At 38.9% G+C, this 70,951-nt stretch overlaps 5 protein-coding genes and 1 long non-coding RNA gene across 7 annotated transcripts in view; 4 read left to right on the forward strand and 2 right to left on the reverse strand.

The window, feature by feature from the left end:
- LOC111342542 (nematocyst expressed protein 6) overlaps nucleotides 1-5,166 on the reverse strand; it is a 13,818-nt gene extending 8,652 nt beyond the window's left edge. The window contains exons 1-4 of the mRNA XM_088749477.1: nucleotides 5,009-5,166; nucleotides 3,910-4,089; nucleotides 3,660-3,783; nucleotides 3,506-3,565 (exon numbers count right to left, since the gene is read on the reverse strand). Of these exons, the coding sequence (XP_088605603.1) occupies nucleotides 3,506-3,565; nucleotides 3,660-3,783; nucleotides 3,910-4,089; nucleotides 5,009-5,063 (419 nt within the window). The 5' untranslated portion in view covers nucleotides 5,064-5,166. The remainder of the gene's footprint in view (nucleotides 1-3,505; nucleotides 3,566-3,659; nucleotides 3,784-3,909; nucleotides 4,090-5,008) is intronic.
- A 2,908-nt stretch (nucleotides 5,167-8,074) lies between these two features.
- On the forward strand, nucleotides 8,075-24,380 carry LOC111342539 (uncharacterized). The gene is made up of 18 exons (XM_022949643.2): nucleotides 8,075-8,230; nucleotides 8,949-9,008; nucleotides 10,046-10,159; nucleotides 10,492-10,650; nucleotides 11,055-11,172; nucleotides 11,774-11,886; nucleotides 12,732-12,803; nucleotides 13,348-13,572; nucleotides 15,590-15,763; nucleotides 16,292-16,468; nucleotides 16,894-17,025; nucleotides 18,914-19,185; nucleotides 19,893-19,974; nucleotides 20,247-20,357; nucleotides 20,476-20,589; nucleotides 21,154-21,261; nucleotides 23,038-23,136; nucleotides 23,430-24,380. The coding sequence occupies exons 1-18, from the start codon at nucleotides 8,140-8,142 to the stop codon at nucleotides 23,543-23,545; spliced, it is 2,337 nt and encodes a 778-aa protein (XP_022805378.2). The 5' UTR covers nucleotides 8,075-8,139; the 3' UTR covers nucleotides 23,546-24,380.
- A 3,062-nt stretch (nucleotides 24,381-27,442) lies between these two features.
- On the forward strand, nucleotides 27,443-39,245 carry LOC111342541 (uncharacterized). 2 transcript variants are annotated; one of them, XM_088751194.1, is made up of 9 exons: nucleotides 27,443-27,598; nucleotides 29,296-29,573; nucleotides 29,750-29,867; nucleotides 30,242-30,364; nucleotides 31,037-31,159; nucleotides 31,462-31,581; nucleotides 32,521-32,655; nucleotides 36,784-36,919; nucleotides 39,111-39,245. In XM_088751194.1, exons 1-8 carry the CDS (start codon nucleotides 27,529-27,531, stop codon nucleotides 36,915-36,917), a joined length of 1,101 nt encoding a protein of 366 aa, XP_088607320.1. In that variant the 5' UTR covers nucleotides 27,443-27,528; the 3' UTR covers nucleotides 36,918-36,919; nucleotides 39,111-39,245. The 2 variants fall into 2 exon arrangements, with proteins under 2 accessions (XP_088607320.1, XP_022805380.2); XM_022949645.2 differs by lacking the exons at nucleotides 36,784-36,919; nucleotides 39,111-39,245 and adding an exon at nucleotides 33,529-34,158.
- A 204-nt stretch (nucleotides 39,246-39,449) lies between these two features.
- On the forward strand, nucleotides 39,450-42,829 carry LOC111342544 (oncoprotein-induced transcript 3 protein-like). Its single transcript, XM_088751252.1, has 2 exons — nucleotides 39,450-40,678; nucleotides 40,980-42,829. The coding sequence occupies exons 1-2, from the start codon at nucleotides 40,579-40,581 to the stop codon at nucleotides 41,342-41,344; spliced, it is 465 nt and encodes a 154-aa protein (XP_088607378.1). The 5' UTR covers nucleotides 39,450-40,578; the 3' UTR covers nucleotides 41,345-42,829.
- Nucleotides 42,830-43,667: 838 nt separating this feature from the next.
- On the reverse strand, nucleotides 43,668-45,739 carry LOC148739445 (uncharacterized). The gene is made up of 2 exons (XR_015997388.1): nucleotides 45,462-45,739; nucleotides 43,668-44,469 (listed from the first exon to the last, which is right to left on the reverse strand). It is a non-coding gene; the product is annotated as an uncharacterized LOC148739445 (long non-coding RNA).
- A 1,371-nt stretch (nucleotides 45,740-47,110) lies between these two features.
- Nucleotides 47,111-57,091, forward strand: LOC111342549 (uncharacterized). Its single transcript, XM_022949652.2, has 10 exons — nucleotides 47,111-48,289; nucleotides 49,081-49,132; nucleotides 49,832-50,002; nucleotides 50,398-50,664; nucleotides 51,170-51,442; nucleotides 52,289-52,564; nucleotides 54,105-54,275; nucleotides 54,665-54,841; nucleotides 55,068-55,304; nucleotides 56,114-57,091. The coding sequence occupies exons 1-10, from the start codon at nucleotides 47,987-47,989 to the stop codon at nucleotides 56,440-56,442; spliced, it is 2,256 nt and encodes a 751-aa protein (XP_022805387.2). The 5' UTR covers nucleotides 47,111-47,986; the 3' UTR covers nucleotides 56,443-57,091.
- The last annotated feature ends 13,860 nt before the right edge of the window (nucleotides 57,092-70,951 follow it).

The raw sequence follows: 70,951 nt of genomic DNA on the forward strand, positions 1-70,951 counted from the left end.
GTGGCCTGGTAGACCACATTTTGGATTAGGCAAATGCCACCTAGCGGACAAGAGTGCCTGTCTCTACAATTGCATGATTTTTCTTGTGATTGAGAATTGTTTGCGAGGGAGGACTTGTGGGCGCTGATTTTTCTTTCCAAATTTGGCATGCATGAATAGCTCACTTTCAAAGTGTTCCTATTAAAAATTTTTCTTAGCGGGTGCCCTGGTGTAAAGAATTCTTTTATGATGCCTAAAAATTTCTTTCCCACGTTAGAAGCAACGTTCTTTCTAAATGGTGGGTTGTACCAAGTTATATTTCGTTGTCTTCTTCTCCCTTCTGCACTCCTCTGGTCTTTAGTTGTTGTGTCAAATTTTAGTTGGTGATTATAGCCACTTGTTTCTAACGCTTGCTGATACATGGGTGCTGCTTTGTCGGATACCCTGTCCGATGAGATTTCGCTAAGCCTTTTATTGATCGCCAGGGGAATGTTCTTTACAATGGAAGGTGGATGATTGCTATCACGGTGCACATAAAGAGGTGCGTTGTTAGGTTTTGTTTATGGCTTATAAGATCTTTTGTTTAGGTTCAAAGTGACATCGAGAAAGTTGAACACTTTTTTGTTTGCTTCGATAGTTATTTTTAAGCCGTTGGTGCTGAACACTTTGCAAATATCTTTTTTGATTTTTTCGATCCTTCTCGGTGTTTGCCGTCATCCCTGTATAAGCCGAATTGTTTTCTGATGTCTTCTGGTAGTTGGTTTAGCAAGTACGATCCCACTAGTTCACAGGTTTCCGCACCGTCATACGAGCCCATTGTAACATGAAGTTGTTCAATGCTTCTTGTTCCATGGGGTGTTGTCGTTGTTGTCATCTTGTACTCTTTCTCTATGTTTTTATTCAGCAGCGTTTTAAATTGTTGGCATTCGTCTTGAAGAAATTCGTGGTTTTGTCTGCTGGTACATACAGGTAACTGTCCTTGTTTATGGAATCGAAGTGCTCTGATAATTTTTTCTGGAATTCGGAAGGGCGGGGTGCTTTGAATTCGATGTTTCGGATCAGGTTAGTCATCTTTAGCTTGAGCTGTTGTAGATTTAAAACGCTGCTGAATAAAAACATAGAGAAGGAGTACAAGAAAGCCCCCGCTAACGCAGAAACACACATATTAATACCGAAGCGAAAGATTTCGCCCAAACCCTAAAGATAGACGATAGGGTTGAAATATTGGCACCTAATGAATCATTCATCATTTTGAAAGACCACAAGGAAAATTAACAGAATAACCTTAAAAGCCGCCTGATTAATCCAACCAAATCAGAGTTAGGCAAAGTAAGCAAGCAAATCCTTGATAACATAAACAAAGCCATCATCGATAAGACCAACATTCATTAATGGAAAAACATAAGAGCGACCCTCGATAGGTTCATCAATATCCCTAACAAAGACCATCACTCGTTCATTGCTTTTGATATTGTAAACCTCTACCCGTCCATTTCACACAAACTTCTAAGCGACTCCCTATTTTTCGCGGCTTCCTATATCGACATTTCCGCGGAAGACAGAAGAATCATTTTTCACACCAAGCAATCACTTCTATTTAAATCGTTGGCATTCATATTGTAGGGCAGGTGGGAAGATAGGATGCGCCTGGTGATGGAATAATTAATGTTGTTGTCTTTAAGTGTTCAAATGTGTTTGCTGAGTTCGGTGGAGTTGCGGTGTTTTGCGTGTCGGAATGATGAGGTGTGGTTGTTGTAGCCCGACTTAAAGTCGTTTGCAGTGAGCCCGATGTATGTGTCTGTCGTGCTGTTGTCTTTACGTGTAATGGTAGCTTGGTATATGACAGATTGTTGGAGGCAGTTTCCGTCTAGAGGGCATGAGTTTTTCTGTCGGCAGTTGCATTTCTTGTTGTTGTTTGCGGTAGAGGTGTCGGTTGTGGCCGTGGCGGTAGTCTTTACGTGGGAGATGAGGATTCTTTTGTTGTGGTTGTCGATGATTTGTTTTGTATTGTCCATGCAGCTGTAACTAATTTTGATTGTGTTTCTGTTGAAAATTCTGCGGAGCTTATGATCTTTGGGGAAGTGTTTGTCAATCAGCGCGAGGAATTTATATCCGATTTTAGTGCTGGTGTTCTTGGTAAAAGGCGGGTTGTACCAGAGGATGTTGTTGCGTTGGCGGTTCTTGCGACTTTGTGTGTGCGTTGGTTCGTAGTGGAGTGTGTAGCTGTAACCACTGGTGTTTAATGGTTTCTGGTAGGCAGGAGCGGCTTGGTCGAAGGAGGTTTTGTCGGATGAGAGGGATGATAAGCGTCTGTTGATGCCGGCGGGGATGTTTTTCGTGGTGGACGGTGGATGGTTACTTTCGCGGTGGACGTATTGTAGTGTGGTATTGGGTTTGGTATATGGCTGGAAGGTGTTTTGGCTGAGGTTAAATGTGACGTCCAGGAAGTTGATTACTTGTTTGTTAGCTTCTATGGTGATGCGGAGTCCGTTAGCGTTAAAAATGCGTCATTTTTTTTTTTTGATATTTTCAGTGTCCCTGGGTGTGGCGTCGGTTGTGGCAAGTCCGTCGTCTCGGTATAGACCAATGTTTATGTTGAGATTCTGTAGCTGGGACAGGAGGAAGTTTCCGACAAGTTCACAGGTTTCGGCGCCGTCGAAGTTGCCCATGGTGACGTGAAAGGTGGTGTTGCCTTTTTTTTGCCAGGGTTGCTGTTTGTAGATTAAAATCGAGCTTTTGGCAGAATAATAATGTTCCTTTCGTCGGCGGTGATGTTATCAAAATCAGATGCGAAGTTGTATTTAACAATTATTCCACGAGCGCGCGTTGGATATGAGATGATAGATAGCCAACGAGGCGCGTAGCGCCGAGTTGGCTATAATCATCTCAGATCCAACAAGCGCGAGTGGAATAATTGTTTTATTAAAAACGTTGAATTAAATTATAAAATTTTATTAAATTTTTAGCTCCCTTTTAATTTTAAGCTGACACGTATGCTTGCCATATTTGTAGATTATGGTATATTGGCTGATATACCATAATGGCTAAGCCAATAAAAAGTCTTGAATTGCATTATCCAATATAGCTCTTTGGCATACAAAGCTTTGCTTTCATGTCCAAATTGAGCACTCTATCTAGGATGAGTCATTGCCGTTGCAATTGCGCATGCTCGCTAGTTTACTCTAGTTTGAGCACTCTGGCATGGCTTAGACGATACCACAAAGGTTGGGTCGTTTGGGGTGACCGTCTCGGTTCTCCCCCATCCTAGCATTAGCACTGCACTGATGAGGCCCAGAAGGCCGAAACAGTACTGTCTGCAGTTATATACTATATATATATATATATATACTATATATTAGCCTTCGGGCGAAGCTCATCACCTTAGTTGTGATTTGAGCACTCTCGCATGGCAACATGCCTGCACTTGGTCCCACAAGTGTAGCGCCCAGGCAATGGTTTATTCCAGAGCTTGGCCCAGTGTCTGCACTGCACTGATGAGACCCACATAGGTCGAAACAGTGTGCACTGTCTGCAATTAGATAGCTCTCGCTGGAGTCTCCTCTGATAACCAACCTCAGAAGAACAACTGTGAGATAAAGAACATTGCAAGGTTTAAACTTGTAAGTCGAAAGTCATCGGATTCTCCTAACGTGTAATGAGAGAATCAGTTTCGCACTTACCCTCTGCCTATGTGGAAATAGGCGTACCCATACTCTCGTTGGCGCTTTTGGAATCGTATGCAAGTTTTACTGGTCCATTGTTCAATGGCTTTATTGAGAATGGACATCATGTTAGTGTCCCTAGCTGTAAAGAAAGAGTAACTCGATGTCATTTCGTATATCAGTAGAAGAGCAATATAAGAGCAAAATAGATGACCTTATTTTGTAAGTTGTTAAGTCTGAGCTTATACCATTTGTCACCTATCCTCACCTATCTTCGGTTCGATATCGTAGATCATTACCCCTCCGGGCCATTGCATGTTCATGACTGAACCTCTCGCATATCCTCTTGGTTTATCAACATCCAATCCTTTCATGGCAGCCAACCGCTGAGCGGTGTTTAAAATCATGTCTCCTTCAAACAATTTGGCATTTTTTACGCCAATGTTTTCTGGAAAAAAAAAGGTGGTGACGTAATCAATGCAAAGCTGATTAACCAGCAACTCCCAGTGGTAAAAGCAAAGTATAATTATACAACGTAACCCCTTCCCCTGCAGTTGATGTAAAGCCGAGTGACCTGTGCTTTACATTTTTGATTGCGAAAAAGGTAACTTTATACGACAGTGCTGTACTTAAAGAAGCCTGCGCGGAACTGTTTATAGCCTGTTCAAACATCTCATTCAAATACAAAATAAAAAATAAATAAATAAATAAGATTAAAAAAGTGAAAAAAAAAAGATTATAGGGGAAAATTATATGAACCCTTCTTGGCCTTCGTTGAAAACTTGTTCTTTTTTCGTGTAGTTCAGAATTAGTTGAAAGTCTCCGTTTTAAGCTCATCGACATAACCGCTGCATACTTTCAGATCTAAACTAAGGTTAAAACTGTCTACTTATTGGCTTTTATTTCGTCTGCTTGTTGTCACCGTTGAAGTGAACTCATCATCACAGGAGACAAGAAAAACCTATGAATGCTGCAACCGGAAAACATAACAAAGAAATCCAAGCTTTGTTGGGTGTTTTTTTTTTTTTTTTCACAAGCTTTTGATCCTTTGCAACGTTGAGTTTTTAATTTGCTCCCGTTCAATGAAAGAGTGAATATCTTGCATCTGATACAGCTAAGTTGCGTTTTGTCACTTTGAACATACATGCAGTAACATGTGAGCCGATTTCCGAACAGAACGATGGCTACATCATCGTTGGTGTAACAAGAAAGAGAGATTGGGGTAGACTGGTTAAAACAGTCTGGTTCTAAAAATGAGGGAAGGCACTTGCAACAGAGTTGAATACCATGCATGTAGCTTTCTTTATCAAGAAAGGAAATGCATAACAAGAAAACTACAAACTGTTCATTATTTCTTTAAAGCAAACCTTCTGGATTTCCAAGAACTGTCACGATAACAAGGAACGGTGTGATGAACCACATCTTTTCACAGTATCAAGGTATATCTCTTCCCACAGCTTAGCCTGTGCAGTCCGTCTCGCTTTTAAAGCTCAAGCTCTATTCTTTTATTCTTTTACTTTTTCATAGGTAGTTTGAACAAACAAAGCTGTACACCTGTGAATGCATGGATGTTAAAGATTTTTATTGTTTTTTGTTCAACAGAAAAAACGGCTATTAAATTTCAATCAAAACGAATCGAAATATATTACATACTAACCGTTTTTCTCAGAGCTGTGTAATCAGCGTTAGTCCAAAATTAAACATACTCTGTATGGCCATAACACAAATATTGGATATGTAGATATAAAAAAGTACAGATTGTTTCACGTTATAATTACTCAACATTTCTAGATTGCATTTTGATAACCGAAAATTGACATAAAAAAAAAGAAACCTGACCTATTACAGCTGTACAATCTTGCTACAGGTCTGAGTGGCAGTTTCATCTTTTATTGCTCGCTTTAAAACAAACCTATATTAAAGAAGCAGCTTCCGCCGTTCAAATGTAGTAATAAAAGAACCTAAACGTTCAGGGAAAAACTCTTGAGATGGTATTAAAGCATTTTACCTCTTTGGCCGAAACAAAAACCACCATTATCATTAAAATATTTCTTTCTTACCAGACCGTAATCTTCTTTGTTTGATGACGAGCCTCTCTGGATGGATGAACAGTTTTCCACTTTGATTCATGACATTTCTCGATTTCAATTAACGTTAGACACTTAGCATGTCGTCTTCCTTCCTAGAAGAGGAACTGTTTTAAAACTTCATAACCTTGGGAGATATTTTCCAGCCTTCGTTCCCTCAGTCCTATCTTATTCCTTTAGCAATGCATTTCGCTAAAATTTCGATGTAAACTTGACCAAAATACCAAATCTCTCAACTGCCTTTACTTGATTATTTCTTAATTATCAAAAGACTCCTGGTATCAGTATCGTTACTATGGTGATGATGATGACGATTATTATCATACACATCACTTATAGCAATTCAGTATTTGGGTCTCGCCCTTATCAACTTTCATGCGATAAGAATGTGGCACCTAACCGATCGTTTGGCAGCGAACTGTGGTTATACATTCGCCTAGGTTCACAACTTCCTTTGACTAGTGATCACTTAAGGTTTTTAAAATTGCTAAATTTTATAAACCACCTGCTTCAAATTTATCCCACCTGACTAAACCCCCTCCCCCTCTCTCTTAGAAAACAACGACTTTAAGTAATTATCAAAGCAATAAAATAAAGATAGGAGGGTGCTATTGTTGTGTTAAGTACCACTTAAGCAGGCTTTCTGAAGGAAAGATAACGAGTTCATATATATCAAAGGTACTCGAAATACTAGAATTGTATCAGTAAAAATTGAAAAAAGAAGATCTGCAAATCCCTTAACATTGAGTCAGTTTGGCCTTCTGAGTAAATGCCGAAGAGCCGGTGAGTAAATCATTTCAGTATGAAAAATAAGTTTACTGCTCCCTAAAATTATTCAATTATGTTTTAATTACATAAATATAGGATATTACATGGCCGCTTGAAGATACGAAATTTTTCTACGACTGTTGAAAAGTATTTCATTAGTTTCACTTTTGCTGCGAAAGAGGCGATTTAATATGTAACCATATAAACGGTGTTAATTCCACGTTTGAAGAAAGCCCACGCAGTATTTTTTTATGTTTACATTATAAATGATTGTCAACGTTTGTGAATATATGTAATCATATATTTGAGCTGCGGTTAAAGAAGTGAGTATGAGAGCGATCTTTGCGGTAATGAACACTGCTTAAGCAGTAGTGAAAATAAGGCCTGAAGAAACGAAAAGAGTGAAGATCGCTCTCATACTCATAGATGATTATGTAGCATCCCCGCCGCAGGATTTTTTTTCTATTCTATACTGTTGACGGAGTATTTGAAATCCTTGATATGGCTTTCCTTTAGAGTTCACAATGAAATCGTCAGGTGGTCCATCGATTGTTAACATTTTTTTAAGAAAACTTTCGCGGAAAATCAGACTTATCGAGGCCCAAAGTCCCAAGTGTCAAGGTTTTCTTCTTCTTAAAAATCAACTAAATGGTATTCTCAAAGATTATTGTTACAAGAAAGATATTAAAAAACTAGAGAATTAAGAAAGACTTATGACAAAGTCAACAAACATATCTTCCTTTTTCATGTATCAATGATTTAAAGCTAATTAAATTTTTTTTTTAATTATGCCGAGGGACCTTGGACACACAATACAGAAGGTGTAGAGTAAATGTATTTATTTTTTTCTCAGTTCTTGAGCGGGCGGTTTTCTACGAATCGTGCAATCTGATTGGTTTCGAGAGCGGGCAGTATTAGGGAGTTTAAGCAAATCACTACTGCTGGCGCTGCTACGGCTACCGGAACTAAAATTGTCCAGAAACGAGTCACTGCGCATGTCAGATAATTTATTCCCGATTATTACTTCAAATCAAAGCGAAAAATTGCGGCAGTTGTGAGGCGATGGTCTCCCATAAGCAAAGGCAGCCAAAAGGGAATCTACAGACTCTCCTTGTAAGAGAAAAAGGTTTGTACAAAGCAAAATCAGAAAAAAAAAGCCACAAGTTAAAGTTGATAAAATGAATCATTTTGAAGAAGGTTAGTCTTTACACTTCATACATATTCACCTCCGAGATTTGCGGAAGAAGACATAAGTTTTTGATAGGACTTGATTTACACAAGAAGGAACTTTGAAGAGTGGGAAAAAAATTCATTTGAGTTTTTTTGTGTGCCCAAAAACGCGGGGGCTTTTGTGTATCTTGAAAATATATTAAGTAATCATGAGAACCATTTGAAAAAAAGTTTTTGCCATTTGTAAACTTAATAAGGAATAAGTGTTACCATTTGCAAACAAAAGACGTTTGTCAAAAAAAAATAAGCTTTTGTAATGTTAATCCCTCTACATAAAACGGTGCTATGTTTACAACGCTCTCCTTTCAAATGAAGATATTACCTAAGTTTTATGCTAATTACGGCTCATTATTAACAGACAGAATAGGAGATACCGTGTCACACTTTTCGTTGAGTCGACAGAAACGAATGACATGGACCTGAGACCTCTGTTAGCGATCGTATTCCTGCTCATTTTCCCTTGCACTGATTCGTTTGTCTTGAAGAAAGAAAATGGAGACAAAGGTAAGTTTGCAACGGTAAATTACTCTTATAGGTAACTGGACGACCTGTGCGTAAGTGGCCTGGATCTCTTGATCGTATTAAAGTTTGTTTTGCAGTGGTATACTTTTATTCTCGCAATTACGCGGTTTGCATTCAGTACTTGCGTAATGCATCTTAATCAAGGACGGGGAATGTTCTTGTCTACAAGCATGTTGCTGAAAAATAAAAAATGACTAACAACTTGCCATCTCAGAGACCGAGACAAGCCATGCAAAGTTAGTCGTTTCAAAAGGATCACCTCGCTAAGCAATGCATGGTGAAAATAATCGCAAATTTAGCAGGGTATTTCCCAGGGTTTTTGAGTATCGCAAAGAGGTACACAATCAGATGTTCTTAATATAATTGACATTCATTTCATTGTACATTTTAGCTAGGCACTTCCATGCTAAATTGATTTGTTTGGCAAGTTTCTAATGCAGATGATGTTGATAAATTGAAATATCACTTAGTCTTACTTGACAACGTCAGGATATGTTGACAAAAGCAAAAGCAAACAAGCGAAACTATTTTATAACAAATCTCGTAAATTTTGCATGCGGCGTGGCAATGAAACACTGTTACCATGTAAACTTATCACTTTATGGATTAAAAGAAAATAATGAAGTCAGTATATAAGAAATGCTTATCTTAACAATAAAAATCATGTATCAATGGCATTAAACATTCTGATCAATGGTAGATCCGTTGAAGCAGGATGATAAACCTGTGGAAGAAGATATCAGTGACATCGCGAACAGAGGTACAACAGGAATAATTCTCTAATAACCTTCAGTTTATTTTATTATTTTATTTTTTTTTATTTTTTAACATTACAAGTGCGTGCATATTCATAAGCAAATAGCTCTGTACTTTTGTTTGTTGTTACACATCTTAATTTACCCGATATCTAATTGATCTGGATCTGTTTGGGACTTGAAATAGCTTTCCAGTGTTATAATAGAAATATGTTATAATAGAAATATTTCTCGGTGAATGCAGTATAACCGATACGGAACTACGGCGAAAAAGTACCTAACGCTCCATAATGCTCCTCTGTACTGCGGAGTTGAGATATAGACTTCGACTACTTGTTCCTGCTAGGAACATTTCAATGTAAATCTCCTGCCGTCTGTCACTTCCCCGTTTGTACAGAGTCATAGACCTAAGTTCTACATTTGATTTTTATGCTTTAATTAAGTCGTTGCTTATGTTTTGCAAGTAGATATTTTGCAGTATTAAAATAGCGTTACCTTTCCATTGGCATTGAGGTGATTTTACAAAAGAGGTATCGCTGGCAGCTGCGTTGTTATTTTTAAGACAGTGCATTTCTATAAATCACAACATCTGGATTTGGATCAGTTAGATGTCGGATGAATTAAGATTTGTTAGAAAATCCGTTTATAAACTGGGGTCAAAGAATTGACACAGTAGACCGTAGGTGATCACAGATTTTCACTCAAGGTGAGAGGAAATGTCAAACAGAAAGCTGATCAAACAATAGACTATCAAAGTGAAGGTTGTCGGAATATGTTTTCCTTTCACTTTCATGATTCTAAATATCAAAGCGAGGGAGGTGGCAAGTGAAAATATAGCTCAGGACATAGCTCGTCACGCCTTTGTCAGTGTTTGACTGAGGATTGTCCATCGCTCGCATGTAACAGAGCTTTCACGATATCACCATCACTCATCCAGCTTTTGGTCACAAAATTTTGAATGTTTAGCCTTGGGATCTCTGCTAATAGCATGATATAAATATTTATGATGAAACTATTGATTGATTACGTCTCTGCCTCTAAGAGTACGAGACAGAGCATGGGCGCATCATCGCCGTGAACATGGCCCACTTAAAAAGACGTGCAGCAAGGATGAAACGAGAGAGTGTCTTCAAGGAAATTGAAATTAACAACGAAGGTACATCACGAAATAACTTAGTCAGGGTACACGTACACGTTCTATGTGATGTTAATCCTCTGTGAAGGTCAAGAAGTACCCAGGATTATCAAAACAAACAAATTTCTGGTGATAAAATGCAATTTCATCCATTCCGAGGGGAGTAGTAATGATCTTGGTCGCTCAAATGCATGGAAACTGGAACGGGCTCTGGCTTGTTGAGTCTTTGGCTCAGTCGGGTGTTGAATGACCATTGACTCATTAAATGTGACAATCAGAAAGCTATTCCGTATATATGTAAGTCTTAGGATCAATTAAATTTAATTCATTTTTGTAAACGATTCTTTTTCTAGAGAAACACCTTAAGCTTTATCAAGGCGACATTCAGCTCGATCCCGAATTGGAAGAAATCCTTCATATTAAGCAGGGAAAGGTCAAGAGGAACGCAATACGAGAGAAAAAGAGGCTTTGGGCTACAAGGAAAATTCCTTATTATGTCCCCAGTGAAATGGGTATGTGCGAGTTATTAAGAGAAAGAGTTTGGTAGCCCAAAATCTTTTTTCGTTACGATTTTTTCCCTCACCGTTCGACCCAAAGCCAACCCTAGTTCATTTGAAAACAAGCTTTTGGTTCCATACAAATTAACTCGGTGCAGAAGTAGCTCGAAACAAATCTTGTCAATGATTTTTTATTTTCCTCAGCCGTTGATAACGTGAAATCATCAACTTCGGGGAATCTTGATGATTCTAAAGTTAAAAGGAATTTAAGTTGAATGAAGTCCAGTTAGAGGTTTTTGAGGACGTTATTTCTACCATGATGAAGAAATGTTTATGAGTTATGTATGATAAAGAAAAATAAATAAGAAAAATATTTAAGAGATGCAGATAACTTTCTACCTTATTTCTTTATTCATCAGGTCACATACTTCCAAATCTTCATAAAGCAATGAAAGAATTTCACGATAATACATGTTTAAGATTTGTTCCATATGACTATAGTCAGCGAAACTACATCAAAATCGGTAATGATGACGGGTAGGTCTACAAGACAACTCGTAAGTAATTTTATCTGCAACTTATGTTGATTGACCACTCCCCTGGGGCTTTTCAGGACCAATTCCCACCCAGTAACCACCCCAGGGGAGGATATCCATCGCACAGTAATCTCGTGCGTGGGAAATTAACGTCTCCTACCCCTAACCCTGCAGGAGAAGGGACCTCCATTTGTTCGTCCCTATCCGAGAAGACTAGAGTATCCAGTCGAGAGCCCCAGATAAGCACACCCCTCGTCACTCTTTGAATATCGTCAAAATAATTGGAGAGATATACCTCAGATCACGAAAAGACAACGAGGGAATAACAATAGCGGATACCTAGATACTGCACTGTAAAGCATGAAATTTAGAAAAGCTATACCATGCGGATAAGCGGCTTCGTTTAAAGACGAAAATGACCAATTCGTTTAATTACTCTAAAGTCTGGAGAAAGGAAAGCAGAAATGTATAGATTATACATATCCTGATCAAATATATGAATGTATGAAAATATATGAACTTCATATATTTCACTGTATCTGATATATCCTGATCACTAAGTAAGTCGCCTTACCCTGTGCTACTGTGGACCATCCCATCAGGTGCTCCAGTATGGTTGGTGCGAGGTACCATTCTAAAGGTGCGCAAGCTCTTTCGCTGGCGAAAGGATGTGAATTTGTAGGAACCATAATACATGAGCTCATGCATGCCATTGGTAAAGTATAAGATAATTTTCTGAGGCATGGTGTATTTTCTCCCTGCCAGTCTCACCTAAACGAGTGTGCCGCATTTTCACTGGCAATCAATCGTTTGAAAATTGTCCCTGGAAGTTTTTTTCATGAAATGTCCTCATCCTAAACCTGATGAAATAATTTGGATATATCAACAAAGTTGAAATGGTAAATTGGCCACCGTAATGATTACAAAAGCTGACGTTTCGAGCGTTAGCCCTTCGTCGGAGCGAATAGAGGAATTCCACTAATTTATTCATGTTTTTCTCGTTGCCATGCACCCACCAATAACGTAGCTCCATTTTCTGCCTTTAAAAGCACACACAACCCACAATTCCTCTATTCGCTCCGACGAAGGGCTAACGCTCGAAACGTCAGCTTTTGTAATCATTACGGTGGCCAATTTACCATTTCAACTTTGTTGATATATCCAAATTATTTCGTTACTCCCACCGACGCAGCCCCAAACAGTTTCTTTCGAAACTATCAGCCTAAACCTGATGAGATGAGCTTTGACGAAGTAGACCTTTAAGAGAAAAAGGTTCCCAAGTATTACGCCCAATGGTGCATTGACTTGACAGTGGTACTTATTATTGCGTAAAGCTGTAAAGGTCACAGAGAAACTGTTTTTCCACTACCCCTGCTAAGCTAACTTATAGCTTGCTGAAAGAATGGCTTCCGTTCGGGAAACTTTTTTTCTCCGTATGAATCCCCCTTTTCTTACCCTTTAAAGCACAGATGTAAGCTTATTGTTACGCTTTTGAACTCGAACTCTTTGTCTTAATGGACTAAAGTATTTACGTTAAGTACACGTATCTTTTTCTTTCAGGCTTTTTTCACGAACAAGCCCGATCAGATAGAGATAAATTTGTGAAGATCTACTGGGAAAATATTCTTCAAGGTACCAAAGAAACAGTTTTCGAAATCAGTCGTCGTAGATGTCAAGTTAAATTATGATAATAAATTCAAGATAAATTATATTCGATATAAATATAGGTATAGATAAAATAGATGTGTGTTGGCTTTTCATTCGTCGTCAAAGAGAGCTGACCAGAAGAGAACCCTTATTCCTTGTTAATTTTGTTAAAAGCCTTGTATCTAATTACGGATCCTCACTTGTTTATACTTTTGGAAGTTGTTTATTTTCTTTTATTTTTGGAAATATCGGGAGTAAAGTAATTGATTCTACAGGCATTTGATACGAGGGACCTGTTCATAGCATACGGGTAAACTCAAAGTTTTGGCGATCTTTCTTTTTTTTTTACTCTTCCATCAGTATTCCGTCTGTCTTTCTACCTGTATGCCTGTCCGTCTCTCTGTTCGTGCGTCCGCTGTCCGTTCCTCTCTCTGTCTGCCTATCTGAATGCTTGTCTGCCTGATTTTCAATCATTTTTGGCTCATTTTGAATCTCAGGATTTGATGAGAATTCCTGCTTGCCTCTCCAGGCTTTTCTGATCAATTTGACAAGTATAGTTGGAGAACTATTGACGATCTTGGCAAGGACTACGACTATGAATCGATTATGCATTACGATCGCAGGGCATTTACAAAGAATGGGTCACCAACCATTGTCAGCATCTACGATGAGTCGAAGGAGTTTGGTACCAAGGAAAAAAGACTGAGTCAAAGGGATATCATCGAAATAAATGCTTTGTACGACTGCCACCAGAGTAAGTCTCAGCTAGACGCTCGAGGAGCGTTCACTCGGGCTTCTTTTATAGCCATGGCATTTACACCAAAGACAAGTACAATTATAACATGGCTTGTAAATTCGTACAATCAGATTCAATATGCGCGAGCTTGCTTCAATTTTTCATTGTGCATGCTGGTGACGTCAGCAAACAAATGATTCTCGAAAAAAAGTTTTTCCCGCGAGTGACTTCAGCATTTTTATTAAAAAACGAGAAAAACTTCCGCAAAAAAGGTAAACTAGACATGGCAACAAGCGAACAAACCGATGAAGATCTGCTGACTTTTTCTTTGGGAATGGACTTTTTAACTCCCGAAAAAGAACCCAGAGAAAGGGAAAACAAAACAATCAACGGTTTCATCTCGTTTCGCAACTCTAACTTCATTTCCACGCATGAATTCACCTGTCACTTCAGCTTTTGACCAATCTGAAACAAGATCATTGAAGCATAGCGAAATACTTTTCCGAAACAAAATAAACAACGCATTGAAGAGTAGGAGAGGGTATTTCTTCCCTTCATACATCCCTTTATACATAAACTACAGCGTTGAAAATGTTATAAAACAATTGGTTTATGTGTCAGCTGCTTTCATCGAGACTTGAAGCTCTTGAGAACTTTGGAGAGCACTCAAGAAGCTATAGATGCTCTCGGCTGCACCTCGAGCAACTCTTGGCCATCTTTCGTGCTCTCCAAACTTCCTACCTGCTTCAAGTCTCGATGAACGCACGCTAATGCATGAACCAATTGTTAATAGTGATTACGTACGAAATACCAAATCGCACTTTACAAGTAGTGAACCCAATAAAAACCAGTAACAGAAACAGGATATTTAACAGAAGAGCTAAGGTTATATATTTAACCTTACTATTTAAGTTGCTTCTGTCAGCATCCTTATCTGATTCGCTGTTGTCAGCGCCACCTTCGAAGTTGTGTTCACGAACATTCTTGATTTTTTCAGCAAGTGTGGTGTTCGTCTCAGCATCATAGTTTGTTCTTAAGTCGGCCGTCACAGTTTTGCCAGTATTTTCTTAGTTTGAACTCACATATGGCTCGATTGTTATCTTGTGAGAACTAGTATGAACTCTTTCCACATTTGGCTAGCTTTCAAGCAATGAATTTCGTGGACCAGCCCATTCTGAAAACACTCGACATCATTTAGCGTGGGCCTACCACGAACGGCGTTTGTGTTTGCATGTGGGATGAGCTTATAAGACAGGAATCTTTGCAAAGCGGTCTTCACAAAACACAGCATTCTGTAAATTACGTTGTTTACGAAGAACGAGCTCACAATAACACAAGTTGTCGCACTCTCATCCCCAGTTTCCGCGGTCTATGCAAGGAACGCCTGGGACCACGACCCCCCTTTTGGCGACCAAAACGGCTTGCATTTTCAGACTCGGACTTTCCTACGGAAGCCCGAGTAAAAATCATCAAAATTGCTAAACTCAGCTACTCCAAGCTACGAAATCCATTCCAAGATTTTTGACGCATTTTTTTTTAAAGCTTTTTGTTCTAGTTTTCCTGATAAACTGGATAAGATGTAGCGGTTCACTTTTTGAGTCTTTGGCTGGATCAGAGCAAATTCATGTTTACATCCCATTTCTCAGGCTATAGTTTGAAAATGTTTTAACAAAGAGCCCATTCTCAGAGCTATAAATCCGGGTAAATTTTTGTTTTTGTTTTTTGTTTTTTGTTTTGTTTTGTTTTGCTTTTTTTTTAAGAAGGGTGTGCAGGTTTTGCACAAATAATTCATGCATGTTTATATTTTAAGTTGACCTTTCTGATGGAAACTCCAGATAAGTAGCAAAAATTCTAAGAAGAATTCTATCAAATTTTCGTTACGGCGATGACAAAAAAGGCAAGTTACTCTTACTAATTCCTTTGAACACAGTTCTCCATTCCTACCCTTTAAGATGTAGTAAACAGCCCATATTGAGATTACACAGGTACTTGGGTTTTGTCTTCATCAATAATTGTACTTTGTGATTAATTTCAGCAACTCTCCCAGGCTGGTCTTCCTGGTCAAGCTATACACCTTGTGATGGGAACTGCTATAAGAGCAGGGAGCGATATTGCTATAATCATGGAAACCCTCAATCCTGTCAAGGGTCCCCTAATGTCTATGGCATCGAAAAGCAGACCATCAAATGCTCAGATAGAGAATGTTATGGTATGAATGTGCAGAATCTATGGCTATCTAATTTCTGTCAATTTTGCCAACTTAATAGCTCATTTTGCTGTTGTTTTAAAAAACAGATGTATCTGACAGTTAAATTTAAGGGCATAGTACCAGCTCAATTCGTTATTAGTAACCCTTTTTCTGGGTGAAAGACGCAGGAAAAAACGTTTACTTTTACAGTGCCCTCTCCACTCAGAACTATAAATGGGTACTGGTGAATTGTCAGGGACGCCTGGTGAATTGCTGGGGTGTAATCTTGCAAAGGACTGACATCCTATCCTCGGGGGAGCGGTAATACTCCTAGTTGCTTCACACCATAGAAATCGGGGTAATCTCCTGCTGAATGAACCACTCGGCTTTAGTACAGACGCCTCCTACCTAAACCTTGGTATGATCAAAAACAGGATGGCAACCGAAACGAGCCATGCGTTCTAAAGCCTGTTCTGTTAAGATGACCAGCGTTTCAACCATTACAACAAAGCAATTATGTCTGTGAAACTTCCTCTGTGTCTCAAATAGCTATTGATGGTCATTGGGGTAGATGGTCAGACTGGTCGAGTTGCAGCGTGACCTGTGGTGATGGCTACAGAAAGAGATACCGAAAGTGTGACAATCCAGCTCCTGTGCAAGGAGGTCTGAACTGCCCAGGATTGTCAAATGAGGCAGAGGGGTGCGTCGTGAGGAGATGCACCTTTGGTAAAGACGATAAAGTTTGTATAATACCTAAGGATAGAGGATTAATATGTAGTGGCACCTTTATCGACGCGGTGTTTGTGCCTATCATAGACAGACATTGTTCCATCTATAGGTCTATAAAAGTTAAAAGATTGTATGTCCACATGGGGAAACATTTCTTCTCCTTCGAGAGAGATATTACTGATCAGCATTCGAATATATAAAATTAATATCTACGTGCGGCCATGAACTTATCGGATCATCGATAGTCTGATTATTATACACTAATTATTCAATACTTTTTACTCGACCTTGTCAAATAAGAAGGATATTTTTAACGATTCTTTAAGTACAGAGGTCACAGGTCGCAATGCAATGTAATTTCCATCGAGCCATTACGAATGCTAACAGTATTACTGACAATTTTTGTTGCCTCTGTTACACAGAGATTGATGATACTGACTTCGAATCAAATATGGGAATGTGGACAAATGTATATGATGATAAACTAAACTGGCAGAGACATAGTAGCTACACTAAGACATTGAACACTGGGCCGAGCTCTGATCACACTCTTGGTAAATATAAGCTAGTTCTTAGTAAGTGAAGTAGGTTTGCAAGTGAAGACGAACAAAAGAGCCGGCGGGCTTGAAGCGGTTGTCTCTATGGATAGGTCACCATTCATGCGATGTTTGCTCTTCTCCGTTGACCTGAGGCCTAACGCAGGCTCGATAAAAGCAATGAAGGCGAACCATACTTAGTGAAATCATTTCATATTTTCTACAATCAATTAAAGAAGACGAAGAGATATCCATTTGGAGGGGACATTGAGGGGTACCCAATACCGCAATAACGTGCGAAAAAAATGGCAAATACCGAAATACTGCGTCGCAAATCGACTTAATACCGATACCGCATATTTTAATTACATTTATAATCGGTTTCGCATACTTATAGTTGCTTCCATCTAGCGCGTTTAATCGTCTCCGGCATTTATGCACAAAGATGTTTTTTTTTAATATTTTGGTTGTTCGCAAATTTTCTCTCAAAATTGAACTTCATTCGGTCAACCTTTTGGTAGGAGCATACAAAACGGAAAACATGAAGAGAGGTGTGATCCCTAATACAGTTCTAATAATGAATAACAATTCTCTTACCTTAAAACGGTTTTCTAAAGGGCATTTGCATGATGGCGTCATTATTACTACAACCGGTTTAGACTGTTCACAATTCCCTATTTTTCCGTGAGACCGTCGGGATGGAAGACTTTGCGTTACCTCCTAAAATCTCCGACACCTACTCCCTCGGTACATATGAAACCAAGATGGCCGCCAGTAACGCAAAGCGCTCGATCTCGACGGTCTTACGGAAAAATAGGGGACTGTGAACCGTCTACAACTACTACTACTACTTGAATACATTTATTTTTCCCTTTCATATTAAATTTGTTAATTCCAAAGCGTTATATAACAAATTTAACGCTCTAACTAGCAAAAAACAGGAAAATCGTAAAGGATTCTGGTAGTAGTGGAGGTGGTAGTCAAAACAGGTCATCACGCATATCGCCCAATTTCCGGTCAAGTATAGGCCAGTCTATCCGTAGCAGCATCGGACAAATGCAACCGTCTTTCAGTACAATAAACGATTATTAAATCGAATAACTCTGCAAATCGAGATCGTGCACCAAAGAGGAAGTTTGCTGCGCTTCCGATTTCCCCTTGAAGAGTTCCTTGAGGTACTGGCGCACTTTCATAAGTAGTTTCCTCAATTTCCTCATCACTGCTACTATCGAACTCATCCACCAATTCCTCATCTGCTGTATCATTTTCTGCTGTTGGGGCATCCACTGTTTCGGTGGCCTTGGCACCTGCATGTTGCGCAGAAGTGATGGTGACCGGGTTGTCTAATGCGACACACTCTCTCTGGTACAGGAATTCTGGTAGAGTACCATTGTCACAGGATGCAACAGCAATCTCATTGTTAACTGTCACAAAATGACCCACAAATGGTGTAATAATTTACCATTATGTCTAAAGACTTCTAAATATTAACTTTTATTGACCTTTATGTCTTATTTGTTTTTTTTGTTTTTTTGCGTATTGTACCGAAAGGAAAGGGCAAAAAACTCTACCGCAATACCGTAAGCAATCATATTTCACCGAATACCGTCATGAAATACCGCAACCGCAAGGCTAGACGATACCGCAATACCGCACGTTAAAATTTAAATTACCGAAATACCGCATGAAAAAAAGCCCAATACCGCAATACCGTAAACCCCCATGCCCCCCTCCATTTGGCTGACTGTAATTATTGGGAATTGAACTTGCAACAGTAAGCTTTGGAATTAACAACCCAATGTTTATAACCACGTATTAGGCCAAACCAAAAACGCGTTATGCAAAGTGCTTTTACGAGTTTGTACATCAAATATATATCAAACAATCTTTCTGTTTTCACTCAAAGGAACATTCAAGGGTGTGTACCTTTATGTCGAATCATCTGCCCCTGCTCAATCAAATGACAATGCTAAGCTGACTAGTCCTTGGCTGAACCCAGTGCCTGGCGGCCAATGTCTGAAATTCTTTTATAACATGTATGGGAGAACAATGGGTGAGCTGATGGTGCGTATTGAACCAGAAGGCAAGCAGTCGTATCTCCTGTTTTATGAAAAAGGCAATAAAGGGATGGGCTGGAAGGGTGTGACAAAAGACATAGACACAGATGTGAGGTACAAGGTAAGTTTTATCGTGTACAAAGGAATCTGTTCTCTACTTCCAGGAGTGATCCGATAACGTGACAATTCTGTGAGACATGGGATCGACTGATCCTATTATAGTGCAAATAGCTCCTGGAACCAAGACATCAAAAGCTTCCTGTTAAAACGGAAAGCTACTCCTGACATAGTAGGAATTTTGTACTTTAAATTAAAAAGACCTCGTGGTCTCGACAACACTCTTACACTTTGTCGTGAATATTGCCATTTTGAGGGACTTTCTTACAAAATATGATGTTTTACAAAGGAGGTACATTGAAATCAAGGGCGTAGCCAGGGGGGGTCCTGGGGTGCCCGTGACCCCCCCTTGGTAAGCCTTCTTTTGAGCAAACAACCTACAATATTCAGGTGGTGAAAGCGCCATGACAATATCTTGGCCTGCCCACTATACTCGCACTGCTCATTCCAAAACTGTAACATGAAGTAAAACATGCACGGCGTGGAGGTCGACATAACAATCTGGTGAGTAGCCTCTGTAACCCCCCCCCCTTCTTTGAAAAATCCTGGCTACGCCCCTGGAAATGCACCAATGACAAGGTTCCTAAAATTGTATCAACTCATAGTCATTCGATCTCATCAACTGTCAGCCAAAAATTTCAATGAATAACAAAAGTGACCCCATGATTTGGCCATAAGATCATAGCCAATAAACTCTTGTTTTCACTTCAGCTGACAATTGAAGCTCGTATTGGTGGAACTGGCTACTCTGATACTGCCATCGATGATGTGTTCATCGACCCTGGACATTGCGGTTGGTAAACATGTTTAGAAACAGAGCGCAGAAGAAAATCAAATGAAACTCACCTCATTGCTTCCTTTTGATTTATCTTTTCTCAATAGAAACCCGAGTGAGCCTATACGAGGCACTTAATAAAATATTGTAACGTCCTGCAGGTTGCTTGTAAACGCGGGGGCATACTTGAAAATTTAAGAGCCGCAAATATTCGTAACAATGACGTAGTTGATGTTATCTTGTACAATTTTGGCGCTGTGTACATATTGCTTTTTGTGCTTTTTTGCCAGGTTGTCAGGATACCTATTATAGTGGCTGCCCTAAATGGGCCGCTGCAGGATACTGTCAGAACAACAAACAATGGATGAAGGAATTCTGCAAAAGAAGCTGTAACTCGTGTCGTATGTATTTTATATATTTCATAAAGCGTGTACATTTAAACATGTCAAATTCAAGGAACAATAACAGTAACAATGACAGTTTTGTACATTCTAATATAGCTGTTATTTATTCTACCAGCGATTAGCTGTCTGGACTCTGACGTTATCAACTGCCCTAGATGGGCCATCAAAGGCAGCTGTGACAACAATCCATGGATGATGAATAACTGTAAGAAAAGCTGTGGAGTCTGTGGTAAGTACAAATACGTTTACATTTATTTTGCTTTGTTTCCCTTTACTAAATCCCTAAAGTACCATCATCTCCCTCTGAAGCTAAATATCTTTCACCTTTCTCGCTTAATACCTCCAGTATTATGTAGTATTGTGAACGCGTGAAACAATGTTTGATCTCATTTGCACACATCTGGTTGAAAAAACGACTAGCCTAATTTTTTATTTCCATGTATCTTAAACCAATCAAAGGTGTTCGATCATCATGGGCAATCACGTGATCAAAGTGAAGTCAAGTTAAGGAGTTGACTGAGAAAAATACCAAACCAATCCAATAATGATTTTTAATCAATAAGACGGTATTTTGCAGCCTCCGTCGCAGTCGTAGTTACCCTCTTACAGGTAACAGCCTTAACAGCTTTTTACACCATCAGCTTTACCACATATAGCCACCATAACAAGAAGAAATTCCTAGTTTTGAAGCCTCGCTGGCCATTTCTGATGTTAAAAATATCGAAAGATCTTCAGCTACCACTTCAACAACTTTGCGTGTAAAAACATGTATTTTATCAACTGAAAATTTTAGGATGCAAAGATGAATCAAGCAGTTGTCCAGGTTGGGCATCCGGGGCTTATTGTGAGACGAACCCGGAATACATGTTGTCTACCTGTGCTTTAAGCTGTAAAGTATGTGGTAGGTAAATTATACTTTCTTTAAAAAAAAAAATTAGCTGCTGAACAGAGATTTTTCTGTAGTTATATGTTTATTTGGATTGATAAGACATTTGGTTTGTAAACAATTTTGTCTACTAAATCTCTGAAAGAAAATAAGTGAAAAATCAAGCATACAAACAAAAATCAACGCAAACGGTTGTAAAGATCTCTGTGTGAAGCTTTTATGAGGAATGGTTCCTCTTTTAATATCAAAAATTCTATTTTTAAAGGCTCCGCCAATAGACACCAAAACAGTACCCATCAGTCAACGATTTCAAAGTTAAACCCTAATCTATATTGGACAAACTAAATCGTAGACACAAATTCGATTTTACATCTATGTAAATATTACTGGTCAATAATCAGTAATTGCTAGTCAAGGCACCATTTATCCGAGTGAAGAGAAAATCGTGATCACTTCTAGCAGTTATGATGGTTTAATTCTCAAAAGTAGACTGCAATTAAACAATGCCTAGATAAACGGTGTCAGGTTTTGACAAGTCGCTGTTTAGGAAATGAACTTGCGGAATATGATCCAAGAAAACAGAGCCAATCATTGCCAAAATTTGGGTCAAAATGCCGGACGCGCGTGCGTATTGAGAAGTTAATGGTGGAGAAATCGTGTAAGGAAATGTATGGGATTTCCACAAAAATCCAAAATACAACAAATACTAGTCAGATTATTCCCTAGCTCCGACTCGAAACATGTTCAGTAGAGATTAAGCTGTACTTCTAACATAAAAATAATTCAAAAGCTGTTTGTCTACTTACTTCCAGCAATGTCAGCAATGTTCGATATTCGAGGCTAGTTATTACCTCTAGTCTGTTTCAAATGTAGCGTAATCCATAGCAAAGGATCGTCGATTTGAGGAGCAATCCTCCAAGAAGTCAACTAGCTCCGACTCGCATTAAATAAAGGGAAGTTCGAAGTAAGCAAATCGTCCATAAAAAGAGACATTTCTTGACAATGAGATACTTCCAAAAGAGCTTGAAAATTGCTATTTTTGCTCCGTGGAGTCTGTGATCTGAGCCCATCCTTGAGAACTCACCGGAAGGGAAAGCGTTAATAGAAAAACCCTCCGCGAAACCTTCAAACTGTCGCCAGATTTGTTTCTCTTATTCAGCAATGTTTGACGGGAAATAAACTCAATCCAGACCCCCTCATACTAAAGTAGAGCCTTGAATAAATATTTTCTCGCGCGAAAATTAAGAAGCAGATCAGAGAGATCTGTATAGTGCGTTCCTTGAACTGTGTTTTCAACTGGGAGAAAAAGCCCCTTTCGAGTACGATTTGCCTAGATCCAGTCTTCCCATTATTTAATGCAAGTGGTTTAAGCTACAATTTCCAAAATGTCTGACATCTTAGTCGATTACAAAAAAAGCTAGTTTGGGTACAGAATTTCCCTTACATTACGTCAGACAGCAAATTGCTATAAGTCACTCTGCCTTAAAAATACCAAGAGATCTGTTCAAAGTTGTTTTTCTTTTGCTTTTTTCTCCATAAAGAAGGTCCACAGAACTTAAATCGTTCAATATTTTATATGGAACTTGTCCTGACCGCCATCTTTGTTTTCATCCGACTGCAATCCGCTGACCAATGAATGCGGGAGAGCAAAACGTCCTCGATTTCTGGCGATGAGAGCTAAACCTTGCCCCGACGATGCCCCCTCTTCCTCCTCCCCCCCCCCCCCCCCCCAACCAGATACCGGAGCTATTTCCGTGCAGTTGCAAATTTTTTTCCCCGTTTATCTGGCAGGTTGTAAAGACCTAGATCCTAGCTGCCCATCGTGGGCCCAACAGGGAGAGTGTGGCAAAAATCCCAACTATATGCTTCATACCTGCTGCCGGTCCTGCCGTAAGTGACACTGAACGTTAATTTTATATCTTTATATCTGTGTTAGCAACACACCTGTCCTATCGCAATAACCCAATTCCCTGACAGTGATGGCTCATATTGCCAAATACATCCTCATGATCATATAGTCATCATTATAGGTCAAAACAATAGTTATTCCAAAGGAGTGTAAGTTAAACGAATGTTATGCGGAGTCAAGAAAGCACTGCCTAAGTTTGAATTGGGAGTCAGGACTGTGTTGACTGAGTGTGAAATATTATAACTCGTATCTAAAACTTTTCTATTTTTGACAGGATGTAAGAATTGGGTAAAAGATGAAGACTGCGCTGCCTGGGCATCAGCAGGTTACTGTAATTCATATCCATCATACATGCTTGTCAAATGTAAGAAGAGCTGCGCAACGTGTTAGTCAAGGAAAATCACAACACTCACTATAGGCTTATTAATCAGTTGAATGCCGCTAGGAATTTATGGAGCAGTTTTCAATTAAGCATCAAAAGAAATCCGGGATCTTTGAAATTATAATCAAATGGGGAAAGTTTTTATAGAAACTGCGGTGTTGCGTCGGTGGGGGAATATAACAAGGTAATTTTAGTTTTATCGACATAGTTGATGTGGTAAATGGCCACCATAAAGATGTTTCGCTCTGACGAAAGGCTAACGTTCGAAACTTCACCTTTGAAACTCTTTACGGTAGCCGTTTACCAAAGCTACCTTGAAATTGTGATAAGTCTCCTTTTTGCTAGTTGTCCTAAAAACACTTGAAAGGGAAAAATTGTATTTGCGCTAAGCACTACCAAACAGAAACAAAACCTAAATCAATAACCATTTGCTTACTCTCATTTTACCGCGCTCCAACAGCTTGCCTCTTTTTATTTGAAAGATTTCGTTATCTTCCTTAGATATTTTTTTGTTCTCATGTCGGTTGTCGAATAGCATTTACTTGTCGTAAATGGGAGATTATTTTTTTGCGTTTTGTCAATAGTCAATTATATTTTTCATCCTTTGTCGGTAGTCGATTAACCCCATTCATACCCTCTATTTTGACTGATCTTTTGACCAATTTTGGTTTTTGTTTTAATATGCTCAGTTAAAATGTGTTTTATCTATAGAACACAGAAGTTTATATCAGTATTTACAACTTTTCTTGGTAAAGCCAAAGGAGAAAGGGTTTGTGGTATATAAATGTATCAAAATTATGTAATGTTATGGTGTGCTATGAATAAATCATAACGTTACTGTCACTTGGTATTTGTATTTTTAGTATTTTGTTTTCAAATCATCTTTCTCGTTCTTTGCCTTGAAATAAGAGTGGGGTGTTGTTTTTTGCCTGTGCTTTCATTGGGTTGCGCGTAGCAAGCGAGCAGACTCCACAAACCTGGGAGTCCCCTTTCACTGCTCGCACGCTCGCCCGCTCACTTTCCCGCCCACTCGCCCGCTCGAAACTCGCAAGTTTTACTGCTCCTGTCCCAGAACCAATGAAAGACTGCTCGCGCGGGCTATGGATGTGGGTGGCGGAATGAGAGCGTGACAAGAGGAGGACGTTAGGATGAAGGTCTGAAACGCGAATCGTTGTACAGGGATGGTCGTTCGCTATTATTTAGATATTAAACTTTGAAAGGAACGTATGAAGTTTATGTTATTTCTGCGCATTCGCTTTGTTGTACGATGGTCAAACCGAACGACCACTCATCATTACCCTATCATAATTTATAGCGTGATTGCATGAAGATGAAAATATCATGTTAATAGACAACAGAACCCAAATAAACTATAAATAAACCTGCTTCTCAACGTAATGGAAGGCCGGATGATATTAGTGAAAAATCATCAGTATGCATTGCTTTTTCCTCAAAAATTGAAAATAATCCTTTTCTTCGAGCGTAATGCTTTGCTTTTTTTACACTGTGCGATGACACAATATTACTCTCTTGAGTCTGTCATGGTTAAGTCAGAGGTGTTGCGTCGTGATATCTGAAATGTTTTTGCGTTATGCAAATTACATTTGGATTAAAACAGACCTTTGAATTTAAAAGAGAGAAAGATTCAAAGCTTCGCCATCCCCCCCCCCTCCCCTCCAGGGCAGCCCATGGGCATTTGACCGTCGTCCGTCCCCGGGTGGATGGCCGAGGTAGGGAATTTATACTGGAATTGTCAAGTCTTTCCAGCGGAGTACAAGTGATACGTCTTTAAATTGACTAATCTAAAGATTTTCATTTCCTTTCCTCTTTTACTTTCAAAGTTCCCCCGGTGATTTCTACTGCAATATCTTCCATTCTTAAGGTAAGAAACATCTTTGAGAAAGTAACTCTGCAATTTACTGCCCGGTCTAGAGTGGAGCAAGGAATAGAACTTCAAAGACTTGTTATTCAGTGCTTTAGTCCTTCTGACCAAGGAGTACACAAGTGTGAAACAGCAGAAACTTCTACTACACCAGGTAATATAAAATGAGTTAAATAGGGTTAAGGTTAAAGGTTAGCCCCATATTAGTCTTTTGGAAGAAATGTTTTATTTGCAGTCCATAAAAAAAAATTATGTCAGAAGAGGACACATTTATAACAGCACACAGTTATAACCTCCTCCCCCATCTCCCAAAGTGACACTGGTAAATACGATTCACAATCATTTAGCCTCAAGAACAGGAGTAATTGTTTTGCGTTTTTTAGGTGCCTGAAGCGCGAGGTGAGCGCGAAGCACGAGTAACTGAACACCCCTGGCTGGAAACAGAATTTAGAGCCTCGTCTCATTATGGCACTTAATTTAGTATGCAAGCGATTTACCACTGGATCATACTCAATTATTGTACGGTATCTGAGCAGCTCTGACTCGACAATGGTGTGATTTAGCACCGTATGTACTTGAAACGTGAACGGCACGAATGACCACGTGGCCTTGTTTTTCCCGCCATTTTTTCACGTTTTCCAGTTGTACTTTGCCGTTTCCACGTGAAAGTAACCTGTTTCGCTTTTACCGTGTACGTGAGTTTTTCATCACTTTTTCTTTCACAGAGTAGAAGTTAATTGCTGAAAAAACTATTCCTTGTAAGTCAAGCAAGGGCACCTTCATATACAACACGACGTGAGCTCACGCGAAGCTAAAGCAGCAAGGTTCACGCTATTTTACGCGAAACGTGAGCGCACGCGAAGCTAAAGCAGCAAGGTTCACGCTATTTTACGCGAAACGTGAGCGCACGCGAAGCTAAAGCAGCAAGGTTCACGCTATTTTACGCGAAACGTGAGCTCACGCGAAGCTAAAGCAGCAAGGTTCACGCTATTTTACGCGAAACGTGAAAGGGCAAGCTGACGTTTGCCGTTTCACTTAAACGCGCTGCTAAATCTCTCTAGTCTTTATGCGATCGCAGTAACTTGAATTTCCTAGATATATCGAGACATTGGAAAGAAAGCTGTCATAAGTTTCCTGGCAAATTAATGAAAATGAATTAGTTTAAGATCACCTGTTTCTAAGACAGTTTCTGTTTGTTCAAACTAAACAGCCTATTTGAGCTAATCTTGAAAATTTCGAGACGTTAATGTGTGCGAAGGAGGATAAATTGTCTAATTGCCGACGACTTCAAACAAGAAAAACATCTCAAAATTAGTACGTACCTATCAACTAAGAAAGCGACCTATTTTATAATTTCTGAGATATTCTAAGAATTAGTCCAAATTAAGAAATCCTGTTTTTGGAAAAATAAAACCGAATCGTGCGAGTGCTGGGCGGACAGCTTTAAATTTTTGGCGTATCGGTTCAAACGCCAACCTGTCTGGCGTCAGACACTTGATTGTTATTTTCAGTAGGACCGCGTGAGTGAGACTAACAGCACATAAGATAAATTCTTATAACTATATTTTGTGACTATTGCAATAGATCAATTATTGATGCTTCGATTAGTTTTGTGAGATGTTTTACTCTAAGAATGAGGAAACAATATTCTGAATCTGTGTTCTATCTCGGTATTTCAAGGGAGCTTGGCTTTCTAAGTGACTTCATCCCCGGGGTATATTCAGCTATCTTTCTTAGAATATGTTTGCAATACTGATATCTCAAACATACCCCATTAACTGTAATTATGAAGCGATTGAAGTTGATGTTATGGTAATTTGTATGAAAAAATCCTGGTGTTTAATCTGTTGGTTAACACCGACAGAATCCTAGCCCCCCAAATTCAAACTCTTTCTATCTAGCACTACGAAAGACATCGAAAACATGTTCATTCGCAGATATTAAAACGCGAACAAGTGTATGTTATTTGCATCGATAACTTCATCGGGTCAAGTCTGACAGCTTTAATAAAAGGGTAGGTTTCTACTACTTAATCCTTACTGAATGCAGGTGGTGGACTCAAAATTTGTGGCACACTTAAAGCTCTGGGGTCTGTTGTCCTAAGGAAGCATGCAATTTGCTGCGGTTCTCATATTCGCAGTCTGTACTGCATCAATGACTTGCTTGACGTTTGGTAAAGGTGAGTTGCAAACTGCGAATCATTTTTTATTTCTAGATTCATAGTAATGCGAAACAAGACTGATTTCCATTTCGCTTCTTCTTAAAAGTTCATGCACCGAGCTTAGAAAACAACGTGTCGTTATGACACAATTAAAACCTGAACTCAATAAATAGGATTTTTATGGGAAGGAACCTCTTGCAAAGTTTGTTTTGTATACTTTAAATACGCATGGTATTTAGCAAAGGGGTCTTATTATCATGGCCCAGATCGAAAATTTGAAAGAGCATGTAGAAACAAAAGAAAAATTAAGAACTGCCACGGTGAAAACCACTTAATTCTTAATACTCAGCTCGCATTTACAGGGACGGACAACACTACTTTCAAAAATGTTTCGTGTTTTTTGGCGGACGGGAATTTGATAATTCGCATGGAAAAAATGGGCCACTCTTAACAAACTTAGAGAAGTTCTTTTCATAGAAGATCAATGCTGGTATAAGGAGTAGATTAAGTTTACCGGTTTTAATTTTGTGCGATTGAAAAAAACCAAAAAAACCCTTCGACACAACACCTCTAAAGAATTAGTTTGAAGAAGAGTCTGTAAAACTTGTCAAAGAAAAAACAGCTTGAATAGGAAGATCTTCGACAAAACTACACGCAGATGACTCATGCAATTTTAAAATTGTATTTTCTCTAAAGATTTTTCTCGTTGCAACGTTACCTGGACTGAAATTTATTCAAAGGCTTTTCACTCAGTTACGCATCTTTTTTTTCCCCTTTTTTTAAACCTCTGATGCTTTAATCATTATTTTTCAGCAACAGAAAATGATGTGAGGGGAATTTTGTTCCGAATTTCTAAGAAATTAAATGAAAGGAATAACAAAAATGCCTTGACAAATGAGTTGTGTTATATAAATATAACTGCATAGAATAAAGAGATGAATATGTACGCCAGAGTTTAATGATTCAAACGAACTACACTGGCTTCAGAAAGTGCAATTTCAAAAAATTAATCCTAGCTTTGTTTGTTTGGAAAGCTTTCCAACCCCAACTTAAATGGGTTACATGATGCCAGAAAAGAATGGTTCTTCTCGTCCCAAATTAGCATGAATCTCCTCTTTTTTATGATAACCGCAGTCTCTTTAGAAGCGGTCCGATGCATCTTGGTTCAAAAAATCGATTTTTTTCAAACTCTGCCCATGAATTTTTCCTGTCTAAAAGAAAAACTTATGTGATTTGTTCTCTCAAAAGATCGATTTAAATATACGAAGCAAAAAAAAAAAATTCGTCAAACATGAGCTTTGTGAAACGAGGAGTACCATTTTCGTTGATCGATGCTGTTAAAAACGGGTCTTTTTTAACCGAAATGCACCGAACTACTTTTAGAGAGACTGGCTCTCCTTTCTTCGGGAACAAATCTCAATCGCCCTAAATTAGTTATTAGCAGTAATGATGGTGATATGAAAAAATTTTAATCAATAATGAACTCCATTTTGCATTAAGAATTTCCCTGAGTATCTGATGAGTTCTCATTCTCTATTGATACAATAACCTTAGCTAAAATCGTGGGGCCTCTTCGATTCCCAAATTGCTCCCGTGATTTATTGCGATCCCACAGTTTTTGCAAAGAGATTTTTTTTAGAGCTTTTTAATCGAGGTTTTACTTTTGTGCGAGGGAAAAGTATGACTCACAATTATATTCCGATTTGTTTAATTAGAGCGAGAGCGCGCAATGCTCTTTCCAGACTACTACTTCTTTGCTGAAAGACGTTTGGTAAACCATACCGTTGACGAGAATTACGTCAAGAACCTGGAGGACTGTGAGCTTTTATGCTACCTGAACGACAATTGTGTCAGTGCCAACTTCAAAAAAGATCAAGAGAAAATTCCACAGAATACTGTGTTTGGTCACCTCTGTGAACTAAATAACGCCACTCATCTGAAATATGACAGGGACTTGATAACTGATGCCGGTTATTACTATCGAGGCTCGAAGGTAATTTTCTTCCCGAATTTTCGAACCTGTCGCTTTCAGATAACGTGTTAACATTGACTTACCGTTTGCAGCTTTTTTTGTTTTGTTTTTTTGCTCTTTCTGTCCTCATGGGGATTTGTTCGTTCATTTAATCCGTCGAACTTTCTTTCGTCACTGCATTTTTTCCCCTCCTTCAGAACGCTTGTGACAAGTATTCACAATGCAAGAATAACGCAACTTGTCAGTCTGGTTTTACTCACAAGGGATATCGATGCTTGTGTCCTTCTGGATTCGACGGAGAACGATGTGAAAATGGTAAGTTTAAGAGAAATTGAAATGGACGGTATTAATTTCTCCCAACGCTTTTTTATATTTTAGTTGGTGACTACAGTTGCGTTGAATTTGTGTTAGTTTACAATGTACTCTAACGTGTCTATTTTTCCTTGTTTTCCAATTTGTTTACCGGATTTGTATTGCGTTTTGTGCCCGTTGGCAAAAAAGGAGCTGTGGTTTCCAGAGTACACTGCAACAAACTGAGCAAAACTTAATAATAGTTTAATAGTTCTCTTATAGTTCCGACGCGAGAGAGTATTTTTACTTTATTGAGAGTATTTTCTCTATTTGTGTGGCCCTTAGTATAAACTGGTTTTATCTTTTTGTTCTCCATTTTTTTTTAATATTTTTGACAGATATTGACGAATGTAAAACAACTGCTGGCGAATGTCACGTGGACGCTGCTTGCAATAACATACCCGGATCATACCTGTGCACTTGCAAACTTGGCTATGCCGGAGATGGACAGAATTGTGCAGGTACAGTCAACAGTCTTAACAACATTAAAGACTTTATTATAACGATTTTTTGTTTGGTGTGTCTTTTTTTTTTATGGTTGTTTTGATATCTTGGAGAGCTTTTATTTGATATTTATGACATAACTGGGGCAGTTACCCAATTAAAAGTTATTAATTGATGGATGTTTACTCAGATAACTCATTTCACCCTTTAAGAGGTTCTTGCTGTCCAGCAATAGTTTTGAATGTAATGTTCAACAAGGAATGGCTTATGCTCGTTAAGCTTTTTCATAATTAGAAATTTTCTTATGTCTGAATTCTCAAAGATTGACGAGTGTAAAGGAAATCACTTTTGTCACGTAAACGCTAGTTGCACAAACATCATTGGATCACATGTATGTAAATGCCACCCTGGATATACTGGAAATGGACGCGATTGCACTGGTGAATTTGATAGATTACCTTTAGGATTAAGAAAAGTCCTAAGATAATAATAACGTAACTAAAGTTCAAATCAAGCATCACAACATTCGGAGCGGCAAGAAAATGAGGTCATACATGGATGATTTTTTTAAAGGTGACCTTAATTCCCTGATGCATATATGGATCTCTCAGGGCATAATCCTGATGCGTATAATTTGGTTTTGGTGTGCTTGTGGATTGACTAGCGATAGTTGTTTTTGTTTTCTACAGATATCGACGAATGCAAAACCTTCCCTAGCGAATGTCATATTAACGCTACTTGTAACAACACACACGGATCATACGTTTGCGCCTGCAAGCCTGGATACATCGGAGATGGGCAGAATTGTGCAGGTAGGGTCACTAATTTAGGAACACCTCAGAATCTTGTTGACTATTATCTGAATTTTTGTTATTTTGTTTGTTGCTGATTTTGTTGTTGTTGTTGTTGTTTTTTATTCCGTGGAAAGCCAAATTCATTTTTTGTCACATAGGGGAGGCAGCTCCCCCACTAAATCTTGTTAAGTGATAGTTTTTACACAGAAAACTAGTATCCTTGCGTTCTCGCGATCTCGTTCAATCTTTAACAAGCTGGTAGCTTAGGCGCAGCAGATTTTGCATAATTGTGAAATCCTTTTCTGTCTTGGATTTCTTAGACGTTGACGAATGTGAGGGAAATCACTCTTGTCACGAGAATGCAAACTGCATCAACACTATTGGATCTTATGTATGCGAATGTTACTTTGGATATACTGGAAATGGGCACAATTGCACAGGTGGATTTTATAGCTTTACCTTAGTATAAGAAAGTCTTACTAGATCTAGTAGGAATGGTAGAATTTAAGATCCTTAATGATTTTTTACACTACCTGCAATAGTGTTATGGACCCCTTTAAATCATGTTTCATCGTTTTGAATGAATAATCTCGCGGCTTTTTGTTTCTTATTGCCTTTGGATGGACCCTGTAATTAATATTTTTACACCATTGAAAAGAAACTTTTACTTCTTTTTATTCCGCTTACACGAAAAAAGCGGTTACAACAGAGAGAGAAAAAAAATACATAGCTATATATATGTTAATTTTAAAAAAAAAAAAAAAAAATGTAGAATAACAAAAGGAAAAGAAACAACTGGACCAATCATAAGTTAAATTAACGATTCCTGTTAAATATATTAAAATATATTGAAATATGAAAATACATTAAATTCAAATAAAAACGGTCAAATCATAATATACATAATAATAACAGCAATAACAATAGAAGACTGTATGAAGCGAAATCGCAAGTTTTACTTTGAACCTTAGAGCAAGTACAAGAGGTAGCATTCCGTAAATGTGTTTAAACAGCAAAATAAAGATGAAAAAAAAATCAATACATGTACATTTTCAAACAAAACGTTAATAATCTACCCGCCTCGATGTAGCGAACTTGCTGTAACAAAATGAAAAAAGTTAACATAAAATGTAGCTGATAATCGTGCTCCATAATGAGAATATTAACATATTTTTTTTATTGCAACCCACCCTCAAGATGGCTGTTTCTTCATCGCTTCAGGTTGTCGTTGATGTCTGAATTTTTTTGCGAAAAATCTTGCTTGTTAAAAGATTACGAGTATCAGATTGTCTGACATTTAGATTTCTCAACATATCTACTAGTCACTTTCTTTATAGTTTGTAGCTTGATCTTGACGTAGCGTGGATGATCTCTTTCAGACATTGACGAATGTACCAAGGCTCATGCTGATCAAATGAACAAATGTCATACCAATGCCTCTTGCATTAATACTCAGGGCTCATTCGACTGCTCTTGTAATACAAAATACACTGGGGATGGTTTTACATGTGAAGGTTCGTTTGGTATCTACCATGCAATTTGATAATTTATGGTCGCTATCGCTGATTTTCACTTGACATTTTCAAATTCGAAAATCCATATATAAAAAGCCACGAAAATTTTTATCCTAGTCAGGCATAAAGGGGTCTAAATTCGTATCTGTTTTCAAATTTCCAGCTTAATAATGTGCTTGGTTTGGAAACCAGCGCAGTTTGAAGTAAAAAGTTATGGTGTTTGCGTGACATACTTTATCGATCGCCTTTTTCGGTTTGGAGGTTTTCAGTCTTTCTAGGAGATTAAGTGTTCGAAAAAGTGTTTTTGTACATGTTTGTTGGTGGAGATCACAAGGGGATTTGGTTTGATCAACTGAGTTGATAATGTGAATAGGCAGAAAGTGGAGCTACGCTATTGGTTGGAACATGGTAACGAGGAAAACAAGAATAAATCAGTAGAATCAAAAGCGTTCGTTGCTACCTATGGGATTAAGAGTGCCGATTTGAGAGAGAAACTTTTGTTCAAGAGTTTTGTGGCTTTCTGAGCTGCCCAATACTATTGTAAGGAAATGCAGCAGACTGCCATATGTTGCTTAGAATGATTTCTAGGTTAGCTTGGTATGTTAGCTGCACTTTAATTTAGCTTATTTTGCTTTTATAAAGCTGTCCTTATATGCGTTATTGAGTTTCCCTTATTGATTTTTTAGCTTCGTAAACTGGAAAGTTCCACACAACTACTACATGAAATCTTACTTTATGCATAATAATTATTGTTTCTGGTTCAATAAAAATTCTGGTTCTGGTCGCTAAACTCTCAAACTTTCATGACGAAGGAGAAAATCTTGAGCCGTTGATTTTAAAGACTATAATCATCTTACACATTTGACTTTGTAGCCGATCCTTGCTATGAATACAAAAACCTGAGTGATAAACAGAGAAAAAGCAGTTACAAAACTCCCAATAATAAAACGTCGTGTGACACGAAACTCGACGGATGGTATCGTTTCGTGGGAGCTGCGGGCACAAAGATGCCAACAAAGCGTGTGGAAGAAGAAAACTGTGGTGCAATGTGGTCAGGCTGGTTGGAAGGTGAACATCCAACAGTGGAAGATGGTAAAGTTAACAAGACAGTCTGCTTTAGTGGTGGCACTGGTTGTGAAATAACAAAATTTATTTCAGTGAAAAACTGTGGATCCTATTATATCTATGAACTTACTAAGCCACCAAAATGTGATGCACGCTACTGTGGTACAGACTGAATTACTTCGGTATATTTTTAATGCTGGTGACGTCCTCTAAAATTTATCAAAGAGCCTTGAATTTCGCATTAAAAAAAACCCAATTTATAATAATCATAATTAAGTTTAAAAAAAAGGTGAAAAAAACTAGAAATAAAGAAAAAGGCAAAATCTGAAATAGTGACATCCTAGACAAACAAGAACATCACTCAGCATGATGAGTGAATAACTAGAGAGGAAGGAAGTCTCAAATAATTAATGATTGTATTAAATGTGTTCAATATCAGTTTACGACTAAAGCTTGTGATAAAAGTAATACATAGGTTGAAAGGGATGAGCAAATTACGTAGGTTGAGAAAGGCAATATAAAATAATCAAATTGAACTCTGCTCCAATGGGGCTTTGCAGGGCTAATAACTGCATATTTGATTCACTTATTTGAACTAAGATATAGTATTTAAAAGTCACAATTGGTAGGAGGCACATCAGTTGGCTACAACAAAGCGCGGTCAAGGAGTTGAACTCGGGGCAAACTTAAATGGGGGGAAAGGGGGTAGGTTGAACTCACGACCGCCAGAATACAAGTCCATCGCCCTAACCATTCAAGACACCTACCCTTCAAGATACTTGTCAGTTACGACAACCCCTCTAGAAATGTTGAAAATTTTTACACTGCATTCGTGTTTCAGTATTTCAAAGAGTGCAAACAATTTTCTAGACGCGGGGTTAGAAAATAACTCGTTTAAACAGATTCACAGCGGTTTTCGTAATGTTTCAAACCAGCAGGATTTATCAAAGTGCATCGCCCGTACCTTAGCTTGATTCAGTATTTGAGGTAATGGTAGTGTAAAGTTCAGGCTCGCGGACATAAATATGTTTTAGGCCCGATTCAGAGTAATTTTAGCCCGAGACGCTAAGCGAGGGTAATAATGATGAGCTTTGAGAAGGGCTCGATACATTTCCACACTCAATAACATAAACTGTATCACAATTACTATCAATTTATAGGGTATTGAGAAAATCAAAGTTACGAAAAAAGATAACAAAACCAGTCTAAACAATCACGCGAGCGTTTACAAATTAAAAGGATTTTATTTTCTCTTCATGAAAATACAATATGAAGCGTTCCGGGAACAGTCGATGGCTCAAGGCGACGCTCACAAGAAGATCTTAAAGTCCTTGTAGGTTTATGTTCGACCAGTTTGAGGCAGGTTGGCCAGCAGTTGTGATATAAAGCCTTGCATATCGTCCTGGTTATGTGATAGGCTCGGCGATAACTAATGGGGAGCCATCCGAGTTTCGAAACATCCGACATATCCATGTAGTGATTGTAAACAAACTTGCCGCAGCGAGTTGGACACGTTGGAGTCTCTGCGTGAGGAACTTAGGAATGGGATGACAGACTATATTGTTGTGATCGATTAACGACAACACAAGGCTCTCTGCTAGGCGTTTTCTGACGTGAAAAGGGGCAAGATTCTTGAGTTTCTAATAATAGCAAGAGTATTGTAGCACTTTGACATTTTGGAAAGAATGTCATCGTTCCATTTCAAGTCTTCGTTGATTTCTGTGCCAAGTAATCGAGTGGTTTTGATTCGTTCCAATTTAGCACCATTTGTATGCAAGCTGATCGGGTATTCATCAAGCTTATGCACGCGAGCCAGTTGTTGAGTCGAGTCCTTTGTCTTATTAGGATTCAAAAGAAGATTGCAACCAGTTCATAAAGCCAAATCAACTTTATAAACAGATTGGTAGGAGTAATTGCCTTTTCCAACTTGGTAAGAATGGAACGTCCCCTATTTCGAGCTATGACAGTGTTATTTTGTTATCACGTTTCACAGCGAAACAATTTTTTTTTTTAACTAGGTAGGTGTCAACATAAATTTTGACGAAAACGTGACTCTTTTACTGACTCTGCAATGCCTAAAAAGTTTCCATATTTGGGTCTGATGTACCCTGGAGGAGTAAACTGAGTCTGAGGCAATGTGTGAAGCTCCGACTCGTGGTGTGATTATATAAGCACATCACGTGAAGTTGTTTAAGGGCAGCTGCTCAAGCAGACTCTCGTCACAATTAAGTTACACACTTAAAACTCGTAAACAATGTTGATAACCATGTATAGTGCCCAGACAGCCTTTCAAGTGTTTAATTTTGTATCGCTGTATAACTTGAGGGTAGAAAATATGATGAAGGATCAACAAAGAAACCAGACACGTTTTAGGAAATCGTAATTGACGAAAAATGTCCGTATTTGCAGTTTCATTTGCATACATTTTGCAAAATTTCTTTGACATGTTTCTTTCATCTCTGCTCTCAATTTCCAAATCATTTGCATTGCGTTTATCTCAATTGAATTATTGAACAACTTTGCAGTCTTTCTGCCTTCGCACATGATGGGGCAGAATCATTAAATGATATGTTTATTAAAATCAGCATTTACCGTCTCGAAGACTTCTTCGAGGTAAAAGGAAGTTTTTAGATTAAAGTTATCAAAGCCTCACGGGACAAAAAATCTTATCCTTGATTAGGTAACAAAAACCCTTCAGCATAACGACCTCTAGTTTTGATGAAGTCTGCGAGGAACACCAGTCGCTAAAAAGTTTGAAATTGTAGCAATCCGTCAATAATTCACTCAGTCAAAGTCTCTAAAATTCAAAGTCTTGAAAATTTGGAGGTGTTTCATCTTAGAAACGCAATATAATTTGTCTGTCTGAGTGCGTGACTGTTTCCCGAGGTTTTTTCCCCCACTGTTCTCAAGAATTTATTCACAATATTATTGACAAAAAGGCACCTCATTGACTATTACTAGAAAGGAATTGAAGGAAGTCTTGAAAGGAATTGAAGTTATTTGCATCTATAATTTAATTAGGCCAGTGGTGACAGCTGTTACTTAATCCATTACTGAATGTAGGTGGTCGACATAAAGTCTGTGGCACAACGAAAGCATCAATATTGAGACCCGTTGTCTTGAAGAAACATGGAATTTTCTGCGTTTTTTATATTCGTAGTCTTCACTGCATCGACGACTTATTTGACGTTTGGTAAAGGTGAGTTGCAAACTGAGAATCATTTCCTTTTCCTCATTCCTCAATATTTCTATTCCATTCCTGCAATTTTATTTCATATGACTATTATTATCTCAGTATTCCGACGATGTAAATGATTACAGTTCATACACAGAACTTCTCAACTTACACATACGTGAGAGCTTACGGAACGACATAAGAGTTACGACAAAACTAAAAACCTCAACTCCACAAAATGGTTAGCATAAGAACGAAATGCTTTTATACCCGCTTTTATTGACGTAAAATGGTATTAAACAAAGGGGCCATTACGGAAATTTGCAAAAGCGTTTATTCCTAAAATGTCACGTAGTCGCTCTTAGCCAGCTGGGGGAAGCTCTTTTTATAGAGGAACAATGCTGGTATATGGAATACTTTGCATTTTCCGAGTTGAACGTTTGTGTGGAAATGTACCATGTCTTTCACAAGTTTTGAAGTAAGCTATATTGTAAATGTAAGACCATAGGCGGCCAAAGCGTACTGAGTGTGATTTTGGGGTCTAAAGGTCATTAACGGGAATACCTAACATGTTAAGATCGAATTTGAGCGTAAGCGTGGCTCGTTATAAAAAGGAAAATTATAAAAAATTTTTAAAAAATTAAAAAGAATTAAAAAGCGAGGAATATAACGTGTGAAGTCTCCTTATCTTTTTTCCGTAGCCGCTTTGTCCTTTACGGTCCTTTTAACGCTGTTTTAGCAACTTTCTTTGTAACGCGTGTGGTGCTACCAGTCATTTTTTTCAACAGCAGTAAAATGATGAGAGTGGACTATAGATTGACTCGTTAATCGTGAAAAAACAGTTAACAAAAGGTTGCTCGAGAATGTCCACACATATCAAGGCGAATATCAATATGTTACGTGATACCGGACAACAACAGACAATGGCTGGTTTTGATGGAATGAGCCTCTTTTGACGCCATAGTTTAGTAAAAATAGTCTGATACAATGAATATATGAGGTTCATATATTTTGAACTGCGGTATTAGATACGTAGGATGGTGCATCATACGTATCTAACACCGCAGTTCAAAATATATGAACTTGATATATTCATTGTATCTGATTTATCACTTTCACGGGTTTATTACGAATCAACTTAACGGCCTGCTCCCAGTTGGCTTGTTAGCTCAATTGGTAGAGCGCTGCACTAGTATCGCACAGGTCAGTGGTTCGAATCCCGTACAGGCCTGATTTTTTTCAGGTCTGATTTTCGCTATTGCATAAATATCGTGCATCATACGTAAAAATAGTCTACAACAATAACAGAAATGCCACAGGGGACCTCTACAATCATGCATTCCTCCAATAAACAAATTCACAAAATTATGGTAATAGGGACTTTAAGTAGTCAGGACGGCAACGCCACGGAAGACGTCGATCAAAAAATGAGTTTCTACTTTTAGTTAGAATTTCGAAATGGCTGCATGTGTTTACTGTCTCATAGGGCGCCAGACCTCAAACTCAACATAATGCATAAAAGTAACGTTGAGTCCCAAATGTAAATTAAAATAATTTGCCGCCGCGGTTTCGCTTCGCAGACGACGCATATTTTGGTGATTTCACGTTGTTGTTTTGCAAAGGACGGCTAAGAAATGTACAAAGTTTTAAAACGCACGTTGTTGCCGCTGGGCTTCAAGTTCCCCAGCTGGGTCCCCAGCGGAGGCGCTTGACTTTCGGGCATGCGCGTAAGTGGCCTTCGAGTAAAGACCACGAGGGCCACCAAGTTTTTACCTGAATTCAGGCTGAATTTGATCTGAATTCCATAGTTTAGTGCTGAATTTTTAGTTCACTTCACGGTGCCTCGTGTAAGAGTAAATGGTTAACTTTATGGTTCGTCTTCACTCGTATTTTCTAAACGGCAGACTTTACGGTTAGACTTTACTCGCGTTTGAAAACGCACGTGCTGGGCTATTGTTCTGCCAATTAGATCTATTGTTTTTCCACGTTCTCGTTGCCGTAGCCGTCGTGGTTCGCTTAAAGTCCCTAATATTGTTTGCAGACAACGGCTGAGCGAATTATAAAGGTTTAAAATAAATTTAATCTGTCATCGTTTTATTCATATGTTTGCCGTTAGTTTCCTTAGATCCCAAGATTCTTTCTAAGGAATTCATTCTTTACTCTCGGACGACGGAGATGTATGCGTTATGACCATATTTTAAATTGTTTATTTTAGAACGAGAGCGTGCAGTGCTGTTTCCAGACTATTACTTCTATGCTGAAAGACGTTTGGTAAACCATACCATCGAAGAAGAATACGTCAAGAACTTGGATGAATGCGAACTTCTGTGCTACCAGAACGACAACTGCGTTAGTCTTAACTACAAAAAAGATCCAGAGAATAATCTAACGTATAACGAGCCAGTTCACATCTGTAACCTAAATAACGCCACTCATCTGAAATATGACGGTGACTTGACAACTGATGGCAACTTTTACTATCGTGGCTCGAAGGTGAGTTCAAAAAGACTCTACGAGTTTGTCGCCTTGGAATAATTTATCATATAATCTTTTGTAACGCTGATCTGCTGAATACAATGCTGAACCGAGCTTACCGCCTGTCATCAACGAAAGAATCTTTTACGAAGGAATGCCAGCATCTCAAGCGGATGTTTACTAAGCTTAAGTACCCAGTGAAACTCATCAACTCAGCTATCGCCTGGTACACGAGTTCTACGATCCAAAGCCGTCACGAAACCCCAACTGAACTTGACGCGGCTACACAAAAACCTGTCAGAATAACTTTACCATTTAAAGACCAAAAATCGGTCGACACAGTAAGACATCAGCTGAAAGATCTTGGCCGGAAAATCGGAACTGACCTACAACCAGTTTTCACGAGTCGTAAGATCGAGGGAAAGCTCAAGATACAAGAAGAGAAGCCCGCTTTAATTAACCACCAATGCGTTGTTTACACTTTTAAATGTGATTCGTGCGATGCGGATTATATCGGTTATACCACACGCCATCTTCATCAACGCATAGAAGAACATGAAGCCTCTGTCATTGGCAAGCATCTGAAAGAAGCCCACAGTGTAGCGTCCACTAGCCTAGAGGAAATGTTTTCCGTTCTCAAGAAATGCCGCGGGAAAATGGACTGCCTAATTCACGAAATGTTATTCATTCGCGAACAAAAACCAAAGCTAAACACGCAGTCTGACTCAATACGTGCAAAAGTATTTATTTAAACATATACTGCACGATCTGACATGCTAAACACCAATAACAATGAACGCTCATTATTCTAATGAAGTTATCACATTTTATTTGTATATAATCTCTGAGCTACAATTTTACATCAGTTTTAACATTTTACTTGATAATGAGGTCATGCAGACTTCGAAACGTCGTAGTTTTTTACCGTTAATTTTTATTATCAAATGTATTTCTAAACATTCTCTGATTATTACCATTCAGATGGATAAATGGCCGATTTTTAGCGACTTCATGTTGTCGTTAATATCCAAGCTTTTTTAGATAGCATATTGCTCTCTTTGTAGCAAACATCGCTACTAAAAGAGAACAACTGTTAAATTTAGTGACGGCTAGTTTCCTCTATCTTCTAGTGACATACGTTGTAGCTTGATCTTAACGCATGTTCTCTTTCAGACATTGACGAATGCAGTGAGGCTCATGCCGTTAAAATGAACAACTGCCATCTGCATGCCTCTTGCATGAATACTCAGGGCTCATACAACTGTTCTTGTAATCCTAAATATATTGGGGATGGTTATGAGTGTGAATGTACGTTTGATATCTACCATGTCATTTAAATCTTACTGTTCATGTGTCCATTAGCGGCCATATTGCTGCTTGGTAATATGCTAACTACGTTCGCTGCATCTAGAGCCGTCCTTTGATGCGTTATTGCAGAAAGAAGAATCACCAACTCAGATATTGCAATCCATATCTAACAATATTTGATTTCCCAAAGTTCCCATAGTTTTGGTCGCTAAAATGTTAGAGTTCTCAGACGTTTAAACACATCTGTAGCCGTTAATTTTAACGACTATAATCGTGTTACAATTATCATTTAACTTTGCAGCCGATCCTTGCCATGATTACAAAGATCTGAATGATAGCGATAGAAATAGCAGTATCAAAGGAAATCTAATTTTGTGTGATAAAGAACTCCCTAACGGATGGTACCGTTTTATGGGAGCTGCAGGAACAAAAATGCCAACAGCGCGTGTGGAACCAAACCACTGTGGTACAAGATTCTCAGGTTGGTTGGATGGTGTTCATCCTAGAGTAGAACATGGTGAAGTTACCATGAAAGTTTGCTTTAGTGGCCTCTATAGAAAATGTAGGGACACAACGAATATTCTGGTGAAAAACTGTGGATCTTACTATATCTACAGACATTTAGGAATACAAAGTTGTCCAAGGCGTTACTGTGGCACAGAGTAAATGCCAAGTAAATAACTTCATAAAATAAGAGGATCCCCTTGCAAAAATCAATCTGAAGGTAGACGAACTTAAAAGGTCAGTTTTTTTAAGTCTTCTTCTATTCCCCCAATAGTTCGTAAACTCGTCTGTCGGGGCTGAACTAGTATGGGACGAATTTAAAATGGAACGAATCTTTATTACCTTTAACATTGAAAAACATTTGACGTTTTTTGGTGAAGTCAGTAATTGACATTTGAGCCCTTTAGAAGGCATTTTGAAAAATGCCAAACGTGCCATTGTTCTATTCCTTAATAAAAGAAGACGAAGGAAAAAAAAAACATCAGAAAGCAATACTTAGAAGCTAGTGCCGGAGTCATATAGGACAATATTGCTAACGTTTCATTGGATATTCACTAGTCTCTCATGACCGAGAAGATACTTGAACGCTGAGCAAAAGAGGCAAACCACAAACGAGAATCTTTAGATCTCTTAATGGACCTAAGGAAGGGCTCACAATTTGGATAAATCATAGGTGAGCTACTCAGAGAAAAGTGACGATGGTTGATTTATTCGTCTTTCAAAATTGTGTAAATAGAAAAACATGGCGAGTTCAAACTAATCATTAGACAAAATTTGTATATCTCTTACTTAAGACTCTATATTTACTTTACATAAACCATTTTCAAATGGGTTTTGTCATGAATAAACACCAATGTAATTATACCCCTTCAACTAAACTTAAAAGGCTGACAAAAAATTCCAGTAACAATAAAAATGTAAAGTTTAGGCAGATGCATGCAACCGGAGCGGGTAAAAAGTGATCGATTCATAAGGGAAGTTTTTTTTTTTTTTGACATACATGTCACTGATGTAGTCGTAAATGGCGAAAGTTGACTAGCAATATGGTGAAGTAAGAAAACAAATAAGGAAAATGAGCATGAGATGGATCACTTTTGACGCTAAGTTGAAACTGTTCTACAGGTTAACTTAATCTTTACAACATTGTAATGTTTTGATAGTAATCCTACAAGAAGTTGTCCTAGCGGAAGTTCTAAGACATTGCAAAGGATCATGGATATTTGTATAGGCCATGCTTTCCGGTTGTCATGGCGGATGAATGAAGACTAGTTTCGTTTTATAGTTTAATCTGGGTTATTGCGCGGCCATCCAAGTGACATCGTTACAGACATCTCATGCCTCTTATATAGTCAATCACTGCCAGAGCATAAGGTTGGCCATAGTTAGTGGAGGGGTTGGCGGAGTGAACATGTGATTACCAAGGGGGGCAGGGAGAGAGGAGAAGAGGATCTCCATACAATGTGATTGGAAAAGACAAAAATTCTTTTCAGCAGGGCAGTCGGAATTTTTTAAGTTCCTATTCATTTAACTTAAGAGTGTTCAGAAAATCTGGACATTTCTTATTACTTTTAAAAGTGTTCCTGTAATAAAATAGATGAATATGTAACTTAATAAATAGACAATAAAAATAAAACCTTTCGCTACTTATCACATTCGCTTAAATTATATTATCTAAATGTATACAGCAGGCGCACAAATACGCTTTTGCAAACACTGATTTACTATTACGACAAATGAGACCGATTATCCCATCGTAACCCTACTCAACGCGGTGAGAATTAAAGTGAAGTTCAATTTTCCTTCGTGCTCCCACAGCAAAAAATAATGATAAGTCTCGGTGAAAATCCCAATGAACATTAGCTATGGTCTCGCGCGCTGACTCTGACCCTGACTTGCGTATTTGACATGTTGGCTCGCAAAATAACTTATTGGAACTGGACTGGACGGTCGGCGGAAAGAGGTATTCAAAGAGTTATTAGAGTCTCTCTTTCCAGCTTTATTTTCGTTTGCCTTACACCCATCATACTTCGTGCAACCACTTCTTATATCATTTCCCATGACCCAAAGCCTGGCACAGATTAATATGAGCTTAAACGACTGCTTTCGTTGGGTATGTTCACCTGCCTTTTATTATACATTTCGAGGAATTTGCTTCCAGCGACATTGCCTAAAGTGTACCCCATTGATTGCGATGAAAACAGACTTGAAATTCATGTTTCGCCGAATCGAAATAAAAAAAACGTCTGCGTCTCCTTTTGTTTGTTAACAACGCATGGTGACCCTAAAGTAAAACGGAAAACATCTGAGATGTTTTTATTCACAGACATTAAAACGTACAAAGACAAGTGTAAATTTATTGAAGTGTGCTGTTTTTGAAGAGCATGGAAATTTTGTGCATCTCACAATTACATCATGGACTGCATTAATGGCTTCCATGGCATTTTAAAGGTGAGTTGCAAACTACGAATGATTTTCTATCCCCCAATTCATTAGTGTAATTTTATTTCGTATCAAACTGCGTGGTATAATGAAATCATACACATTGAAGTCTGCTGTTTTTAAGAAATTTCACATTCGCATTCTGGACTGCTAAGTTAAGGATAGCTTTATCCAAACTGATGACATCCCTGATTTTTTCCTCTCAACTACGTTTCGACGCAAAAGACATAAGAATCCCTTAATAGCAATCTCAGAGAACTCATTTTGTACACGAAAAATGCCAATATACATGTATGGAGCAGATTAAAATTTCCCCGTCATATACAGTAGCCTGTCTTTCCCAAATCTCTTTTCAGCAACTTGTTAGGAATGAAAAAGAAATTTTGACAAATGAAAAATAGCAAATAAACCGAATTAGAAAATCTTGTTCAGAACATTTCAGCAGTTGTTTTCCTGACGCTGCTTCAAATTTCTTTTCTCCCGACAATTTCACTTTATCCTTATTATCAATTTATCAAAATATATCTTAGTGGTTCCACCAAATCTTTTATCAATTGATAAAGAGAAGCAAATACATTATTTCTTGCTTGTTTTTCAAGAAGATTTTTGCTTGGAAGGAGCTGAGTATGAAATCAAACACAAAAAAATAGATGAGGTACTTGCTCAGCTCTGTGTCATTTCGCCGTCTCTCGTGGTTGAACGACATTCGGTGGTTGCGCCATCTAGTCTTAAAATCTGTCGCTGTGAGGCCAACGTACGTTTCAGTTTCCTCCTTGGCAGCGACTGTGGCTTGGTAGACAACCTCGCTTTGCAAACATTTCCCTCCTAAAGGGCATTCGTTTTCGTTCCTGCAGTTGCACAATCAAGGAGAAGAGGGAAGACGATTCGATTTCATGGAAAATTATTGCTAGGGCTAGAGCATATTCCAATGCCACAAAACGTTGCAATTTATGCCTCACTGAGAAATTTTTTATCTTGTATGTATATATATATATATATATATATATATATATACATATATTTAGTTACAAAGTATGATGCAAATCTGAGTCAAATTCACCTCGTCATTAAATTTTCTCACTAGTGCGCCAACCTACGTAATGGCTGTCTCAGTCTGGTGTGTGTTAAAAGGGGTCAGCCAGCTAACAACACCCAAAAAACGAAAAAAGCATAAGCTCCTGTTTTAAGTGCTCTCTGTGCTGTCTATTAAGCGCCGGAGCACCCATGATTTAAAACAAGCGCAATGCAATGCAATAAGGAAACAATTCCGTCTACTTCATGCCAGTCATTTCAAAATTTTTATTTACTATTTTCAAGATCATTTGAGGTGGTCATCCGCACAAAAAATCAAGTTCATTTATAAAAGTATTACTGGCTGCTCCAAAGCACGCATGAAAAGAACGATTTGCGAAAAAACAAAACGAGGCAAAACTTGTAACAAAACCACCGCTAAATCCCAAGAGGCTATACTGGGGTAATAAAAGCTCTTGTGTGTGACCTTTCAGGACGAAGTCACGTGCAGAGTCAAAAAGGGAATTTAACGCAGCTTGAACAATCGAACACACGTTGATCGGTTAAATAATTCCACAGAAATTAAGTTAAATCAATCAGAATGTTTATTGGGAGAAGCGGCGAATCAAATAGTACAAGCAAACGAGATGACAAGTGGAGGTTGTAGTTGTGTGGTTCGAACTAAAGACAAATGATTAAAAAGAAAAAGAAAAGGAAAGACTTGTTATGTAAGCTAATGCTACAACATAAATCAAGGGTACCGATAAGAAACACAGATCTTATAAACGAAACAAAAGGATTACAACTCAAGATATGTGATTAGACTTACTTTGATTTTGCTCCTGCGGGTAACAATCAATAGAAAAATAGCTTTGAGAACTTAAGATCGATGGCGAAAGGACGACGGATCACGTAACTCCAAAGATAAAACGAAATATTGGCTGATTAAATCAATTTCAAAGATTATATAACGAAATTTGATTCCAAGCAATCACGGCGTGAGTATTAAAGTTCAAACGTAACAAACTGATAACAAGTAATGACTAAACAAACAAAAATAAAATGTGTTGCGCAAGTAACAAAAAGAACTAAGGTACCGTTAAGACATCCCAGTCAAGCCTATAAAGGAGAAAAAAAATAATGAGCTTTCTAAATGTCTTGGTAAAGCCAAAGGTGAAAGGGTTTGTGGTATGTATGTATGAAAATTATGTAATGTTAATTTGTGTTGTGAATAAATCATAATGTTACTGTCGCCTGTTATTTGTATTATTTGCATTTTGTTTTCAAGCCTACTTTCTCCTTCTTTCCCTTGAAATGGAAGTGGGGTGTTGTTGTTGTTGTTGTTTTTCTTTTTTTTCGTGTGTGGGCTTTCATTGCGTTGTGGATAGCATACGAGCTGGCGCTTATCAGCGCACGATGCAGCTCGAGCGAAAACCCTTAGCCATCATAATCAAACGAGACCACTGTTCGAGAGGTCTTGAGAGATCTGGCACTTTCCAGAAACCGCGGAGACCCCTTAAATTACTCACCCGCTCGTCTGTTCGCCCGCTCGTCCGTTCGCCCGTTCGTCCGTTCGCCTGTTCGCCCGTTCGCTCGTTCGCCCACTCGAAACTCGCAAGTTTCTTTGCTCCTGTCCCAGCACCAGTGAGAGGCTGCCCGCCATTATGGATGTGGGTGGCGGAATGAGAGCGTGACAAGAGGAGGATGAGGTTCTGGAATCTGGATCGCGGCACAGGGATGGTGGTTTCCTTTTATTTAGATGTTAAACTTTGGGAGGACTGCATGACGTTTTTGTTATTTCAGCGCATTGACTTTATTGTGCGATGGTCAATTCGGACAAACACTTTTTATTACCCTATCATGCATTCCGCATTATCTTGACCTGCTTCTCAAAGTAGCGGATGACGGATAATTTGTGTTGTCGAGCATTAACATTAGTGACTCATCTGTATACATTGCTTTTTTCCCCGAAAAAAATTGAAAATAATCCGCATCTTCGAGCGGAATGCTTTGCTTTTTTACACCGTACAATGACGGACACAAAATTAAACTCTTAAGTCTGTCATGTTTAAGTCAGAGGTGTTGTGTCGTGATATCTGAGAAATGTTTTTGGGCTATGCAAACTTCGTTTGGATTAAAACAGAACTTTAAATTGGAAAGATAGAAAGACTCAATAGCTCGTGGAGAAACACGCATGAGTACCGGTAGAAACAATTGTAACGGGTTACAAATCACAAACTTTACAAAATATAGCAATGATTTTCTGGTTTGGGTTAAACATTTTTAGGAAACACTTACGCTTTAAAATCAAGTTTCATGTTTGGCTTCGTCAAAAGATAAAGGAAAGAGATTTGAAGCTTTATATGACTACAAGTTATACATGAAAGTGTTGCATTTGGTTGGTGGTCTTGCTCTTCCAGTAAAAATAAGAACCGAATAAAGAATCACCAGAATTTCGGGAAAAAAAACTAATCAAAACAACAGAGAATCCGATGACGGGCTATTGCGATTGTTGTGACGGTTGACGCGGGATCATTCAAAGGTCACTTCCTTATACAGCTTATCAGGTTGAGAAAGCCCTACAGGAACACAATTAACACATCCTACGTGCCTCAGCTCGAGGTAATTCACTCACGCATACAAAAAAACAGTAGCATTCATTTGAGATTTTCTGTTTATCACCTAAATATTCTTTTGTTGTTCGTGCTTCGTGAATATGAGTTGAAAATAAACAAGACAGCAGTTATGGATACTAGAATTCTTGCGATGGTACCTCTACGGTTATGACTGTGGTGATATTGGATGGAAAGAAAAGAATATCTCTATGAGGAAGTGATTGTTACTAAACAGGCTAAGTATTTATTCACCGTGGTTCAGATGATAACCCACTGCTTATTTGTTTGTCAGACAACTTCAGAGTCACTATCGATTGTGGGGTCAAGCTATCAGTTGAAGAACGAGACTTTTTCCTATTGTATACAGCTAAACTGCAGCGAAATCTGCCGCAAAACAAGAGGACTAGAATTGTTGTTTGCCATAACAAGGGGAACTGTTCTGTTTGATATTTACCCATATATCATTATTTTCATTCTCTACGAGGTTTAACAGCTTAAAATCAATGACAATTTTACTACTAGCAGCCAACGAATAACTTCAATATCTACTTAGTCATTCAAGACGCAAGTGTTACAAAAGCATGGCTAAATCGTAACACTGCAACCTAGTATTAGCTGGGAAGGCAGTGGTTGTGATCTGATTCCGCATACCAAGAACAGCTGCTGAGGCACGTTTCAACAGTTATTTAACGCAGAAAACTCGTTCGAAAATTCATTTCATATCCAAACTTTTACAAACATGGAGAAAGAAAAAAAAGGTGGAGGTAACAGTCTCCTGACTATTGTTGTAATCGTCAACATTTTATTTAGTGGCGTCTCCATCGGGTTTCTAATTTACAAAGTAAGATCGTTAGAGGAACAGGTGTTTCAGCTTCAGAAAGACTCATCAAAGACAGGCCAGACAAGAGAACGACAAAATGAAACCTGGTATGACTTACGGCATCGAAGCAAAAGAGCTGCTGATTCTCTAGGGGAATCAAAAAGCTGCACTAGTTGCCACAATGCTTGTGTCAAATTATTTGGACTAGGAGCTTCGGCAAAGGTGAGTCTTATAACACTATTTTTGCTAAACGTGACCATCATTCTCAAGTACGACGTTGTCCAAAGTCGCAATTACAACTCCACCTTGACAGGAAACGAAATTATTCAATCTCATTATTTGCATGTTAATAAGAGAATAAAGATTTAGACAGACCGGCACGGACTCCCGCGGCTTTTGTGGTCGCGTCGCATTAACACCTTCAAAATGTGTTTATCGCTCACAAACCCGTCGTTGAGGGATTTTCCCTTTTTTAAGAGATGATCAGATTTCATATAAAAATTATTTTCGGCAAAGGCTGATTTTGTACTCAGGCGAACAGGGAGTTTGTGAAAGCCATTTCTTAGTCATGTAATCAATGTGTTATCCCCAATGCATTTGGTCGGTGATCTCATTAACCCTTTCCTGCGTTTACTATCGATGTTTTGAGAACTCTTTTGTCGAGTGGCACTTTGGCCTCTTCTGTTTTTCTGTCTTATTAATGATGATTGTTGTACCTTTGCCTGCTTTTTTGAGGTTTAAGGCAGAGTTGTTTTTCAACTCTTATAGAGCCGTGATCTCGTTGCATGACAAGTTATTTTTTGGCTCAGCGGCGATAATCTCTGCATGTTGTACTATAACATTTCAAACTAGCTCTTGAGGGAAATAGAAGGCTGAACTAGTGGCAGAAATTAAGCGGAGCTTTTAATCAAGGAGAAAATTATATATTTAGTATTTTTTTAATATCACTTAGATGAATCGGACAGCAAAATTTCATTTTTATGTAAATTCCGCATCTTTCGTACTTTGTTTAGGTTACTACTAAAATAGGCAACGAAACAGATCAACAGGTCATCTGTATGAGAGGTGAGTATGAATAAGCAGTAATTGGAATAGTTTCGGATTGCATTTTCCTTAGGTAACGTGAAAAGTCATTATAATGTGCTTTAGTTTCCATGATTATATTAAAGTCCATGGGTTTTCTTGAATGTTCAGGAATTTGCCGATTCTTGTAAAATACGCTGATTCTGCGATATCAAATCCAAATTGCGCAAAACTCGTAAGATCAGCTGACTATTTTCATATCAACATGTGCCATGTGGAACCTTTCCGAGCAGAATCCGAAAAGACAAAAACTTACTGAACCCAATATATACAAACTAATCGAATGAGGCCTTACACTGCTGAAAGAAGTTAAATGTTTTTTAAAAAAATCCGAGCTTTCCCGGCGCCGATCAACGGCATCATCAGGAACCCAAATTGCAGCTCATCTTACTCACCTAATGATCTCCTAAACGCTTTTTTGTATAATAAGCTAAGAGGACGCAAGAAAAACCATGCTCTCGTCAAGCTTGGTGATGTTTCTACGCCACCAGTTATCAGAACAAAAATTAAATATCTTTTTCATGCAAGTAACGAAGAGTCATCATAGCTCGAAATAAAAAGGAAAATCTTGGACTACCTAATGAATCGAGCATAGAAAGAACACGAAGGTTCATAGATTTCTCTATTTGGAAACATGAAAGTTTTAACGAGTTCATATTAATTTTACGTATTTGTCTGTAGGAGCTCAAGGGCCGCAAGGCAAGGATGGGCCCCGGGGACGTCGGGGTCGTCCAGGGTACATTGGAAAGGCAGGAAAAAGAGGCCCTCCTGGAGAGCAAGGACTTCCAGGCCCTAAAGGAAGACCTGGAAAAGCTTTCTCTGGAAATACCTCAAAGCTAGTGGAGAATATAGGTAAGAAGAAAGCATCCAATTTCTCAATCGAAGAGGTCGATCTCGAGGGTTCATAGGTAGGCGCTAGGGTATCTCTAAACGGCGATTACAGTGGCTGTATTTCACACTGGACACAGGAAGAAATCGGTTATAGATAATTCTGAAGGTAACAAGAACTCTCGACTTAATTCCGGAAATATCGGGCCCAGCAGTGATGCTGCTTACAAAATTTGTGCAGCAAAAAGGATTATTTTATTATAGTATCCACGCAATGTAAGAATACATTCTCGGTTTTCCACGGAATCATAGTTTTCCACACCAGTCTCATGATATCCAATAAAGAAAAGCATCACTCACCAAAAATTGGGAAAGACAAGAACTTAACGTTATGTTTGTTATTTACACACCCTATTTAGATGTACCCAAGATAACGAAGAAGCCGCTGTCCAGTGTCACAGCGAACGAAGGAAGCAGAGTCTCCTTTTCCTGCGAATCTGTAGGTTTTCCCAAACCCGAGATCACGTGGTACAAGAATAACCAAAGGATGGAAAGTAGTCATTTTAACAAAGAGACAGGGGAGATCACATTTTCGAGCATTCAGTTTAGCGATAGGGGCTCGTATAAATGCGAGGCACGCAATTTCATTGGCGTCGACTCTGCGACGGTCGAGGTCGTTGTTGAAGGTATGCGAACTTTTTAGGTTGTAGATTATTTTAATGCTTATGCGCCAGTCAATTCGAAGCTTCATCCTCCATCCCCCCCCCCCCCCCCCGCCGAACCAATCTTTAAATTGATATGGAGGTATGAGTAGCTTACTTTCGCGAGCGAGTGGCTCAAAAGAAAAGTTCTACAAAGTCTAGATTTCGAAGCTTAGTCAAATTGGAGAGAGTCAGAGTTGCTAATTTCCCTTTTAGAAAATATTGGGTGGGGCGTTTGAACACAGTTTGAGACCCCAGGGGGAGGGGGCGCGAATTTGAAGAAACCAATCTTCGAAAGTTTAAATGCCTGGGGGTTGCCCAGGGGGGGAATGTTGAAGTTCCGAATTGATCGATGCATTAAATTCAAATTGCTCTGATCATTCTATAGGGGTATGATTTGCTTTTTTATTTAGCTTTCCATCAGTTTGTTTCTACGAATATTTTAACAAATAAAACGGTTCTTGTGATGTTTTCCGGTAATCTCTTTCAGTTCAACCAAGATTTATTCAGAAGCCTGAGATATACCACCCCGGCTATGAAACTTGGGAGACGACTCTATCATGCAACATCTTTAGCTTTCCTCCGCCAAGGATACAATGGACTCGCTCGTTTCGGCCATTACCTGTTCACCGTCACGTGGTGATTGGAAAACATTTGGTGATCAAAGACACTCGGCAAGAAGACAGAGGACCGTACATGTGTCGCGGAGAAAATGACCTGGGTCACGTATATGCACTAATCGTGCTGGTTGTCAAACCTGTCAGTAAGTGGATTAAGTACTTATGTATTCACAGAGTAAAAGATTCGTAAAGATACATTTGGTATGACGAATAAGATTTTGACCTCCCTGTTTAAGGCTAAACAGCTGCAGCAATATTAATCAAATGCTTATTTGAACCACCTCGTAACATGTCTTGATAATTATCATTCGGTTAAGTGGTGACGATTTTGACCCTTTTCCATCTCCTTCCACCATCGCATCAATACTGGGAATCTTCGTGGACATTTTTTAACCTTTTGATTATCATACTTCTCCTTTGTGCACTTTTCTGCATCCGTTTAAGATCAAACCTTGGTTACGAGATACGTATGCTGATAATTGCGCTGCCATATGGCAAAAACTGACTCTATGCAAATTACGTAGAACCTTGACAAGGGTCGACAAGCCTTGACATTATCGTGCTTTAGTTCTACAAAAATAGTGAAAGTGCTTTACAGCTTTCAGGTCATCTCATTCACATGCATATATAAAAAAAAAGAAACACCTCTCTTTGAATGGGCAATAATCTCTAATTCTTTTTTAAATAATTCTATTGGTATATTTTTTTAAAAAATCGTTGGCTATAGCTCAGCAGTGTTAGATCTATAATAACCCATGCGTTTCAACCGACCGTTCGGATAAGTTAATTTTTCAGATTTGTTCAGGATCAGTTCGTGTCCATCATTCGAATTTTTGATGCCGTGGGCATTGTAGCTTACATGGTCCTAAAAAGTAGCGGCTAGGGCGGATTCCTTTTAACAAGCATTTCATAATGACACGGTCTTCAGATATCTTCAGTAAGAGATAAACCAGGGATTTTCAGTTTCCTTTCCTCTTTTACTTTTAAAGCTCCTCCAGTGATCACTGCTGCACCATCTTCCCTTCTTAAGGTAAGAAACATCTTTGATAAAGTAACACTGCAATGTGCTGCCCGTGGGTCTCCCGTGCCCAGTCTGGAGTGGAGCAAGGATGGTGTGGTTATTTCAACCAACAGAACTACAAAGACTGGCGAAGAAGTGAAAGGAGAACTTGTTATTCAGCGCTTTAGTCCTTCTGACCAAGGAGTGTACAAATGTTTCCTTAAAAACTACGACAATGGAACAGCAGAAACTACTACTACACTAGGTAATATAAAACTGGTTAAAAATTGTTCGCCAATGTAATATAAAATGGGTTAAAAATGGTCCGCCAATGTAATCTATTGAATAACTTACACCTGTTGCAAAAAGATATACATCAGCGAAACAGGCAAAAGACTAGGTGACCGATTCCGAGAACACCTTCGAGACGTGGAAAGGAATGACAAGGACACATCGAAACCAGTCGCTAGACATTTTAATTTACCTAATCATTCTAAGCAACATATGGCAATCTGCGGTCTTTCCTTACACTTAGGTAGCACGGAAAGCCGTAAAACTCTTGAACAAAAGCTCATCTTTCAAACCGGCAGTCTAAATCCCACAGGGATCAACGAACGCTTTTCGTTTCACTAATTTATTCGTGTTTTTCTCGTTGCCATGTTCCCACCAATAACGTAGCTCCATTTTCTGCCTTTAAAATCACACACAACCCACAATTCCTCTATTCGCTCCGACGAAGGGCTAACGCTCGAAACGTCAGCTTTTATAATTGTTACGGTGGCCAATTTACCATTTCAACTTTGTTGATATATTCAAATTATTTCGTTATCCCCACCGACGCAGCCCCGGACAGTTTCTTTAGAAGCTATCAGCCTTTAAAAATGGTTGAGGTTAAGCTCGGTTACACATAAATCTTTTTGAAGATGTTTTATTTGCAGTCCATAAAAAAAAAAAAAGAAAAGATGTCGGAAGAGCACACATTTATAACAGCACGCAGTTACAAATCCCCCATCTCCCTCCTCCCTGAAGTGAAATGCGGTTCACAAATATTTAGTTTCCACAGCAGGCGTAATTAGTTTGCGCTTTTCAGGCGCCCGGAGGCAAGCACAAGACGAACGCGAAACACAAGTAATGCATATGGTGCTGAAAGAGCTGAATAACATATACACACGCGCTAGGTTTTGGCGCAGAAACTCGGATTTTGAGCCGTTCGCAAGTTTGATTTTCTGTTTTGTTGCTTCGAGGCGTTGTTTTCCTTCCTTACCGCTTTTCTTTTGCGGAAAAGCTTCAAAAAACTTTGTACACCTCCTAAATATTTTCGAAAATTAATTTTCTCCTTAAAAAGCTTTGGAAATAGGCAAATGCTTTTGACGACGACAAAATACCTTGGTTCTAAATGCCAGCTTCTAATTATTTTTGCAAATTTCGCTAAATTTTAAACCTGGCACTCTTGACGCCGCGTTGTTGACCGCATACCTTTGAGGCTATCAAGCTCTGTTAATCGTGCTCACCTCGTGCTTGCCTCCGTTCGACTGATAAATGCAAAACTATTACCTCTGTTCTGCAGGTTACAATTAAACTGTGAATTCCTCTCACAGTAATTATTTGTAATAGTAAACCTTACTTCAATGCCTAAGGCAGTGTGATGTAGTGGCAGCAGTTCCATGGCAGTATGTGTATTTTTCGGCTCTTTTAATATGATGGTTGTAACTTGAAGTTCCAGCCATCGTTGTTGAAGTGTTGAGTAATGTTTGATGTTTGTTTACTGATCGATCGCACGAACGAATGGCTTTTTTTTTTTTCAGAGCTCGTTGGATGTGGAGACCCTGGTGTCCCTGTTCATGGATACAAGGTTGGGGAGAATTATTGGGGAGGAGAAATGGTGACTTATGCCTGTGACGCAGGATACCACTTGGAAGGACCTACGAAAAGACTGTGCTTAGAAAATGGCAACTGGAGCAACGTTGTGCCAACATGTTAGAGCAAACTTTTTTAGTCCTCGGTCGCTCACCCTCAAGCCGACATTCTTGAAATTGATCTTGTCACCTCTCCGTTCTATCATTTTTAACAGGGATCATTACTTTTCATGTCTGCTGTAAAATACTATTCTGTTTCTTTAAAGCCCAAAAAATTGTCCACTTCCTGGTAAGAACTGACCAATAAAATGGTGAATAGGCTACTCAAGGTTCCAAAATAAGGAATAACAGAAGTAAAGTATAATTAATTCTATTCAAAGTTGACATGTTCCGCCCCTTTGCCGAAAGTTATTATTTTTGACATAAAAAACGACTAGAATGATATTGCTTTTATCAGAAGGATGCTGAATTGCATATATCTATATCTATATCCTCTATCCTTTCTACAGGCCATCGTCTGTGCGAGGAACCTGCTCCAATTGAAAATGGTTACAGAATAGGAAGTACGTTTTGGAAAGGCAGAAACGTCACTTACGAGTGTAACAAAGGATACCAGCTTCGAGGACCACATGTCAGAATTTGTAAGGAGAATGGGAACTGGACGGAAGAAGAACCAACATGTGAAGGTGAGATTGTCCTCTCGCGGTTTTGAATTACGAAAAAGAAATATTATTTTCTGTTTTTCTTTTAGTTCTCATGAGACTGATAGGAGAAGGTAATGGAGTGTGGTATTGAGACAAAATGTTTTTTTTTTTTTTTTAAAGTAATGGAAAACCCCTCAATAAAACTAATTCGAAAAAGACTCCAAGTCATCCAAAAACCCGATAACATTTTGATTTCTACCATTTTTAGGTCCGGAGTTCGAGCATTCTGAAATCCTTCTCAACAAAACTAATTATTGGGAGCTTCTTAAAGGCTGGCTGGGTCCTGTGTCTACACTGCCAGCCAAGTGGAAGCTATGCTACAGAGCAACGGATCATGGATGGGGCTCCGGTACATTTCATTCGCAGTGTAACAATCTCGGACCCACGGTGACTTTCATAAGAGTGGGAGAGTATATGTTTGGAGGATACACTGACCGAAACTGGCGTAAGTAAAGAAATCATGGACTTATAAAGCTCTGATAAAATCATAAATGATCTATTTTGTTCTGAACCGTCTCGGCCATCTCCATTTTTGGTCATCGAGTTTCATGTTTGGGTGCCTACAAAATAAAGGAATCTTTGTGCTGTTAGGAGGGTCTCCACGGGGGGTCACGTTGACGGTTGAGTGTTAAAAATAAGCCCTTTTGACGGTTGACGATTAAATTTTAGGTCATTTGACAGTTGACGGTTAACTTTTTGGAATGTCGTTTATAAAACGAACTAATCGCATGAATTTGGCCGTAATGTTTCATAACGACGTATTTATAAAGAACTATTAATTCATAACACCTTTTATCAATAAATGAGTAACGACGGTTTTACAACACCGGAAGCGTTTCCACACCGGAAGTCAGTTCTGTCGCTAACCAGTTTTACTCGCGACTAGAAGTTAAAGGACTTACGTAAATGTATTTTTGTGATATATCAAAACTTTTATTTACAAACAACAGAACTTGACCCCAATTAAGGCAATCGTTTAGTTCTTAGTTAAGGATATCTGAGACATTTGAAGGCCAGCATTGGCTTGCATGCTTCTTTGACGGTTGACGGTAAAGACATGGCGTTTTTGACGGTTGACAGTTAACCCCATTGAGACCCTCTATTAGCAGCCCATAGTCACGTGTTCTTTCAGTCAATGGTCAGGTTTACCATCAAATTTGCAAATATAGCTATTGGAATTTTCTTGAGATTCCACTCGAGCAACTACTCGAGGAGATCTTCAGGTCCTCTATCAATTTCGTATTTGTTTTTCAGACTCAGGCGGCTCGTACACAGACTCAACCCACAGTTTCCTATTTTCATTTAAGAATCGCGATGGACTGCATCCTTTTAAGCTTCACATCAAGTATAGCGAGCATGGCATCTACGGTAACAACGGTTACGGCCCAACATTTGGTGGGGGACACGACATTTACATTGCCGATAATGCAGGTTCAAACACAAACTCTTATACAAACTTGGGTCACAATTATGTTCAGCTTACCGGCTACAGGCACGGTGATAGCAAGACGAAACGTCTATTAGCGGGAAGCTACAATTTCCAGCCTCATGAATTGGAAGTATTTTATCAGACTTACCATTGAACAACTGATTTTACTCAACCGCTTGAACTGATCATGAGCTGGTGTTATTCAAAGCAATTTAACTTATAACTTGTAGCTTAAAGATGAATTAAATGAAAAGCTTCAAATATTTTCTCGTAGAATAATTCTTAAATCAAAGTAAGTAAGCTATTAGATATATGGTCATTCATAGCGCTGTTATTGTATAACATTGGCATGGTCCGGAAAAACGTTGTGGCTAGGAAAGATGTATAACTTAGGATTTCGAAAGCTAAGAGTGTTCTAACTGTTTCAGTGGAAATATAAGATGACACTTTGATTAGTCTGATGCAATTTACAATGAGGCTTATGATAACAATAAAGTGTTTATTTCTCAATGTCATCAGGGAATCACGTTGATAATGTTTTCAAAGCACCACGTACACGTCGACCAGCACATTAATTTTCATTTGGCAAATAATTTTGAACCATGTTGCAACTCTGGGTCAAATTCGCCTCGTGATGATATTTCTGACTAGCGTTCCAACCTACGTAATGACTGTCTCAATTTAGCTTGTGTTGAAAGAGTTCGGCACGTTAAAGTATCTATACGGCCAACAGGGTTTTTATAATTTTGGTATGTATTTAACATGTAAAAAAGTATTCTTCAATAAAAATTGGATTCTGACGAGTCTTCGCTCTGAAATCGAGCCTTAAACTTCCTGCTTTGGCCACGCCCATTAAAGGTCACTGTGAGTCGGGGAAAAAAAGAGATTGGGTTCAGAATGAGTCGTGACGTCAAATTAGGAACGCGCCAAATCCCGTCAGTGGTTCATTTCACCGTTTTATTCAGTACGGTAAAGAGTTTTCGGCGACATAAATATGCCCGATAGATGTGTTGTAAAAGTACTACGTTTGTCAAGCAAAGTAAAGACACGACGCTCGAGACGCTCCTAGAGTGACTTCACTCATCACCAATCTTCCCTAACGCGGTCAACTTCATTGGGCGTGGCCGAAGCGGGAACTTTAAAGCTCGATTTTAGGATGAAGAGGCGCGAGAATCAAACATTTTTTTTGGAGAATACTTTTTTATAGGTTAAAGAGATAGCAAAACAATAAAAACCCTGTTGGCCGTACAGACACTTTAACAACACCAGGATGATTCAGCCCCAATCCACTCCAAAAAAAAGCCTAAGCTCCTAAGCTCCTTGTACTGTCTTTTGAGCGCCGGAGCACCCATGATTTGAAACAAGCGCGATGCAATAAAAATACAATTCCATCTACTTAATGCCAGTCATTTCAATTTTTTTTATTTAGTTTTATTTCATCTGAGGTGTTAATTCGCACAACAAAAAAGTTGTCCATTTGTGAAAGCAATACTGGCTACTCCAAAGCACACATGAAAAGACTGATTAACAAAAAAATAAACCGAGGCAATACTTGTCAAAACACCACCGCCAAATCCCAAGATGGTAAGTTTATACGGCTATACTGAGGTAAAATAAGCTCTTGTGAAAGAACGAAGGCGCCGTCCAGACATCCCAGCCAAGCCTATAAGAATAAAAAACTAAAGAGATTAATGAATGTCTTTAATCAAATAGAATATTGTAAAATCAACATCAACTCTCAGCCTACGATGGATACTTCTGTATGTGTATGAATGAAGTGTTCGCGTTAAAACGAGAAGTGAAATCCAAAACCGGTTCATAAGGGCCCGACTCTGATGTCCTTCATTGCGGAAGTTTGTGTCTTACAAGCGTTTGTGTCCGACTAGAGTCCATAGAGGAAAACTCGCCTTTATTCATACCGTCATGTGACTCAAGCAGTAATGAGTCAATCAATTCGAGATTTCAACTTCCCCCCTTCCGAGCAACCCCCTTAAAAATTGGTCTGTTTAAATTCCTGACCCTCGGGGCAAAATTTGTGTTTATATGTTCCAATTAAGCTCTTGATTTGGTGGCCAATTTGTTTGTAAAAGGCAAATCAGCGGTCGTGACTTTTTACTAATTGACCAAGCTTTCAAACCTAGAGCCTGTAGACCCTTTCTTTTGAGCTACTCAGTCGCGAAAGTGAACTAATTAATTACCTTTAAACATTTTAAATTCAAAATTACCTTTAAAGACATATACATCTTATTAACCAAGCGCGAGGACGTACTGGGAGAATATCAGGCCGAGGTCTTGACAGTACGGACCGAGTGCAGCGAGGTCCGTACAAAAAATACCGAGGACCGATATTCTTCCATTACGGTCCTGAGCAAGCTTGGTTAATAAGAGATTTATTACACGACTGAAGTTCAAAGGGACACAAGAGCGGTATCATTCGGGACCATTCGGGACAGCGCCCGGTCCAATACTGTGAGAATATTGACCGGCAATCGAGCATTTTGATTGGTTGACTTTAGTTATTGGCCCTCTGACTGCCCGAGTCGTGTAATAAAGCACTTGTATTCTACTCGAAAGACTTGACACTTCCAGTTTAATTCCTCACCACAGCCAAGCAGGGTTCACATCCCCCATCCCCCGGGCACGAACGACGGTCAAATGCCCGTGAATTGCTAAGGGGGGAGGTATTGAAGCTTCGAATTGATCGGCGCATTACTCGTTCATATTCCTTTATAATCAGTCATTTGTTCGTTCATTCATTCGGGTTTTTGAGCTCCTTCGGTCATGCGTTCGTTCGTCCGGTTCTGCATTAAATAGTTCGCGTGTTCGTGCAATCACTCACTCATTCTCTTTTTCGCTCTTTCATCGAGTTACCTATGTTCTAATTATTAACTAAGAGTTGCTAAAGAGGATATTAATATGACTAATTAACATAATCATGGAATAAGGAATACTAACATTAATGTTTTGCATGGTAGCACCAATAAACACCAGAAATGCTATCGTCGAAGCAACATCCCTTCTTTTTACACTCAGTCAGTGATTCCTCCATAGCCACAGTCTTTAGGATCGCCTAGCTCCATAGTGCAGGCTCCTGTTGGACAAAATAAAACTTACAATTAAAAAAACGTCACTTGGATCCCAGGGACGGCGGAGGGAGTCAGTAGAGCTGATGGACCTTCCACTTTTTCACTTCTTTCGAGAGTTTCAAAAAATTTCCAAGCTAAAATATTTGTGAATATTTAAAGACGGTTTTGACGTATTTTGTCCGCACGTAGTTTTGGCTTGATAATGACGTTTAGCTAAAGTCGAAACGTCGGCTTTAAGCAAATTTTTAATCTTAAAATGATTTTAAGAAATATTTTATCCCAATTTTTTATTGTTTTAACAAATGTTAGTTGATTTCCGGTTGAGAACAAAAGGATCGTATTATGCTCTCAGATGAGAGAGAACAGAACGTGAGAGTAGAACAGTGTGAGAGAGAGGGAGAGAAAGTATGTCGCAATAAAAAAGCAAAGTTTCGGAATTCAGCGGACTCTTAGGTCTTATTGCCGAAATGAATTGCCAGTAACCTGATCCTTGCGTTTGCGCAGAGATTTCTGGGATCCCCACGGGGCAAATATTGCGGCCCGCTAGTAAGAAATGTATGGCGAAAGGCAGTTTCGGTGTTCAAAAAAACCACTTTTGAGAGAAATCAACGCTTTTTCGCCGCAGTTTTATCATAGATGGATTAAGATAATTCTAATACAAGATATTCATGAGGTTTTACTTTCGGTGGGTGATACCAATCAATTGTTTCTCGGATACATTTTGAAACCCTAACAGAGAAACTGATGGCAATCGGAGCCAATCGAATATGAGATAGCACGAAAGGTTGAGATTTGAATTAAAAAACCGATGAGGATAGCAATCGGAGCCAATCGAACGTGAAAGGGACAACCACGATCGTACATGCCATGTACTTTTCAGGTGAAAGGGAACTTTAGTTCCAGGGAAACGAAGGCGTGAGCTAGTTAGCTAGCTATGCTAGAGCTTTCGAACTTCGTGTTCCGGCAGAATGAAAGGGTTTAAAAAAATGCGTCGAATCTCGGGGCCGAAAGAATCTCCACGCCATGTTTCGAGTCGCTGCTGTCGACAGAATACAAATTGACATAACAAAGAATTACGAGCCCCGTTTTGGGTAAGAAAAATTTTCTTTAGGATCAAATCAGCTCCATTTGGAGAAAGAGAAGCCAATTTTGGAAATTTCTGAGGATTTCAAAGCCCGCTAAGAGATTACATAGCCCCTGGACTAAGCCGGAAATCCAATCGTGGTCTTGTCCTGCATTAATGGCGTTTCGGAGAAATCTTCCCGCATTTTCAACGAGAAAGGCTTCAAAACCATCCTTTCGCCCATCATATCATCATGCTAATTTTTAATTGAGCCAAATGACCCTACTAAACCTCCTATGAATAGCTGCGACATAGTATACGAAATCCAATGCGACAAGTGTAAACTGAAGTAGACAATTACAATGAATATATGAAGTTCATATATTTTGAACTGCGGTATTAGATGCGTATGATGCACGATCCTCGCAGTAGAGAGCGCTATTTATGCAATAGCGAAAATCAGACCTGAAAAAAATCAGGCCTGTACGGGGATTCGAACCACTGACCTCTGCGATACTAGCGCGAGGATCGTGCATCATACGTATCTAATACCGCAGTTCAAATTATATGAACTTCATATATTCATTGTATCTGATTTATCATCACGGGTTTATTACGAATCAACTTAACGGCCTGCTCCCAGTTGGCTTGTTAACTCAATTGGTAGAGCGCTGCACTAGTATAGCAGAGGTCAGTGGTTCGAATCCCGTACAGGCCTGATTTTTTTCAGGTCTGATTTTCGCTATTGCATCAATAGCGCTCTCTACTGCGAGGATCGTGCATCATACGTGAAGTAGACAATACGGGTAAAAACGATAGAGAGCAGGAAACCCATTTAAATAATACCGGTACCGGCCTTTAAATGAAGCCAGGGGTAACCTCGACTGCCTTTGTAAAACAAATAATCACTGGTGTCCCAAGTTCACGTCTTGAGGAAAAGCGAAAGATTATTCCGTGAAGGCGAGAAGTCCTGTAACACTAAAAGCAGTAATGGCAAAGCCGGCAGGCACAAAAAGGCAGAAATGGCCAGAAACCACAAATTACACGCAAGAAGTGAGTAAGTCTTATCAATCTGACATGTAAAATGTCCATATTTTGGAAAATTTATTCGTTCCCCATACTATTCCTTATGATATTATGTTACCGGCCGCGGAAGGAGAGGTCGAAATCATTTACATTGAAAGCAAACATACAAGCAATATGGCGGACCAAAACGAACCTCGTCCGTTTAATTATTCTTTTTGCCATGGCAACTCGTGACAAATACGTTTACATGGGAAGGGGAGGGGTGGTGTCCGTTTTCTCAACTTGTCCTTAACAATTACCGCATTCAAATTCTCATTCAACGGTTCCTCGCGTCACTGTGTTACACGCACAACGCATGACGCTTTTGAAGTGTGGACGTCTTGTATTCTGCAGCATACACCTTTATTGATATCTAACGGGCTATACCAGCAACTAAGCTACACGTTACATCTGGTTACAAGCTCGGCTTTTATAGGTACGGTTAAGACTCTAGAACGTTCCGTAACATTACAACAGATTCTATTTATATATTAATTCAGGGATGACTCAGCATGACACAGCTACTTCTAGAACATTATTGAACCATGCAGTTTTGTTGTGCAACTTCGGAATCAATGGCTCATTATTGAAATGGTGTGAAAGCTATTTAAACAATGGCCGACAGAGAGTAGTGCTGGATGGTATATCCTCTAACTGGTCCCATGTGACAGAGCTGGATAACGTATACGCATGCGCTAGATTTTGCCGCGGAAACATGGATTTTGAGTCGTTCGCATGGTTGATTTCCTATTCTGTTGCTTCGAGGCGTCGTTTTCCTTGCCGCTTTTCTTTTACAGAACAACCTCCAAAAACTTGGTACACCCCCTAAAAATTTTAAAAAATTAATTTTCTCCTTAAAACCTTCCGAAATAGGAAAGCGCCTTTGGCGAAAACAGATTTCCTCGGTTTTAAAAGTCACCCTTATTATTTTCCGCTAATTTCGCTAAATTTTAGACCTAGGACTTTTGAGCCCGCGTTGTTGACCGCATACCCTCTGACGTAGCATTTTCATTATTCCGCTCTGTCGTCCCATGTCTCATCTGGAGTCCCTCAGTATTAGTTTTGAAACGATATTTATTTCCTTTGTGCCTTAGATTATTGCTTAAACACCGATTGTTTACGCTTAGTTAACGTTTATCTACGTCACGGTTTATTTTAGTCGATTACTGTAATTGGTGTGAAATTGTTACGCAATTTATCTCAGTCATTCGCTCATATTACGGGCCTGCGACAAAGAGAGAACCATTTTTTGATCGCTGTCAAGAGGTCGTGCGCTCCGCTGCTCCGTGGAAAATTGTTTTGTCTACTCCGCTACCCGCGCTTTTCAAGTACGCTAGGAGCTCTACCAAAATAAATTACCTATATTGTTTATGCTCGATTTAGTTTATCATTTCATTCATTAGTAGTTCAGTTGATTTCAAGAATAGGTCATTGTTAATCGACTTACACCGTTTGTAAGTCGATTAATTAACTTTGTTTCGTTTTCTGTTGCCTTCTAGTTCGAATCACACACACATAATTCTACCACATTTGCCATCGCAATCACACCAAGTATTCAGCAACTACCTTATTTATCGCTACCTGGCTACGTTCCATTTTGTATCACGTAAAATTAAAACACTTGGGATTGTTACATGTGGTGCTTGTGTGTTCGTTTTGGGGCTCTATGTACGAGCTATCCTTCCACGGCTAGGCGACGCTACCCTGTGATTCTCTGGAATTCCCACTCAGGGATCTATATCAGGGCCTTTTTTTATTATATTTATCAGTGACCTTCCTGAGGTAGTACTTCCTGGCAGTACCATTACACTTTATGCTGATCATTGCAAATGTTCTAGAGTCATTGACGCGGCCGGTGATCTTAAACTGTTTCAACAGGACCCGGATAGTCTACATCAGTGGAGTGTTTCGAATTTCATGAACTTCAACGTCAAGAAATGCAAAATTATGACTCACTTCTATTTTTTTTTCTGGAAAACTCTGAGCTGGCAGAGGTTAAAGAGTTTAAAGACTTGGGGATTATTACAAATCATCACTGATCGTGGAACCCTCACATAGATTACGTAATATCTAAGGCTAACAGAATGCTCGGTCTGATTAAGAGAACTTGTAAAGGTATGGATGACCCCAAGACCTTGCGTGCTCTTTACTGCTCATTGGTCCGTTCAAATTTGGAATATTGTTCAGTGATGTGGTCCCCATATACAAAGAGAAATATTGATAAGTTGGAAGGAGTACAGAGAAGAGCGACTAAATTTATCCTGAAAAGTGATGATCCCTATGACATTCGCTTCAAAGAAGACAAACCTCATGTCACTGGAGAAGAGACGATCACCGGCTGATGTGACTTTCTTATATAAAGTACTTAATGGAAACATTGATTTTAACGTTAGTCAAATTATAGATTTCTACTTGGAAACTGAGCGCTACTCACTTAGGGCTAAGGATTTTCTAACTTTAAAGAAGAAATATGCTAGAACTAATGTCTTAAAGTATAGTTTTTTACATAGAATTACTGACCAGTGGAATCAACTACCGTTAGACATTCGTGTTTGTGATAATGTAAATATTTTTAAGTCTAAAGTTAGGAAATTTTTCCATGATTCTTAAGTAGCTGTTCTATTTATATATTTTTAGGTGATCTGTTTTTATATGGGGTATAAGACTCCCTTGCAGTTCATCCTTTGGTTTTTTAATCTATAGATTGTAATTAATAAATTAAATAACAAAGTCAAAAAATTAATTAATACACTACAGCTTTCAGGCACTGTTTACAAGGACGCGGTTTCCTTTTGTGGTTTCAACTCGGTTACGCCTTTCGTTTACACGGCGCCGGTTGAGTTCGTTATCAGGACAGGATCGTTCTGAAAACGCTTTCAAAAGTGGAACGTTTTCAAAACGATACGGTATCATTGGTCGTGTAAACAGCGAAACTGCATCGATTTAAAAACTGTTACACATTTTGGCGCGAAATTGGCTGGTTCGCGAAAGGTAAATATGGTGAACCTCGCACGGAGTACAGCGCTTTATTGTACAATCACAACTTTGATCTGTGGTTTAACTTCGCTTTTTCAGCTTTCTTGTATTTAACTCTCTATAAATCGAGAGGCATATCGTAACTAGAGTAAAACAACTGTACGTAAACAACGACAGTGGATTTCAGACATGTGTTCCTGTAATGTTGAATAGGCGACGCACGTCAGCTCAAAACCAGTTTATTCCTGTCTAGCTTTCCACTGTTACTTAACCCCGCAAACTCGGGCAAAACAGCACTTAGTTCACTGATCAGCAATGGAGGCAGTGAAGAAGTCGCGAGGCAACAATTTCTGGACTGTTGCTGTGATTGCCAACATTCTATTCAGTGTTGTGACCGCCGCGTTCCTTGTTTACAAAGTGCAAGTGTTGGAGGGAAGTCAAGTGAATAGTTGTTGTCAGTAGAATGTTCTACTGACAACAACTATTTACTTGACTCTGATAATGACTTCCGCACAGGTTGTCGAAACGTCAATCACTACCACCGACAACAGTCCTTCTCAGGACTACACTCACCCGGACGATCACACCACACTTTCACATGTTGACATTTCCCAGCATTCGGTTCAGCGATCAAGGATTGTACAGATGCTAAGCGAGGAATTTCATAGGGGTCGAGTCTGCGACTGTAAAAATTGTTGTCGAAGGTACAGGAAGCTAATTATGAATTGTAATCGTTGCTTAGATCTCAGTTAATGTTTAAGCTGTTTTTGATTTAGTTCATCGTTATCTTCTTATTATTACAGCTAAACCCTGTTGACACGAGCTCGGTTAACTCAAACTCCCTGGTAACTCGAACAAAGTCCAACTTTCACTGACACATTGTTAAGCTAGCTTGGACCCTCGCTAACTGGAAACATTTCATTTTTCCCTGAACGAATACGAGTTAACTGGGTTCCACCGTATTCTTCTTTTTATTATTATCATTGTTCGTATTTTTCATCATTATTATGATTTCTGTTGTTAGTCTGCTTCTTATGTCATATTTCATTTCGTTGCCAATGACGTCACGGTGCCATTAATTTGGCTCTGGTCTTAAAATGTCATTCACTTATCAATGGTGGAAAACATTACCGGCTGAAGTAGGTTAATCAGTTAAAGGGTCATACTTTCAGATTTTCGAGGCGTAACTCATGGATAATAAAAGGTGAGTCATTTTTTAAATGATCGTTTTGAAGTATGTCTTTATTCTTTGATTGTAAGATTTGCAGCAAAGGTTTTTCATTAAAGAGTGTTCCAGGAGTCCTTATCTGATCTTTCTTTTTACGATGTGTTTTGATTTGCTATGTACTCTTTTTGCAGTCCCTCCCAGATTTTTTCAGGCTCCAGAGACCTTATCACTTGGGATATGAAACTTGGGATATGACTCTGACTTGTAAAATCTTCACCTTCCCTCCGCCAAATATACAGTGGACACGGTCATTCCAGCCATTGCCTATTGGTCGTCACGCGTTGGCTGGTAAAGATTTGGTGATCAATGACACTCGGCAGGGTGACAGAGAACCCTTTATGTGCCGCGGAGAAAATCACCTGGGTCACTTATAATGCATGTTGTGAAACCTGTCAGTAAGTGAACAGTTCAAGAATGTCCAAAGACATTTCGAACCCTGAGTGCTAGTAACCCTCGATTATCTTGCTTCTTTATTCTTTTCGAGAATTTGTGCTCAATTCTGGGAATCCCGGTCGTTTCTGCTTGATTGCTGTTACAACCGGTTGCTAGACCGTACCCATTCCTTGAAAATTGTTTTCTGTTTTTTCGGCCCCTTATCAGATTACGTGCATCGTTGCCGCTAAACTTTGCATGAACTCCAGAAAAGGGTCTGAGCACCCCCAAATTAATTTTTAAGAAAAGGAGAAGTTAAACTCATTAGTTTAGTTTAGTTTAGTTTAATCCATTCGCCACGGGAGTGGCAGGAGAAAGGAACAGAACTTTCGTCCCAATTGACACCTAACCCCTTTGTACCCACCATTCCACCCCGGGGAGGACATCCATCACACAGTAATCTCGTGCGTGGGAAATTAACGTCTCCTACCCCCAACCCTGCAGGAGACGGGACCTCCATTTATTCGTCCCTATCCGAGAAGACTACAATATCTAACCATTTCCAGATGTTATAGAAAGGTAGCAAATTCTTTTCAATTATTTTAAGACCTTGAGTGTTGGTCCGGCCGGGGCGTTTTATTATTTTGGCGTAAAACATTTTAGGACTGCTACTTCAGATATGTTTATGACTCGAGTTTCTGATATCAAATATCTATTGGGAGCTTAAGATCAACGTAAACCTTTCTTTTCAGATTTACTCTTTAAGTCCCACCTGCGATCACATCGGTTTCATCAACCGTTGTCACGGTAACAAAGGTCGACGGCAGTGTTAGACTGCAATGTGCTGCCCGCGGGTCTCCTGTTCCAAGTATGAAGTGGAGCAAGGATGGAGTGGTAATTTCGACCAATACAACCACAAAGGACGATGAAGAGGTTAGAGGAGAACTTGCTATTCCAAGCTTTGGCCCCTCTAACCAAGGAATATACAAATGTTTCTTTAGAAACTACGATAATGGTACTGCGGAGATCACCACCACTGCAGGTAAAGAGGACATTGCACAGGTCTATCAATGAAGATATTATTGATAATAATGACAATAATAATAATAATAATAATAATAATAATAATAATGATGTTGATAAAACGGAATAATAATAAAAGAGTTTACGTAACGTTTATACCATAAATATATTCAAAAGCACTTAACATTAAGTATTACAAATTACTTGACTAACAGCTTTTCTGAAAAGAAATGTGAGTAATACAAACTACTGAATTAAAAGCTTTCCGGAAAATAAAAGTTTTAGGTTCTTTTTTTTTTTCATAAAAAAAGGCCAGGTTTTTACCTAGTTTAAATCGACAATGGCAGCGTTTTCTTTAAGACGAAGTAGCATAAGTGAAGGTGCGATCAAGAGATTGTGTTGACGAGCGGCGAGAGGCTGTTTTAGAAGTCAAAAGACTTTTAGTGTGATGTGGACTTAGTTGTTTTACAACTTGTAATGCAGGATGAAAATGTACTCCTAAATGAAACTTATAAGGATACATACCACGCTGATACTAGCTTAGGAAGAAGTAGATGATTTTGTTCTTGGTCTGCCCACCGATGACAAAAAGACTATCAAAAGTAAAATACTAAAGATCACCTGTATGCCTCTGTACAGTTGCTAGTTCACATGACTGCTTCATTCATGCATACCACGCTGATACTAGCTTAGGAAGAAGTAGAATAATAATTCCGATAGCGCCCCCCCCCTCCCCCATGGCTAATCCTATCTTCTTGTCATGATTTATACCAGAGCTGGTTGGATGCGTTGAATGTGATGTTCCCATGAACGGATACAAAGTTGGAGAGAACCACTGGGCGGGAGAGATGGTTACCTTCGCCTGTGACACAGGATACTACTTGAAAGGACCTACGAACAGACTGTGCTTAGAAAATGGCAACTGGAGTAACGTGGTGCCGACTTGTAAGCAAGAGAGAACTTAGTGATTTCAACCTCTTTTCATGTAAATTAAGGAGTATTTCATTCCTCCTCTAGGCCATCGCTTTTGTGATGAACCTGCTCCTCTAGAGAACGGTTACAGGATAGGAAGTGAGTTTTTTGAAGACAAAAACGTGCCATACCACTGTAACAAAGGATGCCAGCGTAGAGGACCTCATGTCAGAGTTTGTGATGCGGATGGAAACTGGACCGAAGGTGAACCAACTTGTGAAGGCACATGATGGTCATGAGTATGATTGATTACCGCCTTTCAAACAAAGTTGCTGAGGAAAAGCTTGTTTGTAAAACTACCTGGATAATGTTTGGCCTGAAATCATATAAAATGTGTGGCATTTCTAAGTTTTAAAATCTCTGTCTACATATGTTGGTTTTGGTTATATTTAGCGATACACAGGAAAAGGTCTGTGCGGTTTCTTTCTTTTTTCCTTTAATTTTTTCTTTTGGTACGTATCAGTTCACGTCAAAAGCTTTATAGCTATATTGGTAGTGAGGTAGTAGGATAGCCAAATTTCACCGTGACTGCTCTTGAAATTTATGCAAGTTAACATCTGCCTCTCCTCAGCTATCAGCACATAAAAATGAAATACGCATCGTTATCGATCCAGATCGATAGTACACAAATCTCTTTTCAATTCCTTTTGCACTCAAACCCAAAAGTTCTCACTCCTATAAATTCAAGGCCAGAGTTCGAGCACTCGACAATCCTACTGAAGAAAACTGAATATTGGGAGCACCTTAAAGGCTGGTTGGGTCCTGTGTCTGCATGACAATTGGATTATCTAACAGCAACTACGATTTGGAACCCCTAGTCCTAAATGCCAAACCCCTTGAATTAGTCACCAGTGCCAAATTGCTAGGCGTGACCATTAGCCACGATTTAAAGTGGAACATGCACACCTCTGAACTAAGTAGAAAATGTTCCTCTCGTCTCTACTTTTTGAGACAACTCAAGAGATCCGGAGTTGCACCAAGCGAACTAGTGCAATTCTATGTGACATGTGTTAGGCTCGTCTTGGAATACGCAAGTCCTGTATTCCACCGTTCTCTACCAAACTACATCAGCGAAGATTTGGAACGGATCCAAAGAAGGGCACTCAGAATCATCTATCCTGACCTGTCATATAGTGTAGCACTAGAAACAGCTGGCCTACCGAAACTTCACGAGAGGAGTGAAAAAATTTCAACCAATCTGTGACGAGATACTCCGTAACCCCACCCATAGACTCCACAGCCTCCTCCCCCAAAAAAAGAGTTGTAGATACGCACTGAGGTGCAAAAGTGATTTCACTCTCCCCATATGCAAAACTGAGCGCTTGAAGAACAGTTTTATTCTTAGCCATATTTATAAGATGTAGATAATTTTCCTTTTTTCTTAATGACGAAGTTGTAATATTTTATACTTCCTTTTTTATCATCTGTATTTGTAAATATTCCGTAATTAAGCCTATGGCTGCAAGATGTTTATAATAAAGTATCTATCTATCTATCTATCTGTGGAAAATATGTCACAGGGCTACCGACAAGGGATGGAGTGCCAGTACGTTCCACTCCCGATGTAACAACCGGGGGCCAACAGTGACGGTCATCCGAGTGGGAGAGTATATATTTGGAGGATACACTGATCGACACTTGAGTAAGTTGTAACTTTGACTGTTATATATGGCTTACCTTGACAAAGACTCAGAGCGACGGTCGTTTGATTTTAGCCATTGCTTCCAGGTTTTATTTTTTTTGGGGGGGAGGGGCCACAACACCGGGAATTGATATTAAAAACTGTTTATCAACAGGACCAAACGTTATATCGTAAAATGTCGCGCTTTAAAGAAACACCACGCTATCAAAAGTCCCTTCTTAATTACCGGGAGCAATATATCCAAACTATCAAATAAACGCGAGAGGCCTGTTAAGTAGGTGTACGCACTGGCATTTAAAGGATAATTGGTGATAAAGTTTGTTGATGATTGAAACAAAAAATATATTTACTTACAATCTAAAATTTGCAGTTCTTACGGAACGACTGAGGACATTCTTTATCATACGAGTAATACAGCCAAAATTTATCGAGTGAAACGTAGTCCTTCCAGCATTAAAAAACATATTTGCGTTGCACTCTGGATAAGCACTGGTATTTTTGTGTCGCATTGTACTTTTGCCTTAACAACAAAATCTCTTTAAAGTGTTCTACAGAAAAAAATAGAAATATTTCTCATTTATCAAGGTCCTTCTTCGTTCCTCCTCGCACCACCCTCATTATGGATGCCTTGTCTTTAAAGAAGAGCATACCAGAATCCACTAATGAGTTGTATTCTTTCTAATAACGTTCCCTTCATTAAAAAAATCCTTAAAGTGCACCTCAACCCAAAATTTTTTTTTCGCTTAACGAAATAAGCTTATTTTTTGGAGTATTTCTGTGCAAAAATTTTTGAATTTGCTCAAATCTTTAATTTTCTATGCCCAGTCAAAATACGGAAAATCGGCCGCCATCTTGCCCCACGACCGAGTTTAAAGAAGAATGGCTCTAGCGGGTAATGTGACGTCAAATCGAGAACACGAAAGTCTGCATCTCACACATTTTCACTTGTTTGGGAAGATTATCGTCGATATTGTCCGAAATATGCCCACTAGGTGTGTTGTATGAAGATTGTATGAAGCGCGATACCCTCTTGCAAATTTCGCACGTTGCTACATCCTTCTACAACACGCTTAGTAGACATATTTTCGGACAATTATCGACTACAACCTTCCCAAACAAGTGAAAATGTGTGAAAAGCAGACTTTCGTGTTCTCGATTTGACGTCACATTACCCACTAGAGCCATTCCTCTTTAAACTCGGTCGTGGAGCAAGATGGCGGCCGATTTTCCGTATTT

The sequence above is a fragment of the Stylophora pistillata genome, chromosome 2, assembly GCF_964205215.1.
Source record: "Stylophora pistillata chromosome 2, jaStyPist1.2, whole genome shotgun sequence".
Taxonomy (NCBI): domain Eukaryota; kingdom Metazoa; phylum Cnidaria; class Anthozoa; order Scleractinia; family Pocilloporidae; genus Stylophora; species Stylophora pistillata.

Coding starts and splice junctions, on each gene's coding strand:
- LOC111342539 (XM_022949643.2), top strand. CDS start 8,140: ATGGACCTGAGACCTCTGTTAGCGATCGTATTCCTGCTCATTTTCCCT. Junction 12,804..13,347: donor CTGGGAAAATATTCTTCAAG/GTACCAAAGAAA, acceptor TTGCCTCTCCAG/GCTTTTCTGATCAATTTGAC. Junction 23,137..23,429: donor TACCTGCTGCCGGTCCTGCC/GTAAGTGACACT, acceptor TATTTTTGACAG/GATGTAAGAATTGGGTAAAA.
- LOC111342541 (XM_022949645.2), top strand. CDS start 27,529: ATGCAATTTGCTGCGGTTCTCATATTCGCAGTCTGTACTGCATCAATG. Junction 29,868..30,241: donor CGGAGAACGATGTGAAAATG/GTAAGTTTAAGA, acceptor TATTTTTGACAG/ATATTGACGAATGTAAAACA. Junction 31,582..32,520: donor AAATGGGCACAATTGCACAG/GTGGATTTTATA, acceptor GATCTCTTTCAG/ACATTGACGAATGTACCAAG.
- LOC111342544 (XM_088751252.1), top strand. CDS start 40,579: ATGAACAACTGCCATCTGCATGCCTCTTGCATGAATACTCAGGGCTCA. Junction 40,679..40,979: donor GGATGGTTATGAGTGTGAAT/GTACGTTTGATA, acceptor TTAACTTTGCAG/CCGATCCTTGCCATGATTAC.
- LOC111342549 (XM_022949652.2), top strand. CDS start 47,987: ATGGAGAAAGAAAAAAAAGGTGGAGGTAACAGTCTCCTGACTATTGTT. Junction 49,133..49,831: donor ACAGGTCATCTGTATGAGAG/GTGAGTATGAAT, acceptor ATTTGTCTGTAG/GAGCTCAAGGGCCGCAAGGC. Junction 50,665..51,169: donor GGTCGAGGTCGTTGTTGAAG/GTATGCGAACTT, acceptor AATCTCTTTCAG/TTCAACCAAGATTTATTCAG.